Source organism: Macrotis lagotis, chromosome 7, assembly GCF_037893015.1.
Source record: "Macrotis lagotis isolate mMagLag1 chromosome 7, bilby.v1.9.chrom.fasta, whole genome shotgun sequence".
In the NCBI taxonomy this organism is placed as follows: Eukaryota; Metazoa; Chordata; class Mammalia; order Peramelemorphia; family Peramelidae; genus Macrotis; species Macrotis lagotis.
Window position 1 is genome coordinate 173,000,145 of NC_133664.1, and position 72,089 is coordinate 173,072,233.

General features: G+C 37.0%; 1 protein-coding gene across 6 annotated transcripts; it reads left to right on the plus strand.

Annotated features, from left to right (window-relative positions):
- Positions 1–6,840: 6,840 nt before the first annotated feature.
- On the plus strand, positions 6,841–48,436 carry SEPHS1 (selenophosphate synthetase 1). Of its 6 annotated transcripts, none has more exons than XM_074194100.1 (9): positions 6,845–6,964; positions 9,254–9,523; positions 17,560–17,663; positions 22,252–22,359; positions 24,858–25,012; positions 26,948–27,038; positions 29,738–29,837; positions 39,651–39,863; positions 42,587–48,434. In XM_074194100.1, the coding sequence occupies exons 2-9, from the start codon at positions 9,331–9,333 to the stop codon at positions 42,799–42,801; spliced, it is 1,179 nt and encodes a 392-aa protein (XP_074050201.1). In that variant the 5' UTR covers positions 6,845–6,964; positions 9,254–9,330; the 3' UTR covers positions 42,802–48,434. The 6 variants fall into 6 exon arrangements, with proteins under 6 accessions (XP_074050203.1, XP_074050201.1, XP_074050202.1 ...); XM_074194101.1 differs by lacking the exon at positions 6,845–6,964 and adding an exon at positions 7,711–8,065; XM_074194102.1 differs by lacking the exon at positions 22,252–22,359 and having other exon boundaries at positions 6,841–6,964; positions 42,587–48,436.
- Positions 48,437–72,089: the final 23,653 nt, after the last annotated feature.

The following is a 72,089-nucleotide window of genomic DNA, read 5'->3' on the forward strand; positions in this document are numbered from 1 at the left end:
TAGGTGGGATGCTGTTTGCAAAGAGATATAAGTGCCAAGCAGAGTTTATATTTGATACTGAAGGTAATAGAGAGCCACTGGAGTTTACTGAGGAGGGCAGTAACATGGTCAGACCTATCTGAGCTTTAAGAAAATTACTTTGGCATTTATGAGGAAGATTTGAGACACTGAGACCAATTGGAAGGCCAGCATAACAGTACAGTAGGTTACAAGATTAAGTAAAAATCCTTCTTCTAAGTCAACCCATTCCATTTCAGAGTAGATAGGAAGGAAACAAGTTTTTATTTAGTTTCTGCATTGTCCTAAAGCACTATGCCAACTATTTTACAATTCTCATCTTATTTATCCACTGGGAGGCAGGTGCAGATTTTACAGTTGTAGAAACTGAGGCGATCAGCAGATGAGTGACTTGCTCAGAGTCACACAACTACTAAATGTCTAAGACCAAATTTAAACTGAGATCTTCCTGAGGCCCAGTGCTCTAGCCCCTGTACCACCCAGCTGCCTCTCCTCTAATTGTGAGGACATTTTTTCCTTCCATAAAGTGGGAACCTGACTCCCTACTATCTGTCTAGTGATCTTCCTTCTATCCTCAGAATAAACAGACCATTTCTCCTGCACAAGACAACCCTTTCAGGACTTGAGTTCACAGATTTAGAGGTGTAATTTAAAGTCATGTAGCCCAATTGAAGTCCCAGAGATTGAGCTATTTGTTCAAGGACATAAAGGTAAGTGGCCGAGATGGTGTTCAAATTTAAGTCGATATTTTTTCTACTATACTTTTCACCAATTCTCTCCTCCTCCATGGAAGACACTTGGAGTGCCTAGACCTGAATTGATATCATTAGATCCAACTTCTTCCTTTTTCATTTTGGATTGCCACAGAGTCCACTTCCAACCATCCTGACACCTCCCTTTCCCTATCCTGGTCCAACTCTGATTCATCCCCACCCCACCCCAATGCCTATCCATGATTGCCGGAGGGAACCAAGCATTTCCTCTACTGTTTGACCCCCAGGACCACTCTCATTTTCCCAATAACAGTGACCATCCTTTGGGACTGAGTCCCCAGTGCAGGCCTTTGATGACTTCAGGCCTTTATCCTACATGTGTTGTCTTCCTCAATTAGGATGTGAGTTCTGTGGCAGCAACGATTATTATTTTTTTTTGCCTTATATCTTCAGCAATTAGCAAAATGCTTGGCATGCTTAATATAAATGCTTTCTAAATAATTTATTCATTCATACATATATTGCTCCTATGTAGCTATTATGTCACCCCCCCCCCAAAAAAATTCTCTTTTCTTTCCCCATCTAAATCTTCTCTTTCTCAGGCTACACATTCCCTAGAATATTCAACTGTACCTCATAGGGTATGAAATTCAGTCTCCTCACCTTTGTAAATTTTGTTGTTCAGTTGTGTCAGATTCTTCATAAACCCATTTGGGGTTTTCTTGGCAAGATTATAGAGTGGTTTGCCATTTCCTTTTCTAGCTCATTTTACAGATGAGAAAACTGAGGCAAACAGAATTAAGTGACTTGCTCAGGGTCACAAAGTGAACCCTGTGTCTGAAGCTGGATTTGAACTTAGGAAGGTAACTCCAGGCCAGGCACTCTATTCACTTAGCCACCTAGCTGATTTATAGGCTATCAATATATTGCCTAAGAAGTAGGCCTCAGAACTGGACATGGTTCTCTAGATATGATCTGACCAGGGCAGAATATAGTGGGAGATTGATCTCTCTCGTTATAAGCATCAAGCTTCTATTAATTTGACTACAGATTGTGTAAACTGTCTAAGTAAACAATACCTTTGAAGTCTTTACCATCCCCATTTCCTACTTTAATTTTTCTTATTTTCAGTATTCTAAATCATTCTGGGACAAAGCTCCTCAGCAGTAGATGTGAACAATCACTAGGCTTAAATCCTCCCAATAATTAGCCAAATAGACAACAATCTATGCTCTGAAAATCTCATTTCCTTTAGAACCTAAACTCTTTTGAACATGTACATCTTGTGAGCACTCTATATGCTCCAAGTATGTTCCTAATTAATTTCAGATAATTAGCAAATATGAATGATGCTAATGACTTGGAATTTGTGTTTCTGAAATAAAATAGTCAAAGAGGATTTTCTGTTTTAACAATGTAAAACTGTTCTCGGTAAGACTATATGTGATTGGGGCAGCTAGGTAGTACAGTGAATGGAGCACGGGCCCTGGAGTCAGGAAAACCTGAGTTCAAATTCTACCTCAGACACTTAATGTTTACTTAGCTGTGTGACCTTTGGCAAGTCATGTAACCCCATTGTCTTGCAAAATACAAACAAAAAAGACTGTGTATGATCTTCCAGTCTAAGACTGTTTCCCTAAATTCAGTCTGCTTCATAACAACTTTCTTTTCATCTGGCAACCAGGTGAAAAACTTTCACTAGTGTTTCTAACTTCCTAAAAAATATATATGTATATATTTTTGCTTTCTAGGAGCTTACAATATATAGGGAAACCAAACTATATCAGGGCAAATACAAACATTTTGGAAAAAAAATGTTTCAAATTACTGTAGAGAAATGTAAACTAAAACAAATCTGAGGTTCCATCTCATACATCAGATTTGGCAAAGAAGACCCAAAAGGGAAACTAATGATTGTCTTAAGTACTTTGAGAAAACCATGATACACTACTGATGGAACTGTGAATCATTCCAGCCTATCTGGAAAGCAATTTGTAACCATGCCCCAAAGTTACTAAACTATGTATACCTCTTGGCCCAACAATAAATTACTAGTCCTCTACTAGAGAAATCATGCAAAAATTCTTTTATAAGAAAGAATTGGAAAATAAAGGGATGCCTATTCACTCTTCAGGCCTAAATTATGGTATATAAATATAATATTATTGAATAGCAAGAAACAATAGGAATATTTTCAAAGACTTGGTGAGAACTGATGCAGACTGAAGTGAGCAGAACCAGAACAATTTATAAAATAACACTGTAAAGATAAATATTCTTGAAAGACTTTATAATTCTGATGATTTCAATTACCAACAATGATCCCAGAAGGCTAATGAAGTACACTACTCACCTTCTGATAGAGATGATGGACTCAAGGCACAGAATAAGACATACTTGTATGAATAAGTCAACATAGAATTTGTTTTGCTTGATTAACAAAGGATTTATTTTCCTTTTTTTTTTAAATGAGGGAGGTGCAGTGGGAGGAAGAAGGGGGTGGCAAGTAGCTTTGAAAAAGAAAAGATCTTCAAAGGGTTTTTCAAATCTAGAGAAGAGTCCAGAAGGAAATGCAAACAAGCAGGACAACTTAAAAAGGTACATATTGAATTTATTTTATACTGTACTGTAAATATAAAGTTTATATCACTTTAAGATTTGCAAAGCATTTGACATGGTCTTTCTTTTGATACTCATCAACCCTATCTGCTAGGGGGTATTATTATCCTCACTTTACAGATGCTAAAATTGAGGTTAATAAGTGGCTTGTCCAGGGCCACACAAGTCAGTATTTGTGGAGGAGTTTAAATCCAGGTTACTTTGACTTCAACATCTACAATCTTCTGTCCTACTTTGTAGAAAATGTTCATCTTACTTGATGTTAAGTTTGTAAAAAGAAACGAACAAAATAATTCAATTCAATTTTAAAAATTACTTAAGCCCACTCTTGTGATTTTTAGTATGAAGATGATTTGAGCACCAGATCTAGAGTCTAGAAGACCTCAATTCAAATTTGGCCTCAGATGCTAGCTGTATAACCCTGGGCAAGTCCCTTAACCCTGTTTGTCTCAATTTCATCTGTAAAATGAGCTGAGGGAAATGGCAAACCACTTGGACATCTATGCCAAGAAAACCCCAAAATGAGATCAATTGGACATGAGAGAAACAACCACACATCAACAAAAGCATTTATTTAGTATTCAATGCTTGATTAACTATTATGTACAAAATGTTATGCTACATGGCCATGTAATACAAAGTTAATGAATACTGGTTCCTTGTTTTCGCAGAAGGGGAAGAGGAGCATAAGCAATGTATATACAAATATGCAACATTATACATTAAATATACAATTAAGATAATAAGTAGTCCAGGACAATCATGTGTTTGGAGAATAGCTATTAAGTGAAAAGTAATATGGAGGTTTTTTTGTCTGTTTAAATGATAGAAATAAGAAACATAGTCATCAAATGAGAATGTACTAATAAACAACTTATAACCATAAAAAACTACCATTACAATAACAGGGATTAGCATTATTTTTCAGGGGAATTTTGGACACTCTTCAATACAGAGCTCTATGTAGAATTTCTTTCACAGAATTCCTTCTCGGAAGTTTATGCTTCTGTTTTCCTAAAAGAATTTAAATAAGAACTACTCAAAACAGTATTTTAATTATCTGCACAAGATGGATTCCATTTAAGTATCAGTAATATTTCCCCTAAAAAACTCATATATTTAATTATGATTCAAATACACATTATATTGAAACAATTCATGTTTCAAAACTGGCTTGAGAGGCAGTGAAGTATAGTGGGGGGGGGGAACAAAGGTTTTGGAGTTGGTAGAACATAAGAGCATCAAGTTAAAGCTGAAAGTGAGACCAATGGTCCAATCTTCTCTTTTTAGATGTGGAAACTAAGGTCCCAGGGCGTATTTCCCTAGGTTATATGGATTGTAAGTGGCAGAGGGGTTTTTGGAACCCAGTTACTCTGGTCTTCATTGCTAGTTCTACTATAATGCTTATATTTAGTGACTTCACAATTTTTTTAGACCTCATTTTGAAAATGAAGAAGTTGGACAAGGTGTTCTCTAAATGTTTCTGTACCCCCAAGTTGTTTGATCCTCTATTTTTCTTCCATATTTCTATGCCCTGTCCCCTTTATCCTAGGGTATTACATCCCAGAGATTAAGTAAACCCTGTTTTTTTGGATTCTTTCAGTATTCTAATCCCTAGATCATACATCAACAAATTAGTTTAGAAAATATTAACTTAAATTAGTAAAATGAAATATGAAGGTGTTCCTCTTGCCACTTTATTTTTCATTCAAATGTTTCTGTTGGATCAAAATTTGAAAAAAATAACGTCATCTAATCCAACTCCTTCAAAAACCCTAGGTTATATACTTTGGTCAAAGATACACAAAAACTGAAAAGCTGTCAATATTGAACCCATATTCTCTAACTCTAGGACTAACTAGGTGTTGAAATAGTCAAGAGGATCTGGGTTCACATATAGCCTCAGATCCATAATATCTGAGTAGGGAAATCACTTAAGCCTGTTTGCCTCGTTTTCCTCATCTTTAAAATGAGCTGGAGAAGAACATGACAAACCATTCCAGAATCTTTGCCAAAAAAATCTGGTATTGGTCAGGAAATGGCAGCTGGGTGACTCAGTACATAGAGGTGGGGCTGAAGTCAGGAAGACCGAGTTCAAATGTGACTCTGGGCAAATCCCTTAACCTTGGTGCCTTAATCCACTGGGGAAGAAAAGCGTTTTTGCCAAGAAAACCTCATGGGGGTTCCAAAGTTGGAAAGCAATGAAGAAAAACAAAAGCTCTGACCCCAGCACCTGTACCATGTATTTTACAAACCTTAAATCACTAGACATGAATTATTAATAGCAATCATTATAGACTAAGGCTCCATCATTTGTTATAGAGAAATGAGGCAGGTTATCCTTGAGCAAGTAAGTAAAAAGAATGAGAGGAGTATCCATCTAGGTTTTAAAAAAAAATGAAAGAGGGGCGGCTAGGTGGTGCAATGGATAGAACATAGGATCTGAGTTCAAATGTGGCCTCAGACACTTAATAATGACCTAGCTGTGTGGCCTTGGGCAAGCCACTTAACCCCATTTGCCTTGCAAAAAACAAAAAAAAAACCTATAAAAAATGAAAGGGCATCTATGGAACCCAGAAATGTAACATAACACCAACTATGACCAGAGGCCAAAAATCATCCCTAACAAAACATTTTATAAAGTGTTGAATTGCTGGATGCCCAATTTTCCTCCATTTTCTTCCAAGACTGCATAGTTGGCACTTAGATGTTGCTTGTTACTATTCTCCTCCTAAAAAAATGTTCTAGAAAATTAAATAAACCCTAATTTAATCAGGAAAATACTTGGTGTCAAGCATCTCAAATATAAAAACGAAGCATATTCACATGCGACTGAGTTACTGCCACGCAGCTTATAAAAATATTCAAAAAAGTTGTGAGATTTTTCTATTTCAATAGTTTTCTTCTCGGTGCAAAAGTAAAAAAAAAAAAAGGTGGGAGGTGAATGCATTTTCAAATTCTGCCCTTATTTTATGCAATCATAAAGAAGTTTTTCGGGATCGGGGGCCCCCCTCCGCTGTGGGGCGACGGCGGCGCGCAGGGCAGGTAGGGGCCGGCCCCGGGCGCGTCCGAGCCCCGCGAGCCGCCGGCCCGGCCCGGCCCGGCCCGGCCGCCACCAGCCGCCGCGGTGGAAGCCAATCCCCGGGCGTCTGGCCACGGCCGCCCGCGGCGACACGAGTCTGCAGACGCCCCCCGCCCCCCGCCGCCTCCCGCTCCCCCGAGACCAATCATTGCCGGGCTCGGGGTTAGGCATCCCCCTCCCCTCCCCCCAGCCGCACGCACGCCGCCGAGCAGCTCCGCGGCCTGCGGCCCCACCGCCCCTTAAAGGGAGGTAGCAGCCCTTAAAGGACCCTCACCCCCGGCGCTCGGCATGCCCCTGGCGGCCCCGCGCCCGAGCCGGCCACTCCGGCGGTGAAGGGCCGAGATCCGGCCGGGCGCCCAGGCGCGGCCCGGGCTGCGCCCCCGCCCCCGCCGCGCCGCCGCCGCCCCCCAGCAGCCCGGAGCCGCATTTTTATTCAGGCGACGCTCAAGGGAGCCCCGACTGCGCCCGGTGCATTGTGGGAGCGGCCGGGAGTCCCGTTTTCAGGAGGAGGAGGAGGGCGAAGAGCGAACCGGTAAGAGCCCGGCCGGGGGGGGAGGGGGGAGAGACGCGCCGGCTTAAAGGGGAATATTCGTCGGGAGGGCCCGCGCCGCCCTCTGCCGGGGCCCCGCGCCGCCGGGCCCCGCGCCCGCAGGGGCACGCGCGCCGCCGGCCCGCCGGAGCGCGGCTCGGCGCCGGGGCCCGCGGCGCGGGGTGGCCGGGGCCGCTTTAAAAAAGAAGCGCCGCCCGCGCCGCAGCCGCCGCCTGCGCCGCCGCCGCCGCCAGCGGCCGCTCTGAGCCGGGGAGGACGGAGGGAGGGAGGGAGCGAGCGAGCGAGGGAGGGAACAAGGAGGGGAGGGGTGTGCTGGCGAGGGCGGCGGCGGCGCCGCACGGGTTAATTTTTTCACCCGCCGACATTTTTGTTTGGCCGCCGCCGCCGCCGGGGTCCCGCGCGCCCGCGTGCGCGCGCCGCCGGCCCAGGGGGAATCCTGCTGGGGCGCCCCGGGGCTCCCGCGCCCCCGCCCCGGCACACGCGCGCCGCGGCCGGACGGCCGCCCCCCCCCCCCCGCCCCGCGGGCCCCCGCCATGCGGGCCGCCCGGGCGCGTCGGGGCATTCCCGCCGCGGGGCGGGGAAGGGCCTCGGGCCGCACAAAGAGCGCGGCCCGCTCCGCCCGCCCCATTGTCTCCGCCCGGAGCCGGCGGGCGGGTAGCGAGGCGGGGGCGCGCAAGGGGTTAAGCCGGGGCGCCCCCCCCCCGCCGCGTGGGCTGGTAATGTAAACAGCCGGGGCGGGCAGGGGGGCAGCGCCCTGACTCCCCGAAGCCGAACCCCCACACAGGGGGTGCCTGCCCCCCCGGGCTTGCCCTCTCCGAGTTGGCATGGGAGAGCTTCCGAGCCGCCACACGCTCCTGCGCTCCCGGCTCAACTTCTTCCTCCAGATCCGGAGAGTGACGTGCAAATGCTGAGAAACACACACCTCTCCACCGGGGTTACCCAGAAAGCCAAGAACAGAGCGATTTGCTGCGCTTTTTTCTACATATTTTTTATTTTTAACCCCCCTGCTTCAAAATTTCCCTGTAAATCACCAAACTTCAAAAAAAAAATCAAACACGACAGCCTCTGGCATGTGCTAGAATGGTAAAATGCCACCCCGTATCTTTTTTTTTTCTGACAGGTTCTTTTTTTAACTAGCGATATAGGCCTTGTGCTACAGCCACAAGTTTGAAACTGAAATCATTGCTCATCCCAGACACGTTTGTTTTTTTTTTTTTTGGTAACTAAGGCTTGGATTATTGCCCATGCTTAGGCTTCATAAGATGTGTTTTCAATAAATGGCATGCCTACCAGGGAAAGAAAAACACTTTGCTGTAAATGGAAATGACGTTCTTAATCCCAAGTTTTGTAGGGGAAAGTGACTAAAACATCTATCCTCGATATTGGTTAAAAACCAAGAGTTGATTTTGCTTTTTTTGTTCTAACTCAAAAGTCTAGCAAGACCATTGGAGTAACCTTTGGTCCTGGAAAACATTTAAGTACTGGCAAATTGTTGTAAATCTTGCGGTGAAACAATATTAAAGATTATCGACGGTGCTTTGTCAGTGATGCACCAGAGTCTTGTTGGATAGCATATTTGCTATCTAGGAAATGGGATTTCATTTTATAAAAATCAGACAGTCTATAAACCATGTAGCATTATATAAAACAGGCACTTCCGTTTGAAAGTTGTATACTTTCATTAGGACCTATTAGTTCTGGATTATGTTGTGTACCTCTGACTCAGGGTAAAATCTTTTTCTTCTACAATTAGATTTTGGCATTTATAGAGATTTTCATCAAATGAGTTTTCATTAATATCTTTTCCATGGATTTTCTAACAGGCCTGTACCTCTAAATGAGTATTTGCAACCTTATCAAAAATAGTTATTTTTTTGGCTAGAACTTTAAACTTTTAAATTATAGTGTTTGCCAGTTGTCCATAAAGTAAGTCGTTTTATGTTATATGCTTTGAGGATCTTTGGTTACATGAAATAAACCTGATAATAGATTCCATTTCATTTCCTTTTATAGCATCTTTTCTCTGTCTTGACCCTATAATATAATAATGCTCTAGGCATCATGTACTCTCCTTTAGTTGAACTTTCTGGGTTCTGTATAGATAGGTATAATTATCCACTGATTTTAAATCACATGAAATGAGTCCTTTATCAAATGGCCTGGGGGGGTGGTGGAGGGAGACAGTTACTTTTCTTTTTCTGTTTTGTAGTCTCTATTTGGAAGGTATTAGATGATATTCTAATATTACCTTTTTCTGTGACTTACATACAGGTGAACCAAGCAAGAAACCAACAGACTAAAGGAGGGGGGGAAAAAGACTAAACTGTGGGTGTGTGTGCCTAAGAGCCATGTCTGTTCGGGAATCCTTTAACCCAGAAAGTTACGAATTGGACAAGAGTTTCCGGCTAACCAGATTCACCGAACTGAAGGGCACAGGCTGCAAGGTACCACAGGATGTCCTACAGAAGTTGCTGGAATCCTTACAAGAGAATCACTTCCAAGAAGATGAACAGTTTTTGGGAGCAGTTATGCCAAGGCTAGGTAAGTCAACCATGTCTTCACAGTGATACTTAGATAGCATATTTATGAACAAATAGCTAAAGCTAGGATTTTTTTTTCTTCTGTCCAAATTCTAGCATGTTTACTATATTCCCTTGCAAATTGTTTTATCCAACAAAAATGATCCAAGTAGGAACTCACAATTAACTGTATCAAATACTTATGACTTGTTCAGTGCTAGGAAAAAAGTCTTGAATGACACCAAGGTTATAATCTCATAGTTTTGGGAATGTAGATTATATTGAGGCATTCCTACTATTTTAAGGTAAGAACATCATTCTGGAACAGCAAAACCTTTCATGAAACAGAATTTTCACCATGGATCTAAGGTATTTAAATTTTCTGTTTAACTAAATACCGAGCAATACCCCACCTATTTTTCCTCACCTTATTCTTGTTGCTGAGAGCCATTGAATATCAAGTTTAAAAAAAACTCAGAGGTCATTGAATTTAAACCCTACAAAATGTATGTATGAATTCATCTTCCTGCCTCAGTAAGTTTATTGTTTTACAGAAAATAGTTCTTTGAGGCTCCTGTTGTTGGTGGGGGTGGGGAGACATAGGAAGAGTTATTCTGAACATCAGATGGTGTTCTGAACATACTCTGTTCATATGATGTTCTGAACATATTCTTAACACATATGATGTGAGGCATTCTGTGAGACAGTTCAATTCTCTGTATTGATCTTTAGGATGGCACATCAACATACTTTTGTTTCCTTTACTAAACTCATGGTAAAGTTTGTTGTCTTTTGACTTGTCTCTCTTTTCTAAAAACCATAGAAAGAATTTCTTTCTAAGCTTGCCATTCTAGTTAATGAAGGATTTGCTTTACTGGATTACTAAGCACACGGTAACAACCAGATGGTCAATTTGAACTGTGGGAGTAGGATCCTAATTTCTGTATTATGTGGTTCCAGTATGTATTTACATGATCTGTCACATATTTTGTCTAATATTATGGGATTTTTTTACTTTAATACTCTTAGTATAGTCATTAGATTGAGGTATACAAGTTACTTCAAATTAAAATAATATAATTTGTTATATCATGAGTCAGAAAAGAGGTAAGAGTAAGACATGAAATATGAAGACTAGTTCTGTCATGGTATTTATAAACTGGGAGAGGAAATAAACTACTTAGTTAAAATATAAAGGGTAATTACTAGATGGTGTTATTGTTAATATTTAGTTCTCTTTAACTCAGAGGGGGAAAGTTTTAAGTCCTTTGTTTTGAATATCATCACTTGGACTTCACTTCATCTGATCTGAAAGCAAAAAATAACTGTCACAAAAAGTGACTTTTAAGGAGGCAAAATAATTGCATCCAAACCCATGCCCAACCTCATTCATTTTATTCCTAAAAGGAACCGTTATAGTGGAGGGACCTTAGAAATGCTTATTTCCTTTCCCCCTGCCCCTTGGCCCTTTACTCAGAACCTCTTGAATCTTACTTCACATACCATTGTAATATCAGCTGTTCACTTTCCATACTCACTACCAATGAAAAGCATTGAGAATTTAACAGCATGATTCTGATTGAGGTTCAGGAAAATTAGACCTCTTGAGGGTTCCTTGCCCTCTAAATCTATGAACTCTTCACAACATTCACAAGAAAGCTAGCTGCCTGCAGTAATTTAGCATGCCAGCAAATAGCCTTAGTCACCTTAGTAGATCCAATAGTGTTACAAGATAATAGTAATTGTAATTCAGAAATAATAGTTTACATTGGTGTATCATTTTTGCTGTTACAAAGTACTTTATTCACAACTGAAAAGTTAAAGTGTTATTCTCCGGGCTTTACAGAGGAATCTAATGCTTACAGAGTACAGTAACTTGCCGGTGGTCACAGGGCTTTAAAAGGGTCTTTTGAATGACTCCATAACCAACGTTCATAACAGTGACAGTCATCAAGAAAAGATATATAATTATGTATCCTTTACTCTGCTAATTTAAGAAGACTAAGAAGTACTATACATTTTATAAAGATTAGCACTCAAAATCATTAATATAATAACTAAATCCTCAGCTATCTAGAAGATTCTGGAGAATTGAAGTTTTTCTGTGCTACCCTGTGTATTGAAGTTAGGATTCAAAAGAAAGGGCCAGGTATCATGCCATCCAGTTTTGTTCTGTCATGCTAATTCATCAAGTCAGCTTGGCCAGTGACTTGTCACAAACTCTCCATTGTAAAATACAGTGATATCAGTGAAGGTGATAATTCATCATATGCCTCTGTAGAGATGTTTTGAGATTAAGACTCAGAGCTATCAGTGAAAATGTAATGTGACTCCCTCTCAATTGAGGGTCCATGATACACTACATTTCATGATTTTTGGAATATTTTTGAAAATAATTTATAATATGATGGGTTTAAAAACAAATGAATGAAACCTGGAGTATACAACCCTCTCTTCAAGATTATTGTCTTAGGTGTTTTAGAGCAGAGATATTGAACTTAATGGGTAGCTATCTCATGGTTCAAAGAGGTCCAGGTCTAACAGAGTTAATGCAAACAACATAAGCAGCTTGCTTCTTTTTTATCCCTGTCAAAATACCTGGGACTCCTAATACAATTTAAGATACTCCAGTGATAAATTCCATATAATCAAACACTTAAGTGATATTCCTAGATTATTAAAAAAAAAACTTTAAAAATGTGAGACAAAGGAAATTTATGGAACATAAGCAGTCTGTCTAATAATAATAAGGATACATTATTAACAAATCAAAGCTATAAATAGAAGTATACATCAGATAATGTTTATGGATAAATCATCTACAAAGTTCTGTAATCAATACTTGAAAACTAATAAATTCTACCATTACTCTTTAGTAGCTCTTTCTGTATTCTTTCAAGTACAGTTCCAACCAAAGCTCAATTGAAGGAAATGAGGATGTTTAGTCTACCAAAGGAGAGATTAAGGGATAGATATATTATGCTTTCTAGTATTTGAAGACCAGTCATTCAGGAGAGCTATTAAACTTCTATTTGACCCCTGCAGAGAGAACTAGAACTGATGGTTGGAAGTTGCTGAGCGGCAGTTGGGCTTAATCTCAAGGAAAGCTAAACAATTTTATCCTCACTTTTACCTCACAACTCAGTGAGTAGGTACTAGAAATTTTTGTTTTGCTTTCTTTTTACTGAATCTTTTATTTTCACCTGAATTATCAGTGTAGGGGGCTTTGACTGAGGATCTTTTCTACCTATCCATTGACATTTATGTTTTTAGACAGTTGCCTGGGACATAGAACTTAAGAGACTTGCCCAGCTTCACACATCCAGTGTTTGGCTGAGATGGACTTGACCTGTATCTTTCTGACTCTAAAGTCAGCTTTCTAGACACCTGGACATTATGCCTCGCACTGTGGGTATTATCTTCATATGACGCCTGAGAAAATTGAGACTAAATCATTGGAATGGTTTCAAAATTGCTTGGGTTGCCTCAGATAGAGAATTCCTGGCCTTTGAAAACTGTCAAGTAGAGGCTGGAATGATCCCTCATTAGGAATATAATAAGGGGATTTCATGTTTTGAATAGGGATTGAATTTTTAAGATTTTTTTTTCTTTACTCTTAAGATTTACTCTAAAATTCTATGAAATGAAAATTCAAGAAAAGAAAAAAAGTATGTTTTACTTTCTTAAAGCAGATAGAAATTGATCTCCAAATGTCAGTTGGTTCAATTAGGAAGCATCCAAATGAGTTAGGGACTATAGATACTGTTCAGAAGATGTGGCTCCTGTCCTCCTCGAATTTACCTGACATAGATACTGGGAACATTTGTTGAGATCACAGCTCACATTTATATAACTTTTTAAAGTTTGCAAAACTATAGATCATAGACATAATTATATCCATTTATCTTATAATTCTCTAAGATCATAGATTTTGATGGAAATTATCCATTTTATAGAATAAGAAACTCGAGCCTAAAAAGACAAATATTGGAGGCAAGATTCAAACTCAGGACTTTCTAAATTCCTGGCTAGGGCTGTAGCCAATATGCCACTTTTTTTTCTTAAAAAAAAGTTTCTTCTGAAATGTTAGGAACATGCAGTTTAATTAATTCCTTGAATTTTTGCCAAGTATCTTTTATCTGAATATGTCAGAAGCTGATTACTAGTGAAATGATCTAATCAATGGGGCTAATAGCCCTTTTCATTTGCACCACTGAGTCATGTCCTCATTTTTCTGCTTTGCTGAGTAAGAGAGATTGTTTCCTTGGGATGTATGGTTCTTACTAGACTTGTATCTGTTTTGGATTAGCAGTGATGGACAAAGAAGTGAAAAATTATCCACATAAGAAACTAGTGCTAGGATTAGTTTATATTTTAAAATATATGTATACATATATTTTTGCATATGTATGTGTATATGGTGGATATGTATATAAATGTATGTGAGGTTTAGTTACTTATGGCATTAAGTATTGATTTAGATGGTTGAGTTAAATCATCATTTTTATTAAAACTTTGAAATTTAGAGATAGCCTATTTATCTCTTTAGCCTCCTATATTTTAACTATAAGTTGTAGCAAGATAATATTTTAAGTGTTTCAATCAGGACTAATTTATCTTTGTTTAGTTTGGCATCCTAATTCTAGAAGATATCTTAAATTGATGTTTTCTTTTAAATCTCATTGTAATTTTGTGTGCCTTTACTTGTTTGATTGTATTATTTAAATATTACCTAGGAACTAGAATTTGCATGTATTTATGCTAAAATTATCCTGTCATAAATATGAATTGCAACCCTTTTTTCCAAAATTAAGTAGACAAAAGGCCTATCAGAATTTGTAAAAAATCTAAATTAAGGGGCGGCTAGGTCGCACAGTGGATAGAACACCGGCCCTGGAGTCAGCCGTACCTGAGTTCAAATCCGGCCTCAGACACTTAATAATTTCCTGGCTGTGTGGTCTTGGGCAAGTCACTTAACCCTGTTTGCCTGGCAAAAACCTAAAAAAAAAATCTAAATTAAAAAGAAGAGAAATGTAGTTATCCAGAATAGCCATCTGAACCTAATTTCAAAATTAAAAAAAAAACATCCAAGTATAATATTTGACAAAAATGTTCCCATGAATATTTTTTCTGGCAGGTATATATTCCCATTTTATAGATGAGAAAAATAAAGTTCAGAAAAATTGCCCACAGTTATCTTGCTTGTAAGTGGGCTAGAGTCAGCTGTCACATTTTTGGTCTTCAAATCCAATGCTGTTTTCACATAATCACATTATGATATAGGTAAGAATTATTTAGAGGTAATTTCAACTGTCTCTTAATACATACCTCTAAACATTTAGTTGACTTTCAAGCCCCTTGATGGTTAACAGCTTTGTGATCAGCTTCAGTTTCCTCAACTGTAAACTAAAGGTAAAAATATCCATAATATCTGTCTCCTAGAGTTTTTAATGAGGATCAAACGAAATAGTTGTAGATCAATTTTTATACTGTCAAGCTTCATACATTAAGATATAAACTCCTCATTTAGCTTTTAAGTTCTACACTGACTCCAACTTATGTTTCAAGCTCTGAGAATCTTTGAAACTGATATTCTCTCTCTCTCTCTCTCTCTCTCTCTCTCTCTCTCTCTCATTCTCTGTTCCTCACTTGTCTGGGCACTCTCCTTCCATTGTCCATGTTTTTCAATGGGAGTCTCTTGTCTCTCATGCCTGGGTTTCAGTCCTACCCTGCCTCAGCCTCATAGAAGCCCTTTCTTACTTGAAGATGCAGCTCAGGCACCAATTTTTTTCCTGAAGTCTTTCCTGATTTCCCCTCGCCCTCTAACTGCTAGTGCCCTTTCTCATAGTAGCTAATATTTAATTATTTTGTAATCACAATTATCCCTTTCACATCTTGGGGGTGAGGGCCAAGATGCCTCCACAATCTGGAAAGTACAATTTTGTGGCCCTCTCTATACCCAAGAAAGTCTGATTTTTTTATTTTTCTTTTATGGATTGCTTACAGTAGCTTATTATAAAATTTGGGTTAAGTATTTGGACAGAGGCTATATATTGTCTGCTGGCCTTTGTGTGTCATCTGCAGCTTCCATAAAACTTACTCAAAAATTCCCATTTAATTTCTTATGCCAACCCAAGATATATCAAAATTATGATGGGAAAAGTCTCATTGTGTAAAGGATAACAGTAATTACTTTGTAATTTGTGCATCTATCTGTATGTGTATTGGTCAGCTAGGTGGCTTAGTGGATAAAGTATGGGTCAAGAAGACCCAAATTCAGACACTTAGTACCTGTGAGACCCTAGACAGTTCACTTAACCCTGTTTTCCTTAGTTTCCTCATCTGTAAAATGAATTGGAGAAGGAAATAACAAACCATTCCAGTATCTCTGCCAAGAAAACCCCAAATGGGGTCACAAAGAGTAGACATGCTGTATGTGTATTTGTATTCTTTTTGTCTCCTCCATTAAAATATAAGCTCTTTGACAAGAGCAATCAAAGTTTCATTCTTTGTATTTGTTTCTTTAGTGCCTATGACAGTGCCCAGCACATTGATTTAAAGTGCTATGTAGAGAGCAGCTAGGTGTCGCAGTGGATAGAGCACTGACTCTAGTCAGGAGGACCCACTAACTCGGGTCCAAACCTGGCCTCAGACATTTAATAATTGCCCAACTGTGTGACCTGGGGCAAGTTACTCTTAACCCCATTGCCTTAAATAAATAATTTTTTTAAAAAAAGTGTTATATAGGGGCAGCTGGGTGGTGCAGTGGATAAAGCACCGACCCTGGAGTCAGGAGTACCTGAGTTAAATTTGTCCCGAGACACTTACTAATTAATTACCTAGCTGTGTGTGGCCTTGGGCAAGCCACTTAACCCCATTTGTCTTGCAAAAACCTAAAAAAAAAGTGCTATGTAAGTATCACCTATTACTATACATGTACAATCATGTTAAATATTTTTTTTATTAGTCATGTTGTGAAAGAAGAATCAGAATAAAAGAAAAGTCACAAAAAAAGAAAAAAGAAAAAACAATAAAAACAATATGCTTTGATCTGCATTTAGATTCCATAATGCTTTCTCTGATATTCTAACACAAGTCTTTTAGAATTATCTTTGTTCACTGTATTGCTGAGAAGAGTTAAGCTGTTGAGCATCATGTAATGTGTACAGTATTTTCTTGGTTCTGTTCACTTCACTCATTTCACATTTTCTGCTCCCCATTCCTTATAGAATGATAGTACTCTATAACATTCATTTACCATAGCTTGTTCATTCCTTCCCCAATTGATGGACATCATTCAATTTCCATTTCGTCGCCACTACAAAAAAGAGCTGCTTTAAACATTCTTGAACATGTGGGACTTTTCTCATTTTTGTTATCTTTTTGGGATACAGTCCTAGCAGTGGTATTGCTGATCAAAGGATAGAAGCAGTTTGATTGCCCTTTGGGCTTAGTTGAAAATTGCTCTCCAGATTGGTTGAATCAGTTCACAACTTCTCTGGCAGTGCATTAATGTCCCAGTTTTCCTACATTCTCTCCAACATTTATTGTTTTCATAGAAAAAAATTTTTTACGTATAATACTTTGTAAACTTGTTGATCTGAAAAATAGAATGTTGTATAAAAATCTGTAGTTGCAAACTAAGCAACCTCAGGCCCATTGTCTGATATCAGATAGATGTTAAAGAAATTCTTATTGAAAAGATCATATAGACTGTAAGAATCACACAGATTTTTACTATACAAAAATAATGGCGTTATTCACAAATGTTTTATGGAAATAATTTTTATCAAGTTTTCCTTTAGATTGATACAGTAATAATAGTAAAAAAAATGTGATAGTAAAGAGAGATTTGGTTCTTTTATGCTTTTGGGGGGATTCTTATCTTGCTTAAACTGTTTCACATTTACTTCAGTTATGCTTTTTGTTAACTATTGCTTTCTTGGCACTGTTTGATATTAAACAAGTTTCTTCTGATTAAGAACCTAATTATGAGAGATAGTGACTGCTTTTCTTTTTTTATGAAGGGTCTGTTGATGATAATTCTGTTCTTTACAGGCATTGGAATGGACACTTGTGTTATTCCTTTGAGACATGGTGGTCTTTCCTTGGTTCAAACCACAGATTACATTTATCCTATTGTGGATGATCCTTACATGATGGTAAGTCTGGCTCATAAGTTTCTATACTTCAACTGTATTATGGTAATTTATTCTGCCCCACTGTTCACATCTGACAGCACACACAATAACATATAATAACATATAAAGATAAGCAGATTTGTTAAGTGAAAATTGGGGAAGTCTCATAGCCTTTTATGTATATCTTTGTACACATACATAGACTTTTTAGCTATTTCAGCAATGACTATTTGTGTGGTTTTCTTCCTTACCTGAGTACTCTGATATAGTAAATCTTAGCACACTTGTATTTTAGGCCTAAATTCCCAGTTTTTATTTCTGACTTTTGTTTAGATATCATTCTAATTTCCTAATATATCCAAAGCATTGTAATCTGAAAAAAAAAGAGGAGGAAAAAATACAATCTAACTAATGCATCAGTTGTTTCTGTCAACAAGAGTTTATTAAGTGCATTGAGTATTTATTACATTATTCCACTATACTGAGCACTGAGGTTACCAAAAAGTAAAAAGATGATTTCTCCCCTGAGAATATATAGAATAGGTCAAAGGCAATTTTAGAGGGGATGGTACTAGCAGGAAGGAGACTAGAGAGAAGGGAGTTTACTTTAGAGGGAGAATTTGAGCTAGGTCTGGAAGGAAGGCAGGAATCCAGGGTGAAGATGGAGAGCATTCAAGACGGGACAATCTGAGAAATTGTGAAATCAGAAGATTCATTGTCATGTTGGAGGACCAGAAAAAAGGGAATGAAACTATATTGTTGGGATGTGTAGAATGAAGACAGGAAGGTGAAGGAGGTGCCAGGGTGTGAAAAATCTTTAAATGTCAGACAACATTTTATATGTGATTCTGGGAGGATTGAATGCCACTTGAGTTTATTGACTGGGGTGCAAGTGGGGGTGAAGCAGTAATACAATCAGGCTTGTGCTTCAAGAAAATCATTTTGGCAGGTTACTAGAAGATCAAGTTGGAGTGACAAGAGACTTGAAGCTGGAAACCAACAAGAAGGTTATTTCAGTAGTCTAGGCATAGTTGGAAGATGAGAATGTCAGCTGTGTGAAAGGAAAGAAGGTGGGGGGGAGGGAGATAGATATCTACAGGTCTCTATATTTCATTTGAATGATGAGATCAGGAGTTAGATTAGAAAGAGTTTAAAATCAAGTGAGAAGAATGGAAGTTACATCTAGTGTTTTATACCTATTGTCCCAACCTTCACGCACCATTATCCTGGAACTTGGCCTTTTACATTTTTCTTCTTTGAGGATGACCTTTCCATTTACTTTGTAGTAATTACATTGTTTCCTGGTTCTACTTCAGTTTGCATCAGTTCCTATAGGTCTCATACTTCTCTGAAATCCCCATATTCAACATATCTTATTGCACAATAATATTCCATTTCATTCTTGAACCACAATTTGTTTAGCTTTTTCCTTGTTGATTTCATTTGGTAGCACAAGAAATCATGCTAAAGAAGAACCAGTTTTAAATGGTTTCTAACAGAAGTGGAGGTCCTGCATATCTCATCAAAAAAATGGACTCAGACTTTTTTTTTTGTCATTTCTCTATCCTCTTAACTATCACTTGAAATTTAAGAAGTACATATAGTTGTGTGTTCCTGAATATTTATGGAGAGGAGTTTCTCTTGCTGGTTGAGAAGATTATTACTCCTGACCATAGGCCAATTTTCAGTGACTCAGCTAATAAAGAATTGTTTATAGCAGAGTTGATGGGGGAAGGAGAGACACACAGAGAGGGGAGGCGAGGTGCTCTATGTTGTGAATCTCTCCCTCCTTACTGGAGGAGAAGTAAAGATCAGCAAAAGTCTTTGTCTACCAAAATGTCCAATCAATTCCTTTCTTTGACAAAAGAGTTTATAAATGGGGTTTGAAGAGAAGAGTTGTCTGCCTTAAGCTTCTGAGGCTCCATCTCTCCATGTCAAGAAGTGCATTTCAGGAAGCCTTTATGAGGCACCTGTTGTATACCAGGATTTATGGGAGGGATAAAGCGCCCTGGCCTTCAGAGACTTTTACATTTATGAGGAAGAAGCATCAACACTGGAGATGTTTCTGTTCAAAGGTCAGACATGAGTAGCATGGATTGACCATAGCCACTCTCCTCTCTCCATGATTCCAGCCATAATCAGGAGAGCTAGAGGAAGCACATGGTCCTGAACTTGGCTGGTGTTAGACTACAGGCAAACCTGTAGTCTTGTACACTCTTAGTTTGGAAAGTTTTATTATACTTGATGACTGAGCAAATATTTAAGGGAAGGTAGGTGGTGCAGTAGATAATGCACCAGACCCAGAGTCAGGAAGCCTCCAGTTCAAATCCAACCTCAGATACTTACTAGCTTTGTAACCCTGGGCAAGTCACTTAACACTATTTGTCTCAGTTTTCTCATCTGTAAAAAGAGGACACACTGGAGAAGGAAATGACAAACCACTCCAATATCTTTGCCAAGAAAACCCTACAGGACAAAGTCCATGGGGTCACAGATAGTCTCAACACAACTGTAAAACAACAACAACCAAACACTTTAATGTTTTACTATCTTACTGTCAAGAGAAAAACTTCCTTATCTTGTACATTGAAGCCTAGTGAATAATGTGTTAAAAATTAAAAAAGTAAAAGTAAAAAATCATCTGTAACAACTTTTTCTCAAAGTACTTTTATAAGTATTTTATTTTTCTTGTATTTTGTCTCAGTGTTTGCCCCATTCTGTATCCCTGGTCCTCCACTGAGAAACAGGGCACAAATATTCATCCTCAATTCTCAGGAGTCATGATTGGCATCCCATTGATCAGAGTTTTGAAGTCCTTCCCTTTCATTATTGTAGTCTTTGTATAAATTGTTCTATGGCTTTTTTTTGGTTATTGTTTTTTTCAAGGCAGTGGGGTTAAGTGGCTTGCCCAAGGCTGCACAGCTAGGTAATTATTAAGTGTCCGAGACTGAATTTGAACCCAGGTACTCCTGACTCCAGGGCCAGTGCTTTATCCACTGTGCCACCTAGCTGCCCCTGTTCTATGACCTTTAAAAGAATCCTTTTCCTGATAATTTGTTGGTTACTTGATCATTCTTATTTTATCTTATTTTTTGTTTCAATGTTATTTAAAAAGATTTCCCTACTTAATAAGTTTTCTATATAGTTTCTTATCCTTTGATCTCAAAGACAACCTTGCAAAAAACACCCAAATGGATTAAAAGGAGAAAAGAAAAGAACTAGAATCTAAGGGACTGCTCATCATTTGGGGAATAGCTGAACAAATTATGGCATATGAACATAGGAGGCTATTATTGAGCCATAAGTCATAGTAAAATAAGTTGTTTCAGAAAATCTGGGGTACTATAAAATGATTCAGAATGAAGGTAGAATAACCAGGAAGAGAAATTATATCAAAGGCAACAACACTGTAAAGAAAAAAAAAACTTTGAAAGAATTAAGAACTCTAATCAAAGTGTACTAACCTACCCTGTCTCCAGAGAACTTATGAGGAAGCATGTTTGCCCATCATCTGATAGGAAGGTTATGGACCCATAGGCAGAAAGAAATACATTTTTGAACATGACCACTGTGAATTCATTTGACTTGACTGGTATTATTTCTTAGAAGGGTTTTTACCTCTTGACTTTAATTGGAAAGGGAAGATATCAATAATGAAGGGATATTGACATTTTTTTAATGGATAAAAAAAGAAGGAAGCACAGGCAAGCAGAAGAATTTTGAAAGTAATATGTAGAATTTTTTAAACTTCTTTTAAGTAAGCAATATTAAATGAAGATTTGGTGTTTCATATATGCATATATAGATATATAACATATATGTGCAAGTATATATATATGTCTATGGATGAAGTGCTAATTTTTTGGTATTTTAAGTTTTTAAAAAGTAAATTGAAATTTTTTTTTAAGCTTCTAATTTTATCAGGCCAAAGTATGAGCTATTTTGACAGCTCATTTCTCTACCTAGGTAATCTGTGTGTGTGTGTGTGTGTGTGTGTGTGTGTGTGTGTATGAAATGTGTATAAACACAAATGCATACACATATACATATATATACACATAAAAATGTATACATGATAAAAAAATAAATGATGGTAGCATTATTCATTACCTGACTAGGGAAAAAAACTGATAGTTTTGGTAAGGTAAGGAGTTGTTTTTAGGTTTGTTTGGGGAAAGTTATAGTCAAAATTTTTTATTTCATCCTCCTCCTCATGTTATCTTTTTTCTGTTGATCCTTGCCCCCCTGCCTCTCAGTCTCTCTCTCTCCTCCCAAATTGTAGTATTTTCCATCCTGTTTTCAGAATGATAGAGTGACTGACAGATATCATTCCTGTGCTTCAAGCAGGAAAGGAAGAGGAGGAAGAAATAGAAAGGCTAGAGTGGATGGAAATGATCATGGGGAAATGAGAAAATGACTGGAAGAGCTGCCCTGTGATGGAGAGAGGGTATACTGAAAAGCCCAGGGGTCTCCAGGACCTCTTCCCCCCCTCCTCCCAGGAGGCCTGAACCATGCTTCCCAGGGCTGTGCTCCCTGGGCTATGATATGTGCTGGGCTGACACTCTACTCCAGACAAGAGTGCTTACTTTGTCCTCCTTTTGTCTTCCAGGGCCGGATAGCCTGTGCCAATGTTCTAAGTGACCTTTATGCCATGGGTGTCACAGAGTGTGACAACATGCTGATGCTCCTTGGAATTAGTAATAAAATGACCGACAGGGTAAGACTTGTGCTCCCTGCTCCCCAGCTGATGTTGCTCCTGGCAGCCCCAAAACCCTGGGAACCTGCCTATCCTCTGTAGAGGGAAGGGATTATGTCCGATGAGGCCTGTGATGCCCCCCCCCCCCCGGCTCTCCTTGTAGATGACCTGCCACTTGGGTCCCCCTCCCTTAGCCCATGGCCTGCACAGAGCTCTTGATAAATGCTTGTCCATTTCATTTTCTGAGATCACTAGTAAACTCAAATGAGAGATCCTGGCATGCTCACCTCCCCCTTGCTCTGTTCAAGGAAAGTGGGGTCCAGCTATGCCCCCCGTCCAAGTGGGAGGGGCCTGTGAAGCAGGGGCCCCAGAAAACGACCAACCTTCTGTTGATTGACTGGCACAGGCATGTTTTTCCTCCCTTGTGCCAGGTAAGATTGAGAAATACTTTTGAGTTAGTAGACCATTGGCTTGAGCCCCCAGCCCTCCCAGTTACTAACTCTGTCACCCTGGGAACATCTCTGAATCTTCAGGTGTTGTGGTTTTTTTCATTTGTGAACTATCAGGCTGAACTAGATGATCTCAAAGGTTCCTCCTAGCTCAGCACTCTGTTATGTGGATATGAGCTGAGGATTTGAATTAAAATAAAAGTCAAGGAAAATTCAAACCTTTTAGAAACATGGATGAAAGATGAATTATTACAGAGCCTAGGAATTGCTTGGTTCCGAGGTTGTAAAGGCTGAGCATTTAAATCTATTCATTGCCTAAAGAAATTGAAAAATTGTGAAGAATAAAAGTAATATTATATCTTGTCTAAACTCCAAATTTCTTAACATGACTTTCAAAGATTTTCCTAGTATGGATTCAATCTGCTATTTATTTTAAACTTTATCTGTTCTTTCCTCATGCTCAGTGATCTCTACCTATATGATTCTTGCTGAATTCAAATGCTATCTCCTCTATGAAGTTTTCTCTTTTTGCCAGTTAAAAATGATCTCTCTTCCTATGAACTCTCATTTCACTTTGTACTTTTCTTATAGCACCTATCACATTTTTAAAATATGTTTTTTAATGTACATGTCTCTTCTCTCTTAGTAGACAAGGAAGGGGACACATCTTACTCATCTCTGTGTACCCTCTTAGTACTTTTACTTGTTACTGCATTGATAATTTTTGCATGGATTATTATGTGTTACATTTACTTTGCCAAAGCAGTTTTACAGAATCATAGAATATTGGAGCTGGAAGGGACCTTAGAGCTCATCTAGTTCAACCTGATCATTTTACAGATGAGGAAACTGAGGCCCAGGGGAAGTGCAGTGACTAGCCTAAGGTCACAAAGCTAACAATCACATCTCTTACCTCATTTTACCCTTACATCAGCCCTGTGAGGTAAGTAGGGCAACTCTGTTTTACCTCCTTTTGCAGATGAGGAAATTCAGTACAAAGGGACAAAGTGACTTGCCCAAGATGACACCCTTAATTAATGGTTTTTAGATTCTCTTTAGTTCAGTGCTGGTCTCCTTTAGATTTGTGTAGTTTCTTTAGTCCAACCCCCTCCATTTACCTAGCTAACTTTAGAATTAGGCCTCTTATCTCCCAGTTCTGGCTCTCAGGTCAGGCAGCATAAGAGAAAGGTCTTGTATTAAAGGCAGTGGTTTCCCTCTCACCAGGTGCCACTGTTTCTAAGGAATAGCCTTAAAGGCTGCAGCTCACTGGGATATTTAGTGGAACTCAAGTTTGCTTGGGGATTGGCACTTTTTTTCCCCTCATAAGAAAGACATACATGAAGTATAAGGAACTGAGACCAAAATAAAGATGGTCTGAATAGAGCACTTAGTCTTATGTGGGTAGGTGGGTTTTTGGGGGTTTTTTTTGGTTTTTAACTTTTTTGACACCTCCTTCTGCAGCAGCAGCCCAAGTCAGTGACAGATTACTTTTTTGTGGGTGGGCCTTTTTTACAGAATGAAGTAATTAAAGTCTGAGTTACAAGGGACTTTGGGGTTTATCTAGTCCAATCTATTCCTAAACAGTAAGCCTCTTCCACTTTAACTCTTTCTGTTCCACCAGTTCTCTGAAGCTAAGTTACAGACAAACTGCTGTCTGCATTGTGGAAGGCAGCTTTTCTCCTCCCGAAATAAGAAAACAACAAAACTACTGCCCAATCAGCTCAGTTGGTTTCCTTTTTAAAATATTTTTCAGCTATTGTCAGGGATGATGTGAGACTGAATTTTTAAAAAAAATTTAGAGCTTTATCTGTGTAACTATGTTACAAATTATTACCCAGAATATCTTCCAAGTTTTAACAGAGTACTTATAAAGTAATAATTCTTGACTTGGGTTAACTGTTCTATTATATGAACTTGAAGGAAATGCCTTTGGGACTTTGTGATCCTTTTTCTACCCAAAACTCTGAACCAGTAGGTTGTCTTCTTCAGGAAATGAAGTTGTCATTAGATTTCTCTTTGTCCCCCTTTTAATTTGTCCTCACTTTTAATTTGTTCCCTTTTAATCTGTAGGAAAGGGACAAAGTGATGCCCCTAATTATACAGGGTTTTAAAGATGCAGCAGAGGAAGCAGGAACATCTGTAACTGGTGGCCAAACAGTGTTGAATCCCTGGATCGTGTTGGGTGGAGTGGCTACAACAGTCTGTCAGCCCAATGAGTTTATCATGTAAGTTAACTGTTTTGTCCTGAGCTTTGATCAAGAATTTTCTTTTTTTTTTTTGCAAGGCAAAGGGGGTTAAGTGGCTTGCCCAAGGCCACATAGCTAGGTAATTATTAAGTGTCTGAGACTGGATTTGAGCCCAGGTACTCCTGACTCCAGGCCGGTGCTTTATCCACTGTGCCACTTAGCCACCCCCAAGAATTGTCTTCTAATGTCAAATTTTACTTGGCATGTTTGTTGTTGTTCTTAGCACAAGCTGTCTTGCCCCTTTTCCAGAAAGAATAGAAGCTCTTCTTAGGACCATTGTTCGATTCCTCTCCCGATGCAGGACTTATCTTTGTTTTTATGGCAATTTATTTTATACTTTTCACAATCTATTTTGGTGTTTAAAATGAGTGTCTCAGAAGACTTTGCTTTTGTATCTTTAAAGAATATATAACTGAAAAGGCAGATGTTATTAATCAGATTGTTGGTTTGATTTTAAGTATGGGGTAGAGGGGTGTTATGGAAGACTTTGTCTAAAAGATGGGGCTTTAGCCGGGACCTGAAAGAATCCAGAAGGCAGAGATGAAGGATTAGAGAATCTTAGGCTTGGGACATAGTAAAAAAATTCATGGAGTCAGGAGGCAAAATAAGGAGGCTGATGTTATTGAATCCTAGAGACTGGAGTGGGGAGGGAGACTGGAAAGGGCTGAAAAGGACCAGATCATGAAGGACTTCTAAAACCAAACAAAAGCTTTTATATTTGATTCTGAAGGTAATAGGGAGGCCCCTGAAATTTGTTGATTAGAGGTCAGACCTTTGTGTTAGGAAAGCCATTTTTTGTGAAGGATCAGCTAGAGAAGGGAAAGATCTAATGGCTCCTGCAAAGGCCTATACCAGGGTGTTGTACTTTTATTCATTTCATTACATTTTCCAATAACTTTTTAATCTGACTCAGTCAGTGTAGACCATGTGTCTGATACTTCTGTTATGCAGTATTTTTTGAAGCATTAAAATTCACAATGAGCTGTGAATGCTAGGGACAGTCAATTCTTTTTCATTCTCTGTGATTCCTGTCCATAAATTCCTCATAAATCTTTCATAGAGGATTTATTCATTCATTGGCAGTCTTCTTTTTGAGTACCTTGGGGGAATTTAATAGACAACTCAGAAGGATTCTCTATTCTGACATTCTTAATACATGCCTAGTCCACCTTCTCTCTTGGTCATGCTTGTTCTTGACCCAGTCTTTGATGCCACTTCTCAAATTCAGGTTGTCACTGTTAATATATTCCTGCTGCTTATACCCACTATGCATATTTTCATTGATCTTTGAATTAGCTCTAATCTTAGTTCTTAATTTATAATTTTCTTTAATTCATAGGCATCATTATCAATAAAACTTCCTAAAAATACTAGGTTTTTTTTACAGCTGTAGATATAGCAGATTTAAGGAAATGCATCTAAGTAAAAAAATGTAAAAGATAACTGCCTGTTCTCTCCCTACCCTAATCCTAAATCTGAATTAATTTGAGTAACAGCTAGTGAACATATATTTTTCATGTTTATTAATAAAAATGTCTTTTTTGTTGTGCCACCAAGGTTTTGAAATTGAGTGATTTATTTTCTTCTTGTAAAACTAGCCATTTGGGAAGTAACTGTTTTCTCAGTGGATGACTGTCCTTTGTTTAGGTGTTTTGCCTTATGTTTTCCATCAAGTTGCAAATATACATGATTAAAAAAAATTTAAGAGGGGAAAAAAAAATATATATATGTGTGTGTGTGTGTGTGTGTGTGTATACATACATAGATATTTGTAAAAGATTTGTAGGATTTCTCATACTGGTTGTGTGTGTGTGTGTTTGTGTGTATGTGGTTGTGTGTGGGTGTGTACACATACCCACATATACACTAAATGGAAGTGAATTTTTTGATGATTTAATGTTTCTTTTTCTTTAGGCCTGATAATGCAGTGCCTGGAGATGTGCTTGTGTTGACAAAACCCCTGGGAACACAAGTAGCTGTAGCTGTGCATCAATGGCTGGATATTGTAAGTATGCCACTAATATCTGTGTGTGTGTGTGTGTGTGTACAGGTATACTTGTGATCTTGTAAAAAATAAACTGCAAACATGACATTTGAGACGGGCAAGTTAGAGGAAAATACTTGTGAAGTAATTTGAATGACTATATCGATTGTTAAGAATCTTACTATGGTTGTGTATGTAAATACTGCTTTTTTCCCCCCCTATATACTACATTATACTTACACACAGATGTGTCTGTGGTTATTTAAATGAATACTCATTCCTTTCTAGAAAATGACTGATTTTGGAGCTCGAAGAAAAAACACTCTATAGGGCAAGCATTTCCCATAGTATTCATTTCAGCCTTGAGTGAGTCTTCTAAATGACATCTATTAGTGTATTCAGAGAAAGGATAATATAGGGTAAGCCCTTCTAAAACAAACTCTTAGAAATTGTCTATGTTCTTGTCCATTAGAGTTTTGCTGTGTCAGCTATTATTTAAAGACATACCATCACCAAGGATTTGAGGGGAAAAATTTTTTTTATGGTCAAGGGTGTGTGTGTGTGTGTGTGTGTGTGTGTGTGTGTGTGATCTTAGGGACCTCTTGTATCTACCTTTCTTGTATATCACTCAAAAAGCAGTAAGACTTAAAAAGCTCAGTGAGCTTGAGTCTTTGAATATCAGACTGAGATAAAACTAATGGTAATCAGATCATTTTAATCCTTTCTCCCTTTCCCCCTACAAGTGAGCTAAGAACATTTTATGTGTAAGCTGCTAGTAGAGAATAAATCTAGAACACCAAGAGTCACTTCTCTAGTGAGCCACAGTCATACTTTATATTTCAGATTGCTTCTTTCATTGGCATAGCAACTCACAAATTAATAAGATCATTGCAGATTCTCACACATCTTGGAAGTTTTAATTTTCCTCACCTGTCACTTGAAGTCATATCAGTCCTGAAGAACAGTTAAAAGAGAGAAATAAATAATTTTATATTATTCATCAACAAGGTATATTGAGAGACAGATTAGGAATTCTCTTGTGGCTACAACATTCATTTGTCATTTTTCCTGTCATTCATGATGATACATAAGATCTTAGCTCTCATGTGTCATCATCTCTATATCAGACTAGGAGGCCATAAAAGTAATAATTTTTGTTGAGTTCCTTTTACACAAAGCATTTTCTGGGTCTTGAGTATTTTAGCAAGCAAGTTGTAGAAATGATATAAAAAGCTGAGAATATATAGATTCCTCTTCTTCTGGGTCTTGCCTTCCCTGTCTTTTAGCCATTTCCAATTTAGATGTGGTTGAAAAAAGTAAAATTTTTGTCATTTACTCAGATCCCACAAAATTCAGTTCCAATGATATATTCTCCAGTTGTCCTGATTCATATCAGGCCACTGGACCCAGATGGCTCTGGAGGAGAAAGTGAGGCTGGTGACTTAGCACCCCCCCCCCTTACTGAAATCCAATTTGTGTGCTTGTCATGGCATCAGCTCTCTGATGACATGGTCTTCTTTGAAAATGAAGGGCAAACATGAGAATATAGTTCCTCTGTTGAAGTTAGTATGTTTTTCTTTGCCAAGCTCCTGTGAGAGCAGAATGAGGAAGAAAAAGGAAGATTTTTTTTTGTCTTGTCTCTATTCTTTAGATACAGAGCTTGGCCATAGGGAGGGAAGGGGTGTGTGTGTGTGGGTGTGTGTGTGGCAATTGCTCTGTTAGAAACTTTGCTTTCCTTTAACCATTGTTCTCATCCATCAAAATTATTTTCATTGATGATTTCATTGAAACTTTTATAAACAAGAGTAGACCATTAAACTGCCCCAAAATGTCCAGTAAAGGAATTTTAAACACCTTTCTGTAGTCATGACATACAGGATGAGAACCATCGTGTAATGAGGACAATAGGGAGAAAAGTCAACTAAAGTTTGGCTTGATTAAGAATGTGATTTGCGGGGCAGCTAGGTGGCGAAGTGGATAAAGCACCGGCCCTGGAGTCAGGAATACCTGGGTTCAAATCCGGTCTCAGACACTTAATAATTACCTAGCTGTGTAGCCTTGGGCAAGCCACTTAACCCCATCTGCCTTGCAAAAAAAAAAAACCCTAAAAATAAAAAGAAATGTCTACTTTAAGGGGCGGCTAGGTGGCACATTGGATAGAGCACTGGCCTTGGAGTCAGGAGTACCTGGGTTCAAATCCGACCTCAGACACTTAATAATTACCTAGCCGTGTGGCCTTGGGCAAGCCACTTAAACCCCATTGCCTTGAAAAATCTTTAAAAAAAAATGTGATTTGCACCACCACCCCCCACTATGAGAGGGGAGCTACAGCGCTGTATTTCACACCCAACTTTTCTTGCCTACACACTGCAGCCAGTATGTTTCTCTGCCAGGACATGGGAACAGTCAGTCGCTGGTCTTACATATCCTGTGAGCTGCACTATCTGATTACAAAAGGGTGAGTTGAGGGAGGGCAGGATTTCATGTTGCAGTATCTGATGGACGCCTCAAAATAGTGCTCATAGAAAACAATCACCAGGAAGTCAAAATGTCTATTTTATATGCAGAGCTACATAAGCAAAAACCTCTGGAATAAAGAATGTCTGAAGGCTTCTATGCAAAAACAACAACAAAAAACAACCCTCTTTGTCATTGGTTGAAAGAAAAGAAAAGAAATGGCATTTGTCTCTTTTCTTTTTTGTTTTAAAACTTCCCCTTAGCCAGAAAAATGGAATAAAATTAAACTTGTGGTCACCCAGGAAGATGTGGAGTTGGCATATCAGGAAGCAATGATGAACATGGCAAGGCTCAACCGAACAGGTATGAGGAGGTGGGGGGAGCAGGGTCTCTTATGTCCTGAATTCAATGAAGTCCTAACTAGAACCTTTAAATGTAAGTCACCACAATACAGTTGTTAGCCTTCTCCATCCTTGTACCTGAAGATGCCTAAGTAGTAAAGGTCATGAAATACTTTGTAATGATTTTTGTAGCATCTCCTTCATTTCAGGTAAGTGTTAGTAGCAAACCTGAGTAAATCCCTTTATACAAAGTTGTGTGAGCTCTACTAGGTAGCACATATTCACCTATTTACATAGACTGATTTTTCCTTTTGTTTGAATTTGGAAGAATTGAGTATATTGAAAACCTTAGTCATTCATAAGAGTTTTTTTTAACACATATAAGTTCTATAAAAATTGGACTTGAGGTGTTTGGTTTTAAATTTTGAGATGCTGGAACTGCATTGTTATTTCCTGGACTCTATTGCCTGATTTTTATCCTATCATAGACCAACTATTTATCTTTTGGTTCAAAGTTTTATTGAATAAATCACTAATTTCTGTTTAACCAACATTTACTGTGTCTCTTATGATTATAATGATGCTCTTGACACTGAGGGAAGATACCTAGACTCCTTATTTCCTTCCATAGTAGCTGTTCCAGAGCTTTTCTAAACTTCTCAGATATCTGACTTGATTATCAGTCTTACCCTTAGAGCACCTAGATCACTTCCTACTCCCTGAGGAGACTGAGGCCATCCAGGAGAAACTTGTCCACCTTCATTGTTCACCCTCTTAACACTCATTCTATCTTCCTGCTCCCAGAGGAGGCATCCCTCAAGCCCTGCCTATGTGCATGTTCCCCTTTCCTTCTGTCACCTACAGCACTTTTCCTTCCCACCTGCCCACAGATACCCTCAAGTCTCCTCAGTCCTCTCCTTTGGTCATTCTTCATTAAATCTCCATCCTTCTTCTCTCACTGTTAATCACTTCTTTATACTTCTACTTTCCTCTTATCCTTTTACAGTTTGGCTTTGGTCCCTACCAGTTGTCTTTTTCAGTGCTCCCTAGGACCTCATCACTGACTGCAGCAGCCTTTTTTTCCCCAATTTTTATTGCTGCTCCCTTGAGAGAATCTCAAAAAGCCTATATTAATTCTTGTGGTTGGAATGTAAGCTCCTTGAGAGCAAGGAGTAGTTGATTTTGGTCTTTAGCCACAGTGCTTCTACACAGAGTGAGCATTGACTAATGTTTTTGAATTGAGATACGATTGTTCTGGTCATGTCACCCTATTCAAAAATCTTCAGCGACTTTGCTAGCTTCCAGTTGTCTTTGCCTGGCCCAAGTACCCCTTGTTTCCAACATTGTCTCAAACTAAAAGGTCTTCCCTTCCTCTCTTTTCTGGGGAATCCCTTTGTAGTAGTGGTTGTTGATATTGAGTCATTCAGTGGAGTCTAGCTCTTACAGACCCCATGGATCCTAGTGCTCTACTACCATCCAGCAAACAAGGTTCAGTGACTTGTCCAGAGTCCCACAGCTAATGGGTGTCCGTGCCCAGTCCTCCGATTCCAGGCCCATCGATCTATCCTCTTAATTCCCCAGTTGCCTCTTGGTAAATCCCTCTGTTGCCCTCCCTGGGCCCCTCTGAGGTTCTGCCATACCAGCCATAGCCTTCCCTGACTCTTCCCTAATCCAGTTGTTATACAGTTCTGGGTGTTCTGTTAGACTGCTTGTTTGATAGAGGCAGGACTCTTGCTACATTTTCATCTGACCCCAAACCTGTCACAGGGATACACATCTCAGCACTTGTTTTATGGATGCTTTTTCAGTTGAAGAATCCCTGGTCCCTCTACCTAAAGCTGATGTCACAGGTTAGAGTTAATTAAGGCTTCAGGCAGCAAGCCCTTTTTGTGGCTGCTGTGAGGTGGGCATGGTGCTCATTGCTGAATCCAGAGACAAGAATGAAGCCTCCCTTCTTTCCATTAGGGGGAGAAAACACCTATTTGAATAAATAAATTCATCTTATTTTATCTAGTGGTTGGGATTGTGATAGCCTTCATGCTTCAGTTGGGTCCTGATATAGGTCATTTATTCCATGGAGCAAAGTTAAATAGGGAGAACCTGAGCCCTCTGCCAGTATCTGAGGATACCAGTGCCAAGAAGGAAACTGCCTATTCACAGTGAGTACAATCTGTGTCTTTGAAGAGGCAGGTAGTGAAGAGCATTAGGAATCAATCAAAGGAATTTATATTGGATCCCAAAGTCAATAAGGAGCCAGTGCAGGTTCTTGAGTAGTGGAGTGACTTTGATCTAACAGTTAAGAAAAATCACTTTTCCAATTTTTTTGAGGGACATGCTTGAGATAGGAAAGTCAATTAGAACTAATAATGAAGCATACTACCCAACCCCTGATAGAGAGGGAAGGACTTGGTGTACAAAATGAGGTGCTTATATGAGGAAGCCATTATAATAGTCCAGACAAGAGAACAAGATGGCTTGAACTAAAGGCCATGTCTGTCTCAGTAATGTGAGACGTGTATGAATGAATGAGGGGTTTTGAAGCTAAAAAAACAGTAAGATTTGACAAGTGACAGGATATATGAGATAATGTTAGACTTGCAAAGCTAGTAGATTTGAAAGTTGATGATGCCCTTCAATGACATAGGAAAAGCCTGAAAGAGGAGGAGGAGGTAATGAATTCTGTTATGGACATGTTAACTTATTGTGGGATCAATAGGATTTATTGCTTGTGAACATTTACTTCCTTATAGAGTAGTTTACTAAGATCTGGGTATCTAGTGCCTTAGAATTATGGCCAACTAGATATAGGGTATTTATGTGGTAGAAAGAACCATTGCACTTGGACTAGAAGAGGCCTGGCTAAGTTGCACAAGTCTGGACTCAAGTACTTATTCTGTGATCATGTATATATATATGAGGTTTGCCTGGCTAAGTTGCACAAGTCTGGACTCAAGTACTTATTCTGTGATCATGTATATATATATATGAGGTTTGCCCTATCTAATCTTCCATGGTTGTGGTCCCATGTAAAAAGAACTGGAACCCTGGAGTCAGACAACTTGTGTTTGGGTTCTGCCTCTACTACAAGCTAATGAGACAGTCTCTAATCTCTTGGGGCCTCAGTTTCCTCCTCTTTTTTTTTTTTTTTTGGCTAGGCAATGGGGTTAAGTGACTTGCCCAAGGTCACACAGCTAGGTTATAACTAAGTGTCTGAGACCAGATTTGAACTCAGGTCCTCCTGGCTCCAGCACCAGTTCTCTATCCACTGTGTCACCTAGCTGCCCCCTCTCAGTTCCCTCTTCTATAAAATGACAGGTATTACATGTGAAGTGTGGGGACTAGTTCAGTTGAATCAATTAATCAGTCAATAATCATTTTTTAAGTACCTACTGTGTTGTAAGACAATCTCTGCTGTTAAGGAGCTTATAGTCTTATGGAGGAATACAACACATAATTGGAATTCAAAAAGGGAAGGGTACAGCCAGGAGGAATGATATGACCCCAACAGCAGGGAATGCAGAGATCTGAGCTTCAGAGTTGATAATTTGCAGAATAATGAATTTCTAAAGTTTATGAAATCCAGGAGAGCAATTTTGATTAAATGATGAATTGACATCTAAGCTTACATTTCAGATCTAAATTTCTGTAATTCAGATGTTCTTATAGTTTCATATGCAAATGAAATCAAAGAAAAAAATTAATGTAGCTACTAATATTTGCATAATAATTTTCAATTAATTAAAATTTTATTTTACTCTCCCCTATTTGTTTTGATTCTTTGATAGGTGAATCCATTCTTATCATTCCTTACATCATTCCATTTTTCTCCCATTATCTTTATTGGAATATGGAAGGTTTTTTGCTATCTTAGTGATCTTCTTATAATTAAAGTCATTTTGTGTATATAGTTTGTGTATATAGTTACTGTGACCTCTATCAACATAAGAGCTATTAAAAAAAGCCACTATGAATGAAACAGAAAAATTACAGAGTAATAAGACTGTCACCTAGAGAGGGGCAGCAATGCATGACAAAGATAATAACTTGATTTCTGAGTCAGGAATTCATTATTCTCAGTTGGCCAATTCCCCACTAATGTAACCTTCCATCTATTCTGTATCTTATATATACCTTGTCTCCTTTATTAAAATTTAATTCTTTGGGAGCAGGGGCTGCATTTGTTTTTGCCTTTTATTTGTATTCCCCTAATATTTCACCAAGTCTGGTATGTAGGAAATGCTTAATAATGCTTGTTGATTGATTGGTTTGCTTTCATTTATACTTAATTCTAGAATCAAAAGAAAAGCACTATTAATTAGTTTTTGAAAAGTCTTGCAACTTTCTAGGATAGCAGTGATAACTTCCTAATAAAGTTTTTTAAATATTTAGTGAAACAAAAAAAAATATATAAGAACTCTATCCCAAAACAGTTTTTGTTTATTTACATAGAATTGAATTAATCATATATTAAACCTGAAGAATTGGGATCATACAAAGGACTGCTTCTAGATCATCTGAGATATATGGTGTAAATTGATGAAGTTACTGGAATCTTTGTTAAAGCAACTATCACTCAGTTTCTCTCTTTTCTTTCTCACTCTCACTCTCTTCTCCTTATTCTGATCCTACAAATTATTTTCTTTTTTCTTTTAAAAATCATATGTGTTTTTAAATCAGCAAAAATCTACCTACTCTCTTATCCCAACTCCCCACCTCAATTGACAACAATAAAATAAACACAAGAAATTTCTGCATTGGTCGCATCCCCCAAAATTTCTCATTTTACTCTCTGGATCCTTCACTTCTCTCTAAGGAGGTGGGTGGCATATTTCTTCATTAGTCATCTGGAATTATGTTTGCTCATTAACACTAAGTGGTTTATCTTTTTCACATTATTTTCATAATATAAATTGTTCTACTGATTGTGTTATTTCATTCTGCACTAGTTCATTTAGGTCTTTGGGTTTCTCTGACAATGTCCCTCCCCTTCATCATGTTTTATAGCACAATACTGATCTATCATGTTTGTATACCCTAACTTGTTCACCAGTTTGTCCCAATTTGGGGGTACTTCTTCAGATTTCCATTCTTTTACATGTAAAAAAGAGCTATAAATAATTTACATATCTATATAGATATGTATGTATGTATTTAAGTACATTCTTTTTTCCTTTGACCAGTTCAAGTGAAAGTGAGATTCAAGTATTCATTTGCTCCCCTAAATTTCTTCTTCCTTGTTTGTATTGATGTCTGCTTTTGTACTTCAGTTATGTGAATTTCCCTTAACCTTCATTTCCTTCCTCCTTCTTTTAACTCCTCTGTTTGAACTTCAAAGTTTTTAACCAGCTCTGTTCTTTTCAACAAGAATGCATAGAAGACCTCTATTTCATTTTCCCTCCTCCCATAGGATTATGTTTTGTTTTGGGGATAAGTTATTCTTGACTACAAACTTTTATTGTCTTTACCTTCTGGAAGGTTATATTCCAGGCTCTCTTCTCCATTACAGTGGTGGATGTTAAATCATATATGATCCTGACTGGATCCTTTAGTTTTAGAAATTTTTATTTCTTGTCTGCTTAGCTATATTTTTTTTCTTTGACCTAGAAGTGTGGATTTTGGCTATGATGTTGCTGGGAGTTTTCCTTTTTTGGACTTGTGGTTTTTTTTACGAGGTGATCAATAGATTCTTTCTATTTCTATTTTGTTCTTTGGTTCTAAGAGATTTAGGCAGTTTTCTCTTAAAAGTTTTTGAAGGGCAGCTAGGTGTTGCAGTGGATAGATAGCCCTGGAGTCAGGAGGATCTGAGTTCAAATGTGGCCTCAGACAATAATTCCCTAGCTGTGTGACCTCTGGCAAGTCATTTAATTAACCCCATTGCCTTAAATTTAAAAAAATTAAGATTAAAAAGTTAATAAGTTTTTGAAATATTATAGGCTCTTTTATTTATTTAAGGCAATGGGTTAAGAGTGTTATCCATTGATTCTTAAATATTTTTTTCTTCTCAATTTTTTAGGGCAATTTTTGCTATAACTTATATTTTCCTTTTTTCTCCCCCTAGTCTTTTGATGTTGTTTTACTATTTCTTGTTCTCTCAATGAATCATTGCTTTCTCTTTAGTCCATTATAATTTTCAGGGGATTTGATGTTTGGCTAAGGTTTTGTACCTCTTATGCTAAATTGTTAATTTCTGTCCATAGCTTTTATTTATTGTTCAATTTTTTTCTTCTAGCTCTCTCATTCCATTTATTTTAAAAAAGAATGTTTTAACTCTTTAAAAAAATCATTTTATTTCTTATAGGAATTCTAGTTAAAATTGTGCCAAGCTGTATTTTTCTTTTGAGGACTTGTTTGTAGGTGTTTTGGAGTCTTTCTTTTCTTCCTGGTTTGTGTCTTGAATGTTCTTGCCACCCTTCTTATAGCAGTGTTCTTGTTTTATTGGCTTGTTCTTCGAACCACCTATTTTCAGACTCAGACTTGATGTCAGGGCTGAGCTCTGCACACTTCTTGGAGGAAGGTTTGGGCTTATCCTGTTGCTAATGTTGGATTCTATTGAGTGTTGTATTATTCCAGGATCTCAAGGACAGCTAAGCAAAAGAATCTGCAAACTTGTCCCCAAATGATTCAAAGGTAAACTGATGTGCTGTTTGAAAAGGTATACACAAAATAAAAAGAAGCTTTCAGCACTTCCAAAGGGCCTGACCCAGGACTCCCTCTGGACTCTGAACCAGCTGAAAAGCTGTGATAGTTCAGTGACAGAACCACTGCTTCCCCTTTGGTCTGGAATCCCTGCCCTGGTTATTCCTCTGCAGACTTCAGATTGGAAGCTAGAACTGAAACTCTGCTCCTGGATCTGTGTTGCCATGCTGCTGCTTGCTTGGTACATAGCACCTCCCAAAGTGCAGGTATCTCTGTTGGTCCACTTTGGACTTCTGATCTGGAACTGAGAAGTGGGCAGTAAAGCTGCTAATCAGCATTTCTTTCTATCAGAGTGCCTTGTATGGATCTGAGATCTTTTGTTCTTGTACACAGCTACTTTCTGGATGCTACACTGCTTTCCTTGGCTGTTCCTGGCCAGATATAGTCTCTAGTATCCACAGACCTATCTGTCTGCTTCCTGTCCTGCCTTGGGCTGGAAAATTACTCACTGTTCTTTTATTGAATTTCACATCAATATTAGTTCAGTGCATTTTCTAAATGTATTTGAAGGAATTGGGTTGGGGAGGAAGCTCACTGTATTGCTTCTACTTTTCTGCCATCTTGGCTTAGCCTCTCCATGAATTACTTTCTAATTGATAGTAACTTATTTACCTGTAAGTCACAATAGAAATCCTTCCCTGCAAAATGAGAATACATAATATTTTAAAGTTTGTTAAGTGCTTTAAATATATCATCTCATTGGCAATACTGTGAGATAGTTGTCTATAGTGGTATCCCAATTTTTTCAGATGAGGACACCGAGGCTCAGAAATTGCCAGTGTCTCATCCATGTTCACATACCTATTAAGTATTGGAGGAAGGATCTGAGCCTATATCAATTTGATTCTGTGTCTAGGAATATCCTGTTATGGTGCCTCTCAGGGTATTATTTCCAGACTTTTTCCCAGCTCCACTCTTTTACTTCTGAGTTGTTTTGTTTTGTTTTTTTTGCAAGGCAAATAGGGTTAAGTGGCTTGCCCAAGGCCACACAGCTAGGTAATTATTAAGTGTCTGAGACCGGATTTGAACCCAGGTACTCCTGACTCCAGGGCTGGTGCTTTATCTACTACGCCACCTAGCTGCCTCTACTTCTGAGTTTTTTAAAAAAGGTATCTATCAGAACCTATGAAAAATATTTGACAATAGAAATTACTTAATTTTGTCTCCTGCATTTTTCCCCTTTTTCCTATTTTTACTGTGATATATTGTGATTTCTTTTCCTCTTCAGGACTCCAAATGCCTAATTTGATGCCCCTTACTCACATCTTTTTTCCTTACTCAGAGTTTAGTTTTTTTGAACTTGAAATCATTTTCTCTTAAGGCAGATAAATCTTAGTTTCTAGGTAACAGTTTTTAAAAAAAATCTTTTTGAGTGTCAAATAATTGTTTTCTTATTTTTCATGTGGATTATTTGCTGAGATTTAGTCAAGAGTGTAGTGGGAAAAGAATACAGTCAGTACCTCAATATAGACATTCCAGTTACTGACTGGGTCTCTTAAAGAATAGATACTTCTATCCACTGTGTCCTTTTAATACCTCATTGTGGAGAGGAGATGACCCTCAAGTGCTGTTCAGTGAAGCAAAGCTTCTAGCTAATCTGCACAGCTCTTCTGTTACTTCTGTCAAAGCCTATCAAATCCAGAGCCCAAATTGAAATGTATGTCTGATGCCTAAGGACCAGTATAGTTATGTTGAAAGAGTGATGATGATTCAGGGAGTTGACAAAAGATGACCTTTTTTTGGCTATGCATCTCATGACCTACCATTCCACTATTGAGTAGTAACTTGTGGAACAGAACATACTTTTGTGGAATAAGTCCTCATCCATGTGAAACCACAGATTTTTGAGACACAGCTGCTTTTAGAGAGATGGTGAAATACTTTCATCTCCTTGATAGAGAAGTGGGAGGATTATAGCCATTGAAGGGGACTTGTGTTGTCAAGCATGGTCAGTGTACTCCTTTGTGGTGCTTTATGGTACTATTTTATCCCAAGGGTATTTGGGGATAGGGACTGATAGTGAAGTTAAAAGAAGAAACAATAGGTTTTTTTTCAAAATCATTATCTCCCTTTGTGAGCTCTTTTTCAATAAGCATAAGAAATGATTATGAAGAACTTATAAAATTCAATACAAAATCATAGTTATCCCTTATTTGTAAATCTACCTGTTCTATTACTGGCAAAGTAACCTGAATGGATTATGCCTAAACTGTTTAAGCCTAATAATAATTATTGCTACCTCATTCAGATTAAAAGGTCATTTTCAGGGACACCTAGGTGGTGCAGTGAATAGAGTGCCGGCCCTGGAGTCAGGAGGACCTGAGTTCAAATTCAGCCTTAGACACTTAATAATTGCCTAGCTGAGTGACCTTCCACAAGTCACTTAACCCATTGCCTTAAATAAAATTTAAAAAAAAATTTTTAGGGCGGCTAGGTGGCATAGTGGATAAAGCACCAGCCCTGGAGTCAGGAGTACCTGGGTTCAAATCCGGTCTTAGACACTTAATAATTACCTAGCTGTGTAGCCTTGGGCAAGCCGCTTAACCCTATTTGCCTTGCAAAAACCTAAAAAAAAAAAATTTTAAAGTTTATTTTCCAATTTAATGTTGGAATGATCTTAGAAATAATTTAGTCTAGATTTTTCTTTTACAGGTGAGGAAACAGCCCCAGAGAGGGGAAATGATTTGCCCAAAATCACCCAACTCTTAAGTGGCAGTAAAAGCATTGAAACCCTCTTGCTCTGATGCCACGTCCTTTTTCCAGTCTGCTTTTTGGACACATCACCACAAAAATAGCTTACTGTTAGGTTATTTTACATTAAGTATATTCTTTTATTCCATCATCTCCTGAAGTTTAATCTTTCACAAGTCCTTTTACAAATTTTAAATCTATTACTATTGATTAAAGTTGTGGATAAAAGTTTAATGTGCAAGATAGAAAATTAGGTGCAAGATTTTTTGTTTATTTAATTTTTGAAGAGGGACAATGGAGGAAGAAAGCATGAGAGTTTTGGACTGCCAAATGAGAAATCTGAAGTCCAACAGCCTTTGTAGGATTTTGAATTGAGGGAAAACATGGCAAATTTGGGCTTTTTATCAGATAACCAAATACATGGAATCTTTTTTTTTTTCTCTTTTAGCTGCTGGACTCATGCACACTTTTAATGCGCATGCAGCCACGGACATCACGGGGTTTGGGATCTTGGGCCATGCACAGAACCTCGCCAAGCAGCAAAGGAATGAAGTATCCTTTGTCATCCACAACCTCCCAGTGCTGGCCAAGATGGCAGCTGTCAGCAAGGCCTGCGGGAACATGTTCGGCCTGATGCACGGGACCTGCCCTGAGACATCAGGTGAGTCTGGCCCCCACTTTCAGAGATCTGGTGATATTACTTCTGGTGGGAAGGGCTGGTCAAGATGGTGGGCTGATCACTAATGCTTGCAAACCTCCTCAGAACTCAGTACTTCAGGTGGTGGCTAGGTGGTGCAATGGATAGAGCACCAGCCCTGGAATCAGATGGACCTGAGTTCAAATCCAACCTCAGACACTTAATAATTACCTAGCTGTGTGACCTTGGGCAAGTCACTTTAACCCTATTGGCTTGCAAAAACCAAAAAAATTATTTTAAAAAACCCCATATTTCAGCATCACATTTTGTCTTTTTTTTTTTTAAGGAATATTGCTTATACCAGGAAATTCTATGGAAATATCAGGGAAAGAATATGAAATGAAAGACATGATTTTGATACCACTTTTTTGCTGAAAAAAATCAGTGTAGATATCCTTACGTTTCTTCTTACTTTGAGGTTCAGATGTACCTCTCCAGTGGTTTTGTAAGGTAGTTATAAGGTTCTTCAGCTTCTCTCATGAAGAAGAAAGTGATTTGTGATGACTGAGTTATCCTTAGAAACTTGGTCTTTGAGTTGATTAGAATCAGAATCCCACAGATCCGCTTGTAAACATGATCACCTACTATAATACTGAGTCAGAAGGAGATTTCTAAGCATCAGGCTTTAAAATGTGCTTTTTCTAGAGAACTCATCCTTTGTTAGAACCCTCCCCTTCTGTTTCTTGTTTCCTGATTATACATTTTTATCTTTTAAGTTTTCTTATTCCTACCTTTTTGTTTCTGTACTCTTGTTTTATTTTCTTTGACCATGATAATCATTCTTTCTCCAAACCCATATAAAAATGATAAAGGTTCATTTTGAGATGATGTGTTTTTTTAAGAAATTCTGACTGGCCATATAAGATTTCAACTTTTCTAGTAATCTTCCTAGTATTACTAAAACTTTGATCCCTTAAACATCTGTTGTCTTGGGAAATTATTAGCAAATTAAATTTTGTTTCCTATTCATAATTAATAAAATTATTTTCAACAGTTTTTCCTGTGAAAATATAATTTTAAAAGACTGGTTTTGCATTTGGTTTGGAGCTTTTTGGAGCTTGGGATGGCCATGAAATGAATATCTAATAAAAATAGTGGGCTGACAAATTTGGGGAAGATTTAGAATAGTAAAATTGGGCAAGTAAGTTTCTTATACTGGCCCTGATTCCAAAACAGTTTCTTCAGTCAGATCCTAGCAGACAGAGAGAAGATCCACCTAGATTTATCTTAAAGTTGTTTTGGCTTGGGTTGCAGGCACCTTGAATGTTAGAACTGACAGAGTATTTAAGAACTATTGTAGTTCATCTCCTCATTTCACAAGTGAGAAAAATTGAAGTTTAGAGAAACAAGGTGAATTCCCAAGGTCAGCCACACAGGTACTTAGCAATTAGAACAAGGATTGGACCTCAGTCTCTTGACTCTCACACTAGTCTTTAATTTTTAGAAAATATATTTTCAGATATGTTTTAAGGACACTTTTAAAGAAAAACAAATTGAGGTGAAATCAATCAACAAGTTTTTATTGAGCTTTTATTATGTGTTAGGCCACTCTGTGCTAAGTTAAGGGGACACAAAGAAAAAAGCAAAAACAACCCTTGCCCTCAGGAAGCTTCTATTCTGATGGGGGAGAGACAGCATGTATCTACAAGACACATACAGCAGAGCAGGTAGAAAGTAGCCTTAGAGGGGGAAGCTCTGGCATCTGGAAGAATGGAAAAGACTTCTGCAAGTGATAGTCTATGAATCAAAGAAAATGTAGAGTTTAAAAAGAGAATGCCTTCTTGGCTTGAGTTTACAGCCTGTTCAAAGACAAGGAGACAATCAGTGGAACACTGGAGTGGAGGTATCTGTTAGAGAAGATGGAGCATGATGAGGTAGGATCAAGACTACCTACAATAGGCTTGACCTTGGAGAAGGGTCACCTCATCGTAAGAGGCTAAGGTGAAAGAAGAAGTAGTGGAGATTGTCATGTGGGGGAAAAGGGAGCTCTTGAAAGTGGCCTTGGATTTGTCAGTGATGTATGGGGTGGGCTTTTCAATTATCAGAAAAGGGGAAGTGATGCCTTAGGAAGTTTGAAGAGAGAAAAAAGGTATGCATGTGATGGGTGGGATAGGATAGGAAGTCAATTGTGAATATATAGTAGGATTTCTTTTCTCCAGTGAGGATGCAATTGAGACTACTTAGCATAAATTTTCAGTTGACCCTCTCAGCCTGATTTCATTATTTCCTCCAGCAATATGTGAGTAAGAACCCAAAATTTGGATGGTGGTAATGATTCACCATTAGTGTTTAGGAAGGACAGAATAACTAGATATTCAAAAAAAGAAGATCATTTAGAATGAAAGAATTGACTTGAATTTTTTTGTTTCATTTTTGTTTTAATCATAAGTGGAAGAAAGTAGATATTATCCCAAATTCTATAACTCAGTCTCCAAACACACTACACCTAACTGCACATTTTCAAGAAAGGCTTTCAGAATTAAAGAGAAAATAGCTAAATAGAATTTGTTGCAGTAGAACAAGGCAGAGCAGGCTATAGAACTTAGCTTAAGGAAAATAAAAGAAACTTTGTTGATCAGAAACAAGTTGATTTGTATTCAGTTTATTTCTCTGCATAGAAAATAAAATAAAACTTTGTTAATCAGAAATAGTCAAAAACTAATGAATGATCCTTTTTTCTTTGCCAGGAGGTCTTCTGATCTGTTTACCACGTGAGCAAGCAGCTCGTTTCTGCGCAGAGATTAAGTCCCCAAAATATGGGGAAGGTCATCAAGCATGGATTATTGGGATTGTAGAGAAAGGCAACCGTACAGCCAGAATTATAGACAAACCCCGGATCATCGAAGTAGCACCACAAGTGGCCACCCAAAATGTGAATCCCACGCCTGGTGCCACCTCTTAATCTAGTCAAAAATAGCTATTTGGTTTTGTTTTTAAATAGATCTATTCCTTTATCATCATTACAATTAAAGACTGTAAAAAAAAAAATCTCATTGTGTCTACGCATCTGGTGACCTTAGGTCAATTTGTGAGTGGATGCAATTAATAAAATAAAATCCATTGCCTTTTTTTCCTGTTACATTAACTGAAGATGCACCTAATCTTGAGGCAGCTTCTGAGTTGAGAATTATATTGTTATCCAATACTGTTGATTCATTTTGAATCTTTAGACACTTATCTCTTGCCGCATAGGCTCTTTTTAAAGGTGCTTTCATGTAGCACAGACATTACCAATAGTAGTGTCATTTAGCAGTTTGTGTCTTCATTACATGTATATTTATCATTATAAGTCTAATAATTTTTTGATGTCTTGAATGGTATTCTGGAAAGGCAGAATGGGTAGGTGACACAGTGGTTATACCCAGTAGTAGTGAGAGGGTTGCATGATTACTTTCAGTCTTTTATTTGTAAAATCTAGTCTTATGATCCAAGAGCATCTCTCCAACCCTGGATTTAGTAGTGCACTCAGTTAAATAAGGCAAGTGCTTAACTCTGCATGGAAAGCACTTTGAAGTTGAAGGAGAAATTTTCATTTCATATTTGTAGACCTTATGATATTTACTGTAATATCAATAATTGTTTTCTTTATTAAAAGGGGGGGGATTGCTAACTTTTTGCAATAAAATTGGATGCGCTATAGTGCAGCAAGGAATTGCCGACCAAAAGGGGATTAATGTATAATATTCATTTACAACTCAGTATATAATTAACTACACAAATAATTTTTAAGTATAATCAATAATAAAAAGACTGTTCTGTGGATGGTAGTGTTTAATACATTTTATATTTTGTATAGTGGTTACAGACCTTCGTTTTTCTTAAAAATCAGCAGCTGTTTAGCATAATTCCTAGCATTATTTTGTCCTTTTTTTCCAATACCTTTTTGTGCACGCTTTTTGTGATCTGTGTTAAAAATCTACATTGCCAACATTGCAGCTTGAACTTAAAAGTTGTTATTCAAATAAATATTTAATTTTTTTTTATTGCTCTTGTATAAGCAGATACCCTTTTTAGTTTTGTTTTGGAGGGAATTGGGAGTTTTGTTTAAAATCTAGTTCCCTCCAATAAATTGTACTTTAGTTTTATAGAAGTTTTAAACTTTATGTGAGCCATTTGTTCTTTGATTAAATTTTAGAGTTCAAGGATAAGTGCATCAACTTTAAAAAAAAGGTGTTTTATGTGTCCTGAAAATAGATTTCCATGTTTTAGAATTTCCTGATCATTTTGGAGGAATTTCTACAATAGCACAAGAGGATTGAGTCTTGAAATGTATATCTTCCTGAATGAAGCATCAGCAAGTCTGGAAAACGACCTGCCCACAGGCACCACAAGCACCTCTGACCTTTTCAAAGAATAAGCTGTGAAACTGTCTTCCTTCAAAGAAAAGACAATAGCTTAATACAGGCATAGCAGTGGAACTCTAACCAGAATTCTAGTGTACAGTCGCAATTAACTGGAATAGTTTTGTTAAAATGCACAGAATTGTCATGAATTACTACATAGCAAAAACGAGACATAATAAGTGGCCTTCCCAAAAAATGGTGCTGTAACTCAGATAAAAACCTGAATATTTTTCAAACCTTCCCCTCAGAAAAAAAGAACATTATGGATTCCTAAATCTGAGTTGCTCTTAAAATGAAAGCTTTGTGTAATCAATCCTGATCTTTTTCATTGGGGCAGGCTTTCTTTGAAGGCAAGAGCTCATGACCATGAGATGATTCAGGTTATTTTACTAGTAAAACGAAGTTGGACACTTTGAAGTCCAATTAATGGTGGATTAGGAGAAAATTTCTTACAGAAATGTTGTTGGGGGAAGATAGGGAAATTTTAGAAATACAAGGTCTAATAAAATACTTAGAATTAGGTGCTTTTGATTTTTTAAAAATTCTATGACCATCTTGTACAACAACCCTGCTTAAAATCTGGGCAATTTGTCTCAGCAGCCATGTCTGGTATGTTGAAATGAAACTTGAAGAAATCAAGTAGCTCTAATTGTATCAGTCTTTATGCACAACCTGACCTTTCATGGTGTAAATGTGCCTTTAATAAATAAATATATTGCATATACTTCTAAGGATCTGTGGGTTTCATCAGTGTGGATCTGCCCTCCACCAATACAGATCTCTAACTAATTAAACAGGCCTTCCCACCTAACCCTAACCCCTTACTTTCCTCCACTCCCCAGCTTGGAAGACAGTTTTTAAGAGTTGTTATTAATGGTATTTCTCACTGCAGCCAGTGTGATCTTGAACCTCTCTAAACAGCCATGATGTACCTCTGGGGAATAAATACACAAGTTCATTAAGGGGGCTATACTAATAGTTTGTTAGGAATTAGAAAAGCTATTCTGTCGGCATATCCTTGTAAAGATAGGTGTGCCTGTAGTATGTATTGTTGAAATTTGTAAAAAAATGTTACTTGTCATAAAATGAATGATTATATAATAACTGATAAGAGTTTTACTTTACAGACTCATTGTAAAACTCATAGGTTTGTACTTTTTTTCTCCAAAAGTGAATATGGAATATACATTGAAGATATGATACTCTGTTTGCAAAAACAATGAGGCCATTAGTCTGTCCTTGGTAATATTGTCAAGGTAGAAGAGGCTTGATGGTGTCATGAATCTATTATGCGTCTATTCTCTGGTCAATGAGAATTCTATTTACTCTGGAGTATTTGTTCACATAATCTTCCTTTAACCAACTAGCTGAAATTTTTAAATGATGTACATTAAAGTATACCTGAATTAGTTTAGTAGAAGTATGGTAGTTTCTTAGTAAAATTAACTGTAAAATGAACATCAGTAAAATTCCTTAGTATGATAGGGTATTTTAGGTTTGTAAGCCTTAAGACCAAGAAGTTTTTTGGATAGGGGATTTTTCTGTTTTTTTAGAAGCATTAGCCAAGAGCTTTATATTCTGAACTTAAAACGACCACTTTCATTTGTAATACATAAGAAGAAAAACTATAGTATAGGTAATACCTTTCCCCCATCACACTTTCCTTTAAGGATACCTTCATTCTTTAGAAGTGGAATGAGTATAGATATTGGATTTACTCTTTAATTCTGCCATTTACATTTAACTTTTATATGTGACTATCTGACATTTCTCCATCATCCAAGTATACCATTTGCCTTTTTTCAGGATGGATAGCAATTGGAGAGACAGCATGTTTTTTGTGTGCAACATTTCCATACAGCTAGAATATACTTAATGCATTTTCTAGTTAGGAAATTCCATGTATGAACCAACTATTCAGTTTGGAAATGAGAAGTTCTAAAACCCAGACCTTAAATCTTGTACTTGATAATTTTCTTGTGCTTTAATCTTCCCTCTGAAATGTGAAAAGAAAAGCCACTCTACAAAAGAGAAGGGTAAGTGACAAATGTATTGCATATATGCACATATATCACATGATGTTTTGCCCACAGTAATGAAAATTATCTTTTATAGAGGAAGAATAAGATGGTAAACTGGCTCACTACCAACTAATTCATTTCACAAATCAGAGCCTGAGCTATTACAATTGGTGATGACAAAAAGCTGTGTCATTTTTTTCATAAAAGTAAGAGCAACTAAAATTTGAAGCCGGTCATTTTTTGTGTGTTAATTATAGACTTTGTTGATGGAAATTAGCATTTACTTAATTTTATTATGGTGATCTTCCTAAGATCAGAGATTTTTAGGGACTTCGGAGCCAGTCCAACCTCTTCATTTTACAGATGAGATAACAGGCCAGAGGGTCAATGACTTGTTCAAGGTCACATGTTATAACTGTCAGAGCTCATATTCAAATCCAGAATCTCTCCAAATTCATTGTTCTGTGGCACCCTGGTGCTTCTCAGATAACTTAGTTGGCTAGGCATAAGCATTTATTGTAAAAACTATTTCTCTTTTTAAAAAGACCTTGTTTGGAGTAAAGGTTTCTTAATTTTTCAGTCTTCTGACTTGCTTTCCCTCAAAAGTTCATTAATCTATTTATTAAAAGTCACAAACAATAGCATTTACAGCTACTTTCCATCCCAAGCATAACATTTTGATAGAAGTGAAGGTATTACTGTCCTTGCTATTCAAAATGGTTACTAAGTGTTTCCATGGGTGTGGTTGAAGAAATAAGCTCCTAATTATCAGTCTTTTATGTCCTAGATAATGCTAATATATTAGGGTCATAGATCCAGAGTTGAAGGTATCTCAAAGACAACCTAGTTCAACCCTTTGTTTTATAGATAAGGAAACAGAGGCACAAGGAGAATGTGAGTTGTCCAGTCCTACACAGCTAGTGAAGTTGGGTGGATGTTAAAACTAGGTCCTTTAACTCTACTGTACTGTACACTGTACAGGAGGACTCTACCCAGAGCTAGTGCCAGATGGAATTGTCCATACTCAACTCTTAACTGCCAATACTTCCTTCCCCTTTTCCCCAGATCCTTCCTGGCTAGACATTGACCCTTCTTCCTCTCTCCTACCACCCACTACTAGAAAGAGCTCAGGTCCACTCTCCACTCTAACCTTTGGGTCCATTCCACTCCCTGTTGGTGGTAGGGCAAATACTCTGATACTTCCTGAGGACTCCTGGGCCTTCCTATCCTCCTTTAAGTTGTATTCTCTTATTATGTTGTCTTCCACTTAGAGTATGAATTCCTAGATAGGAGGGACTACTTTTTTTTCCTATTTGTATTCTTAGCATGTAGTATACTGAGGACAAGTAAAAGCTTAATAAAGTTTTTTTCATTCAGCCATTTGTACCACATTGCCTATCACTTACGTAGTGCTTCAAGATTTACAGTCAAGACAACGGAAATGATAAATGTTGGAGGGGATGTGGGAAAACAGACACTAATGCACTGTTTGTATAGTTGTAAACTAATCCAACAATTCTGGAGAGTAATTTGGAAGGATGTCTAAAGGGCAATCAAACTGTATATCCTTTGATCCAGAACACTACTACTACTAGGTCCATATATCAGAGTTCATAAAAAAGGAGAAAAATCTACATGTATGAGAATATTTATAGCAGCGCTTTTTGTGGTGGCAAAGAATTGAAAATGGAGGGGATGCCCATCAATTGGGAAACAACTGAACAAGTTGTGATATATGAACATAATGGAATGTTATTGCTCTCTTAAGAAATGATGAGCAGGTAGATTTCAAAAAAACCTGGAAAGATTTACATGACCTAATTCTGAATGAAGTGAGCAGAATCAGAACATTGTACACCTTAACAGCACCGTTGTGCAATGATCAATTATAATAGACTTAGTTCTTCTCAGAAATACAATGATCAAAGATAATTCTGAAAGACCTGCGATGGAAAATGCCATTCAGAAGCAGAGAAAGAATGTAGATCAAAGCATACTATTTAATCTTTTTAAATTTGTTTTTTACTTTTTCCTTCTCATAGTTTTTCACTTTCTGTTCTTATTCTTCTTTCACAGTGTGGCTAATATGCAAATATGTGAAATATGATTATACATGTATAACCTATAGTAAATTTCTTGCTATCCAAGGGTAAGGGTAAGGGGAGAGGAGGATGGGAGGGAGACCATTTTACAAAAATGAATGTTGAAAATTATCTTTACATATAATTGAAAAAATAAAAATAAAAAATAAACCCGAGAGGAAAACAATGTGAGTCTTCTCATTTTCTTTAAAAAAGAAACAAATAAAAAAAAAAAAAGGAAACTGAAGTTCAGAGACAGGCCCAGTGCCTTGGCAGAGCCAGGTTTCAGACCTAGGTCTTCCTACTTCAAATCCACTGTTCTTTCCACTGTGCTACTGAGCCTCCTGCTAGCTTTGAGGTTCTTTCTACAGTCACTGCCATGCTAGTTTTAAAGTCTACTGGTGTTGTGCAAGGAATTAAACATTAAACATATATGAGGTTTGTCTTTCTACTTCATAGGTTGCGAGATGTTATTCAAAGAGCTGTTTCATCTTACTGTGTATGAACTTGGGTCTTCCGCATTTCCAGTTAAAGCTATACATAAGGTGCTTCCTGCTTTAATCCTGCCTAATAGAACTGGGCTGCAGTGTTGGCTCTGTCCATTTTTGTATTCCCCTTTACATTTACTACATTCTAGCCAAACTGAACTTTTCTCCATCCCCAGTTTTGATCCTGCCTATGCAGTCTTTGAGCTGCTTCTCACTCTATTTCCCATATTTAGATTGAACTTCCTCTCCACCCTATCCACCCACCATTTCTATTTAAGTTGTTTTTCAAGGCTCAGCTCGAAAGCTGCATCCTCTAAGAAGACTCCATTTTTCCTTCTTCCAATTTTTCCTAGCATTCTGCCTTGAGCTCTCCTTTGCATACATCTCCCTCTCCCTCTTATCTTGGTCACTTGTGTACTTATCCTTCCTCTTATTAGATTTAAAGTAACTTGAAGGCCAGTAAGAGTATTTGGAACCACACCTTGAATTCTTGGTTGAATTAAATTGCTGGTTGGCTGGCTGCATTCTTTTAATATTGTTTGTGATTCTCACTTTCTATGAAATGTATTTTAAAATAATCATTTAATACATAAATATGGCTAATTAGTAACACTAAAGAAGTCAGATGAGTAGCTGAAAAAGTATTGTGGGTCAGAATCCCTCTCTTTAAAAGTGTAAGGCTTTGGTGGGAAGACTAATGCCATTCATGTTACTCTCTTATTAACATGCTTATTTTCTTGATTGTTTCCTACTTTTGTCTATATGCAGTAAACATCAATTAACTAAATTGCATGGGAAATCAGGTGTGCTGAGGAACTGGTTATGAATTAGACAATTCCTTTTTGTTGACTCTTCAAATATTTCTGAATTGTGCGAGACCTCAAAAAAAGGAGCAGGGATGATCATGAAGCAAAAGTGAGAACTGATAGTCCCTATTGCCCATTGGTACCTAATGTCATTTCAGGAGAACTAGGGGAAGGCATTTAGTATATTTGGTGACCCCTTAATGGAAGAGTTATCAGCGGACGTAGTGTGTCAAGAGTCACAGCAGAATGAGAAGGTATGGGTCATTTTTTACTTCAAATATCAAAATATTGAAGTATAAAATCACTATGGTAGATATAGTAGGTTGTCATTCACTCATTCTTCTGTTGTGTCCATCCCTTCATGATCCCACTTGGTGTTTTCCTGGTAAGGGTATTGGAGTGTTTAACCATTTCCTTCTCTAGTTCATTTTATAGATGAGGAAACTGAGGCAAAAAGGGAAAAATGGCTTGTCCAGAATCACACAACTATTAAGAATCTGAAGTCAGATTTGAACTCAGAAAAATGAGTCTTTCTGACTCCAGGCTCAGCATTTTGTCCACTGCACCACCTAACTACCCATACAAAATTATGGGGTTTTTTAAAAAAAAATGTGGGTGGGGGAGGTAAGATGGAAAGGTGGAGAAAGGTTTCAAGTAGGAGACAATGATGTTTGAGCTAAGCTTATGGGATGTTTATTTTAGTTGATTATCCCACTGAAAAAGTTAAAGTTAATTAAAAACACCAGATTGACCTAGAAATAAGATCTTGACCACAACAGGGATAATTATCACTTTATAACACAGTTTGACATCTGGAATAGCTAAACCACCTTTTTTCAGTTTTTTCATTGACTCTCTTGATATTTTTGACCTTTTGTTCTTCTGGTTGAATTTTATTATTATTTTTCCTTAGCTCTATAACATAATTTTTTGGTAGTTTGATTGATTTGGCTTTTTAAATTATTTAAATTTTTATTTTTAAAATTATATATAGTTTTCAACATTCATTTTTTTTGTAAGATTTTGAGTTCCACATTTTTCTCCCTCTCTCCTCCCTATTACAGTGAGTAATTTGATATGTTATACATGTACAATCATGTTTAACATATTTCCATATTAGTCAAGTTAAGAGATAAGAATCTGAACAAAAGGGGGAAATATGAGAAAGAAAAAGCATAATAAATTTTTTAAAGTTAAAATAATATACTTTAGCCTGAATTCAGACTCCATAGTTCTTTCTCCAGATGTGGATGGCATTTTCAATCACAAATATTTTAGAATTTTCTTTAATCACTGTATTGCTGAAAAGAACTAAGTCTATCGTAGTTGATCATCTCACAGTGTTGCTGTTAATGTGTACAATGGTCTGGTTCTGCTCACTTCACTCAGCACCAGCCCATGTAAGTCTTTCTAAGTTTCTCTGAAATCTGCCTTCTCATGATTTCTCTCAGAACAATAGAATTCCATCACATTTCTATGCCACAATTTATTCAGTCATTTCCCAATTGATGGACATTCCCTCAATTTCCATTTCTTTACCACTATTAAAAAAAAAGCTGCTATAAATATTTTTGTACATGTGAGTTCTTTTTTCCTTTTTAATGATCTTTTTAGGATAAAGACCTAGTGTTCAATGTATAGTCTTTTTTTTTAGGTTTTTGCAAAGCAATGGAGTTAAGTGACTTGCCCAAGGCCACACATCTAAGTAATTATTATTAAGCTAAGTGTCTGAGGTCAGATTTGAACTCAGGTACTCCTGACTCCAAGGCCAGTGCTCCATCCACTGCGCCACCTAGCTGCCCCCTGCAATCTATAGTCTTAAGAGAAGTCTGGGACACTGAGAAGTCAATTTCTTGACCAGTTATACAGAGCAGCATGTGTCAAGAGGAAGGATATAAGGAGGCCAAATCTTTATCCATTATGACAAATTATCTCTCTAGTTTTAATCAACATATTTTAAAGTTTTCTACAAGAACATAAGAGTGCCAAATTTGTTTCAGATTATTCTTTTGTTTCACTAGGAAAATTTTCCCACACATCTAGCTTTAAGAAGAGGTGACAAAAAATCCTCAAGAGATTGTTCAGAATCTTCTCTTCTTATATTTTGTTGTGTATCAGATCTTTTCAGCTGATTAACCTCTTTCTTTTTAAACCTTTCTTCCTGTTAAATTTCATCTTATATATAGGATATTATTATAGCATAGATTCTTGTTACACCAATTAGAAATTATTTCAAGATAGAAATTACTTTTGAGGGAGGGGAGACACAAGGAATTATGACTGTTAGAGATTGAGTCATTACTTTGAACTACATAAATATTGTTATAGATGTCCCACCTATATAACCACACTGTGTCTTAGTGAATAGTCTAATTGAGTTGCTGTGGTTGAAAAATTAATCACTTTAGGTGGTCGAGATTCTCATGATAAATTAATCTAAGTTTAACTGGTCCTTGGTCTTCTGGTCCTCGGAAGGCACACTACAATAAAATGCCCCACTGTATTAAAAAACTTCCTTTTCTAGGTAGATTCTGGTTAAATATCTTAAAAAAGCAAACCTTGAAATATCAAGTGGAAGGATTATAGGGATTATTTTTACTCAAATTGCCTAAACTTAGCTATGAGAAGGGCATTTTTGATTAAGGAGAGAAGGGAGAAGAGGAGATAAATTTTAGACTGAAGAACACTTTAGGGAACACAAATCTCGATTCAGCACAATACGGTGGGGCTGCTGGGAAGTTCATTTTGAACAGTCATCTATCATATCAGAATACTATGTAACTTGAGTTGGAAAAGAATATAGAAGATGGACTCAGAGGTGAAAAAGGATGATGGAAGGCACAAAATCTTACCTGTTTTTAAATTTTACCTATTGCTTTAATGGCTATAATCACCTAAAATTATCTTTATGCCTTCTCATTAGATAGATTGCTAAGGTTGAATATCAAGCCCTGGGCAATGTTGAAGCTGAAATACTGTCCCTTAATATTAATAATAAAATCTGTATTATAATGAATTCATGTAAATGTCCATTCAACTTTATGTATTTAGCATTATTATATAAAAATATTATATAATAATATAATAGGGCAGCTTGGTGGCGTAGTGGATAGAGAACTGGCCTTGGAGTCAGGAGGACAGAAGTTCAAATCCAGCCTTAGACACCTGACATTTACTAGCTGAGTGACTTTGGGCAAGTCACTTAACCCTGATTGTCTTGCATCCAGAGCCATCTCCAGTTGTCCTGATTCATCTCTGGCCCCTGGAGCCAGATGACTCTGGAGGAGAAAGTGAGTCTGGTGACAACACAGCACCCCCCCCCCCCCACTCAAATCCAAATCATGTGCTTATCATGGCATCACCTCTCTGATGTCATGGTCTTCTTTGATAACAAAGGACAAACATCATAATAATAATGAATTATAAATAGTTAATATATTTTTAGAGTTAGTACCTAAGTATTTATCTAGTCACCCATTCAAAACTCTTGCATATTTAACAAGTGGTCATCCAGTCTTTGCTTTAAGACCTCCAATGAAGGGAAGTCCATTACCTCCTGTTATATTTTTGATAATTCTAGTTGTGAAAAAGTTATCCTTACATCAATTCCTCTTCATAACTTCTATCCACTACATATCTTCTCCCTCAAGGCTAAACTGAACAAATCTAATCTCTTTTCCAAGTGACAACCCTTTAAATATTTAGATAACCATTTACCTCTCCACCATGGTCAGGTTCAATTCATTTGGCTTACCCTATTTATAGCATGAACTCAAGATCTTTCACCATTCTCCTCACACTCCTCTGAACATTTTCTAATTTATCAGTATTTTTTCCTAAAATGTGGTACCCAAAACTGAATGTAAAATAGGGTGATACTATTATCCCTGGACCTTAAGTATTCTCTAAAATGAAGACAATTTTATGCAGTTGCCTAGGAAAATTAGTCAAAAATTGATATGATATAAAGTTTGAGTGAAACTCCACACTTATTGTCATTTTTTAAAATTAGATTTGTGTGAATGAAGACAACCTTAAAGAGAGATTCTTGCTTTCCTTCTGCTGTTGTTTGGAGTCTTTGAAATTCCCTTCTTGTTTTTCAAAAGGTCATCTTGTGTATCAGTCAAATTCACAGATATCTATTTTGGGTGTTTATGTGTAAATTTTAAAATTTTTGTTCTCTGTGCAGTTCTCTGTGCAGATACAATGACATAAGTTCTTCCTCTGAACTTTAGTTAAACCCGAAGTATATAATCATGGGGGAAAAGCTGCTTGGCTCAAAGACATTGTATTTTGAATCTTTTAGTAAGAATTAGTAAAGTTTCTAATCCAAATAGTGGTCAGGAATGAGGGAGCAAGTTGTTTATTGCCAAGCCACGTGCACTATTTAAGCCTGACTAATCATGTGGATTGTGACATTGTCCATACTATGGGAACAATACCCTTATATGCAACTCCAAGAATAGTGTTAGTTGATAATGCTACATTCTTTGGTAATTCTCTATCCTGTCTAAAAAAAACAACAAAAAAGTTCTCAAATTGCAAGAAAAATAATTTTTCACCTAGTGTAGCTTCAGAAGTTAGTCTTTATCTTCTTGCTTACTGCCCAAATCCTCAAAATCAAATGAATAGTAATAATAATTAATAACTGACATTTGCTAAGCATTTTAATGCTGTAAAGTACTATTAAGTATCTTCTTTTATTTAATCCTTACAATGACCTTGTGAGGTGGTGCTTTTTGGAATCTCCATTTTATAAATAAGAAACTGAGGTTTGGAGAGAATAAGGGAAAGAAATAAACATTTATTAAATGCTTTCATTGTGCTAAGTTTTTTTCCCCCAAGCATTACTTCATTTGAGAGGTAAAAATCACTTTTTAGGGTCACACAACCAGTAAGTGACTAAGGTGGGACATGAATCCAAGTCTGATATGGAGGAAGTCAGAGCTGTGACTCAAAATTCCAATTAAGAATTGGTTTAAGGGGCGGCTAGGTGACACAGTTCAGGGGTGGCTAGGTGGCGCAGTGGATAAAGCACTGGCCCTAGAGTCAGGAGTATCTGGGTTCAAATCCAGTCTCAGACACTTAATAATTACCTAGCTGTGTGGCCTTGGGCAAGCCACTTAACCCCATTTGCCTTGCAAAAACCTAAGAATTGGTTTAAAGGTCTTATGGTTCTTTTAGGTAGTCATAATACAAAGGTAACATCTCTCTCTCGCTCTCTCCCTCTCTGTTTCTGTCTCTCTTTTTCTCTCTAACTCTCTGTTTCTGTCTGTCTCTCATTAGTTTCCACGGATTCAACTGTCACTTTTTTTGAAGATGACTTCCAGATCTGACCATTTAGCATCTGTCCTTCATCATCAGTCCCACATCAATATCTTGGGGGCATGTTCTTTGAACATCTCAAACTCAACGTGTCTAAAACAATTTGTTATTTTTCCTCCAGATCTGTCCCTCTTTTTAGCTTCTTTCTCTTGGAAGCACACCATCTTTAAGTCATCCATGTTGAAATCATCCTCTCCTTTTCCCTGTGTCTCATCTTTCATATCCATTCAGTTACCAAGACTTGTTCATTCTGTCTCTAGCAGAGAGGCTCTTTAGCACTTCCTACCTAGACTATTTTAATAGCCTCCTGATTGGTCTCTCTGACTCATCTTTCCCTTTACTAGGCCATCTGCAATATAGCTTCCAAAGGGATATTCTTAAAACACAGATATGGGGGCAGCTAGGTGGCTCAGTGGATAGAGCACCGGTCCTGGAGTCAGGAGTATCTGAGTTCAAATCTGGCCTCAGACACTTAATAATGACCTAGCTGTGTGGTCTTGGGCAAGCCACTTAACCCCATTGCCTTGCAAAAACCAAAAGAACAAAAACAAAAATAACCACACTCACAAATATGATCACATCACTCCTCAACTCCAGAACCTCCAGTAGCTCCCTGTACTTCTAAAAGTCCATTGCAAACTTAAACCTCTCTTTGTCTGATAAAAGTCCTTCAAGATCTTTTCTAGAGGGGACAGCTAGGCGGCTCAGTGGATAGATCACCAGCCCAGGAGTCAGGAGAACCTGAGTTTGAATCTGACCTCAGACACTTAATATTTATTTACTTAGCTGTGTGATATTGGACAAGTCACTTAATCCCACTTAATCCCTGCAAAAAACAAACAAACAAAATCTTTCCTAGATGTATTGCCATAGATCCAGAAGGTAATTTCTTCCTTGCTTCTCTAATTTGTTTCTGATATATTCAAATATATCTATTTAGAACTTATCTTGGTAAATATAGTAGATAATCATTGCTTTTGGGATTAAATTGAAGGGTGAAGGGGAGTTTGGAACTCGAATGTTTGTATTGTTTTAGTAGTACTATGTTTTTTTTTTCAATCCAAATTCAAAATACTTAAAATAAAAACTCTATAGAGTTAGCTTAAACTCACATATTCTGTTCCATTTTTAATCACGCTAGAGGCTTTTGGACTAATGCAGCATCTCAAAGGAGCAGAGGATTTTGTGATGAGGAAAGACCAAATCAATTCTTATAACAAGTAAAACTATTTAAGGAGAAATCAAGATGTTAGTCAATCAGTCAGTCAATAAATGCTTATTAAATACTTCCTATATTCCAGGCAAGAAGTCAAACAAGACTTATGGATCCAAAACATCTAGAATTTTAACTGAATTGGGGTAAATTTGTTACTCAGGACTGACATAAAACCAGAAAACAGGATAATCTTTTGCAATAGAAATTTCTTTTCATATTATTACTGATAGCTTGGAATTCTTTCTTTGAAAATTGCCCACTTATATTCTTTGACTACTTATCTATTAGGAAATGGCTCTTAGTTTCATATAGTTAATAATCTCTGCGGTAATCCTTTCAATACTTCATTTTTGCCAGTGGATGAAAATAGCTGGGCAGAAGTCACCAAGTTCTACAGTTTATTTCAATTCAGCCCACATTTATTAAGTCTCTACTACATACTAGGTACTATAAATATAAAGATTTTTGGGGGGGACTTGTTTATTTTATTTTTTATGACAACTCTGATTTCAATGGCTTTATCATATATAAGAAGACTGAGACTTATGAAAATAACTACATTAGAAGCACACTAAGTTTACAGGAGAAATCAAAAAGCGGCACAAGAGATTCTGGAAGATTGGTATCTCCCCTAGCTGAGAAAGGTACCTTCTGGGAATGTAAAGTGGTACTTGGCAATTATTTGTAGATTAAAGAAGGTAAGTCTGGTTTGGGGAATTAGAGTGATATCATTTGATAAAATATAGAATGTACAAACAGTAGGAATTTGTCCTTTTCTCTTTACTCCTATGATAGGGGTAGCCTGGTCTTTAGTGGATGGGTGGGGGAATCCTTAAATTAAGCACTGATATTCCTTGTCTGGTTTCATTCCCAGTGATGATGTAAAAACGTGGGGGTGGAGTCCATTTCTGGTCAGGTTTAACTAAAAAGTTTGTACTATGTAATGATGAAAAAGTCTCCTAGTTGCCTCTGGAGCCCAAAGAACTAATGATTCAGTTATCACTGAATTGGAACTGAGTGGGCAAGCAAAATCTATCTCCTTGTCATACTTCTTTGCAGCTTCAAGGAGACAGGATTACTTAGAGCTGGTCCCAGGAATTAAGTAGGGGAAGAATAGTAGTTTCTCTGGCTTTAATGGTTGTGAGCAGATTACCTTTGGCATTTGGTGCTTTTTTCCTGGTCTTAGGTGAGTGAATTTTCCAGGATGGAAGTGTTAAGGAAGTGAACTTGTGAATTCAGTAAATCCAAAGGATGCATCGCAAGTCCTACCTTCAACCTGACCCACAAGTGGATGATTGAAGTATTTTATTAGATCCTCACACTTGCAAAACTTTCTAAAATAAGATTAATGCACAAGAGGTAAAGTTCTCAGCTGTCTCCACAAGCTAACACATGAAAAACTCTAAGGAAATAATAATCTGATGAATGAATAGAAAATGAGGCTAATCCCTAACATAGTCTACCTAACCCCATCAACCTCCATGATCTGGCAAGGGACCAGTATGGGAACCTTGGACATGAGCTCTTGGATTCATTCCTGCTTGGATTCACTGCCTCTTGCTGCTACTGCTGTAGATTGGGTCAACATACCCATCTTCCTCTCCCTTATCCATGATATTCTCTGACAAGTGGCAGAACTCATCTCTACTTCCTTTTATGAAGAAGAGGTGAAGTATAGGAACATAGCCAGAGAACTAAAAACACAGGGAACTGGGACAGGGTACCTCTGTGACTCTGTTTGTGAGTGTGTGTGTGTGTGTGTGTGTGTGTGTGTGTGTGTGTCTCTGTCTGTCTGTCTGTCTGTCTGTGTCTGTGTTAGAGTTGGGGGTAGGATCAACAAGACTTGAAAGAAGGGAACTGATATCTAGCCAGGATCAGTTCTGTCTTGGAACTGAAGGTGAAGAGTGAATCCTAAGTGTGGGAAGAGGCTAAGAAAGTTTTGAGGTCCAGTCTTCAGGGAATTTGACAGTAGATCACAAGAAAAAGGGGCAAGTCTTCAAAGAGATGAGAGTACTAGATCATTTACTTGTCTCTTGAGGAGCCAAGAAGGAATAATTGGAACTGAACATAGAACAACTGATTGGTCTAAGATGGGAAAAGGAGTACAACAAAACTGTATATTATCATATTATTTATTTAAATTATATGCATAGTACATTATTTGAAAGTACCAGGCTGTATAAATCAAAAGCTAAAATTAAGGCTGAGGGAGAAATATCAATAATCTCAGATATGCAGATGATATCACTCCGCTAGCAGAGTAAAGAGTAAAGATTTAAGAAGCCCTTTGATGAGGATGAAAAAGGAGGGTATAAAAGCTGGCTTGAAGTTTAATATTAAAAAAAGAAAAACTAAGATCTTGGCAACTGGTCTCATCATTTCCCAGTAAATTGAGGGAGAAGAAATTGAGACAGTGTCAGAATTTATATTCTTGGGCTCAAAGATTACTGCAGATGGTGAATATAACCATGATATTAAAAGACTTTTACTCCTTGGAAAGAAAGCTATGACAAATATGGGAAACATATTAAAAAGCATAGACATTCCTTTGCCAAAATAAAAAAAGGTCCAGTAGCAAAATATGGCTGTAAGAGTTGAACTATAAGGAAAACTGAGCTCTACAGAATCAATGCTTTTGAATTGAGTTCCTGGAGAAAACTTTTGAGAATCCCTTGGGTAACAAGATCAAATCAGTCAATATTTAAAGAAATTCATTTAAGCTATTCACTGGAAGGTCAGATACTGAAGCTGAAGTTTAAAATACTTTAGCAGCATAATGAGAAGATGGAACTTATAAGGGAAAAGACTTTGATATTGGGCAAGACTGAAGGCAAAAGGAAAAAGAGATGGTAGAGATTGAGATGGATATATAGTGCCATGGAAACAATGAACATGAATTTGGATAGTCTGAGAGCTAATGGAGGATAAAAGGGCCTGGCCTGTGTTCATGGGATCATGAAAAGTCAGATGGAGTTGAATGACTGAAGAATTTCAGGCAATTTGCCTCCAAAGAGGAAGGAGTCAGAAGATAAGCATTAAGAGGGATATGTGTGTGTGTGTGGGGGGGGGGGTGCCTAAAGTTACAAAAGATCTTGGGAAGATGAAAATTCAATTAAAATCTTTGAACACAAATAGATAAATCAACAGGGATTATATTAACAGAAGAGAAGATGGCCTTCAGAAGATCTAATGAAATCCAGATACCTCTGAATAAACATTACAAAGCAAAAGAACATGAGTTAACAACTGAGGCAGAAAACTCTATGATGAGAGAATGGAATTGCAGTAAGATGATTCCAAATGGTTCAAGAGAAATTAAGAATTGTGAAGGCAGAATTTATGACCTGCATGGCAAAAATAATTTGTTCTGTAGAAAAACTTGAATCCCCAATGGCAAATCTTTCCAAAGAAATAAAAGAGAGAACAACTGATTAAAAATAAAAATACACATTGGGCGGCTAGGTGGCGCAGTGGATAGAACACCGACCCTGGAGTCAGGAGTACCTGGGTTCAAATCCGGCCTCAGACACTTAATAATTACCTAGCTGTGTGGTCTTGGGCAAGCCACTTAACCCCCCCCCCAAAAAAAAAACCTTCCAAAAATCTAAAAACATAAAAAATAAAAATACACAAAAGCAAAGGAAAATCTAGAAGAAAAAAAACAAAAGCAATGTTAATGGAAAACATGATCTCCATGCAAGCAACATATAGAAATGCTCAAACTAGAGCTCAAAAGAGATCTTGTATAATCTAATCTCAAATAAAGAAGTTGAATTAACTTTAAAGGAATTAACAAAGAGGAAAAAAACTCTATAGATTCATAGGAGAATTCTATCCACGAACCCAGGCCAGGTCCTTAAAGAACAAATTGTACCACAATGTTATAAAGTATAGGTATAAAGGGAACTTTTATTAAAAATAAAAACTTTTATTATAAAAATATATCTAAAACCAAAAGCAAGCATCATATGCAATAGGGATGCACTAGAAGCTTTCACAATAAATACAGAAGTAAAGCAAAGATACTTTCCCTGCTTTTATTTTTAGTTCTGGAAATATTAGCAATAGCAATAAGACTAGAGGAAAAAATAAAAGGCAGAAAGATAGACCAAAGAGATAAAACTGATATGATGGTTCACCTAGAAAATCTCAAGCAAAGCTACTGGTTGAGACAATAGTTTCACTAAAATCACAGTCTACAAAATATATCATTCTATATAATGAAATCAAAGAAGCAAAAATAAGAAGAGGAATCCCACTAGAAATAACTACAAAAAGCACGAATTTTTTGAATCAACCTACCAAAGCACACTCACACTATATATTTTTTTAGGTTTTTGCAAGGCAAACGGGGTTAAGTGGCTTGCCCAAGGCCACACAGCTAGATAATTATTAAGTGTCTGAGGTCGGATTTGAACCCAGGTACCCCTGACTCCAGGGCCGGTGCTTTATCTACTACACCACCTAGCCGCCCCAACACTCACACTATTTTAATAGATTTAATTACAAAGTGTTCTAAAAAAATAAATAAAGAAGAATATAAATAGCTGAAGGAACATTCCATACTTGTGGCTAGGTTGTGCCGATATGATAAAAATGAAAATGCCACCAAAGTTAATTTATAGTTTTAATGTTATCACAATCAAATTATCAAAAAGATGTTTTACAAAATTCAATAAAATTCATTTGGAAAAATAAAAATCTAGACTTCAGGAAAATAATGAAAAAAAGGTTAGGAATAGTGGATGAGTAACACATCCATCATAAAACAGCAAGTCATTTGGTATAGGCTAAAAAATAGAGAATTGCATCAGTGAAACGGGTTTGACAAGGGAGAATCAGAAATAAGGAAATTCCACCCAACATTTGATTTTTTTTAAAAAAAGAAAGAATATATAAGTTATTTGTGAAAGAAATCCCTATTTGGAAAAATATGAAAAATTAGAAAACCAGTCTAATAGAAACTAGGTTTAGAGCAGCGTATTCCATAAAATTCAAAATAGGTATATAACTTTAATATTAAAGATAACCATGCCATAGTAACTAGAATAGAAACAAATCACTTCCTGATATCTTTCAAGAGCAGGCTAAATTGTTCCTTGTTTTGACCTTTGCATTGGCACCAGTTCTTCAACCTATTGTTGGGTTACAGAATAGTATAAAATTCATGTACTTGAGGGGGGAAAAGTACTACATTCACCTGATTGGTTTAGATAAACTTGTTTCTTTCTTTACTTTTCTGATTTTGGTGAAGGAATAAAGAAGAGAAATTCTGCAACTTGACATATATGCTCTAGAATGAGTTGTGGCAGAATGCTCAAAATGTCCTTGAGTAGGAGAGTTAAAAATCAACCAGTGTTGGTTTTGGGATCTGACAGAGACAAATGCTGAGGTACCCTGGCCTCACTTGACAATTCATAATTTTCTTGCTCAGATATATTACTGAGCAGTAGAAATACTTGGTTATTTCACATAGCTGCCTTTCTTCTTTTTCATTATATAATCTTATAAATTACCCCCTTCTTCATAGAATTTTTAAATTGTTGCCTCCTGTTTCTCACCTCCTATTCCTCACAGGGACTTGAACTCTATATTATAGATGTCAGTGGAAGTTGATCCCCTACTAATCTTGTTTAGAATGATGAGAATCTACTCAACAGTTCAAGTATCATCTCCAGCCTCTTCCATCCTCAACTTTGATCTAATCCCTGCTCATCTTTTTTTCCTAGGTGTTCTGATGAGTTCAAATTTTGATCTATGTCCTGCCTCAAAAAATGAGAGAATGGGGAGGACAATCTTTAATATCCCTCTCCCCAACATCTGAAACACATTCTGTTTGTATTTTTTACTATTTCTAAGAATTTAAAATGATGATACAATTGATAACTTCTTGCATCTTCTTAACTTTTTAGTTGAGTATTTATTACATGTTTATTGTCTACTATGCAACATGGTAAGTTCTTATCCAAAAATAATCAAAAAAGATAGTACCTACCTTCAGAGAACTTACATTCTAGCAGGGAAAGATATCACATAAAAGGTACTAGGAAGGTGAAGAAATAAAGAAATCTAGAGAGAGTAGAACCAGCCCCTCATGAAATGGTGGTCTAGATTTGAAACTCATCTAGTCCCAGCATTATCAAAGCACTTTTCCATTTTTCCCAGCTTCCAATCTAGGAAGATGTTTTGAAATATTAATCACCAATTATTACTCAACAAGTATTTATTGAGAATTGAATATATACTTTGTAGGCACTGTTTTCAGTGTTGGAGTACAAGGAAAAACAAAAATATGGTACTGAGGGACATGCTATATTTTGTTGACAACATACATGAATGTTAATTATTTCAGTGAACTTAATTCAAATTCTGTGACTTTTCCTTTTTCTTTGTTCAAATAAATTTATTTATTTTCCAACTACATGTAAAGATAGTTTTCAACATTCATTTTTGGAAGCTTTTGAGTTCTACATTTTTCTCATTTTCTCTCTTCCCTCCCCTCTTCCCTTGACAGCAAGCAATCTGATATAGTTTATATATGTATAAATATGATAAAGCTGTTGCCATATTAATCATATTGTGAAAGAAGAATCAGAACAAAAAGGGAAAATTATGAGGAAAAAATCATAAACAAAACAAATTTTAAAAATTGAAAATAGTATGCTTTGGTCTGTATTCAGACTTCATAATCCCTTCTCCATCACAAGTACTTTAGAATAATAAATTGGATTATTGTTTTGTTGAGAGGTGCTAAATCCATCATAATTGATCCTCATACAGTATTGTTAATGTATACAATGTTCTGGTTCTGCTCACTTCACTCAGTATCGGTTCATGTAAATCTTTCCAGTTTTTTTGGAAGTCTGTCTATTCATGATTTCTTTCATCACATTCATATACCACAGTTTATTCAGCCATTTCCCAATTGATGGTCATTCCCTCAATTTCCAGTTCTATACCACTACAAAAAGAACTGTTTTATCCTTTCTTATGATCTCTTTTACCCTTTCTTATCAATAGTGGTATTTCTGGATCAAAGGATATGCCCCGTGACTTTTCTAAATTTCTTATTCAATTGATTTTTAGATAGCATTAGAGTTTTCTAGGTAGGCCATCATATCATCTGAGGGGAAAAAAGTGATGGTGTTGCTTTCTTTTCCCCCTATGTATATGTTTCATTAAAAAATCTTTTTATTATATTTACTGCAAATAAGTAATATTTACTTATACTTACACCATATCATCACTATGGTAAATAATAGTGGTGATAGATGATCTTATTTTAATCCCTTTCTTATTGTTCAGTTTAACTTTCTGATGTTGGATTGTTGAAATAATCTATTTCTTTATTTAATTAGATATATAATATTTTTGTAAATATTCACCTATTTCCTTTTAGGTTATCAGTTTTGTTGCTATATATTTGGATAAAATAATTTTTGTTAGTTTCCTTTCTTGCCTCTTTGACTGTGATTTCTTTTAAATTTTGAATAGGGATAATTTGACTTTCTTCTCTTGTTAAAAGTCAGATTAGTACCAATTTTTTTTGAAAAATTCCTAATTTTGTCTATTAATTCAATGAGTGTTTTTGTGTTCAATTTTTTAAATCTCTTTGATTTTCAGAATTCCTATTTTTGGCATTTAGTTGGGGGAGTCTGACTTCTTGCTTTCTAATTTTTTTTTTTTTGATGCATCCTCAAGTTAGTGATTTGTTGTTTCATTTGGAGATTTGAATTTTCCCCTAAGGACTACTTTTGCTGAGTGTCATAAATACTCATTGTCATCATTTTTGTTGATGAGATTTTAAAATATTTTCTATTATTTGTTTTTTGCCTCATCGGTTCTTTGGAATTGTTATTTTCATTTAGTTCTTAATTCTTTCTTCAATAGCCCTTTACTGAAAATAATTTGTGATTATTGCATTATGGCCACATGTAAGGACTGTATTGAATGTTTCTTCTTTTCTGCATCCCTATAATTTTTCATGTTTTTAACAGGGGGTGGGAGTGGGATGTGTGGATTTTGTCAAAAATATTTTCAACCTCTATTGATATAATTTTGGCTTTTTATCATTTTTATTTATTAATGTTGTCTGTTATATTTGTAATTAACATATTAAACAAAGTCAACATTCATGGTTAAATTCAACCATGTCATAGAATTACAGGCTATTTTATTTAAAATGTATGTACCAATTTTCCTTAGAGATATTTGTCTATAGTTTTCTTTTTCTAATTTGTTTTTCCCTAATTTAGGTACAAAACCATTTTTGTATCATAGAAAGGGTTTGAAAGGGATGTTCTTTTCCTACTTTTGCAAACAATTTATAAAGTATTGTAATGAATAGTTTTTTAATGTCCAATAATATATACTTGTAAATCCATTTGGTACTGATCACTGTTTATTTTTTGTCCTCTGATCACAATGCTGTCTGTATTGGTTTAATGAAAATGATATCACTTCTGCTTTGCTTCCCTTTAATCCTTATTCAAATACTCTACACCATTTTACTTACCCTAATATGTATGAATTTCCAATCAAAATTTGGATTATTTAAAATCTACAATGCAATAGTGCTATTTCATAAGGAAATTGGGTGACATAGTGGATTGGTTTCGGCCCTGGAGTCAGAAAGACCTAAGTTCTGACCCTTATCCCCTGTGTAACATTGGACAGATTAATAACCTCTGTCTGTCTCAGGTCCTTCAAATATAAAATGAGGGTAATAATAGCAACTACCTTCCAGGTTTATGGTGGGATTCAAATGAGATAAAATGTAAAATACTTTGCAAACCTTAAAACAATATGTAAATATTAGTTATTATTCATCTTTCGTACAATCTGTTCTACTGTCATAAGCCAGTCATAATTTATATTCTGTCAAGTCTCCATGGTACTTGTAAAATCAAATTTACTTTTTTTGTTGTTGTTTGTTTGTTGTAAGGCAGTGGGGTTAAGTGATTTGCCCAAGGTTACACAGCTAGGTAATTATTAAGTGTCTGAGGCCAGATTTGAATTCAGTTCCTCATGATTCCAGGGCTGATGCTCTATTTACATTTTTATGAAGATTTCTGATTCACTTGGCTTATCACCCATTGATACATTCCAATTCAGAAAGGGGCAGACAAGCTCCTGGAAATAACCATAATGTCCACTAGATCTATAAGTATAGGGATCAGTCCCTATCCCCTTGAATTCAAAGGAACTCTACCTAGCACCTCTGTGCTTTCTTATTTATGAGTAATCTATTTGGAAGTTGCTTAGAGTATACTGGGAGCATTTGAAAAAATTCCTGGCTGTCCCTGTTCTCCAGGAATATGAAATAGTAATGTACAATTTTTGAGATGCATTATTTTACCTCTCAGGGATCAATCTAAATTATATATAATACACACACACACACACACACACACACACACACACACATATGATATGGGTACCCCTCAAACTTTATTGACACAGGTCTTATATCCTTTTTGTGTGCACCATTGATGGTTTGTGCTCCATTTACTACATAGCTTTGAAACGTCTTTGATTATATCTCTATTCCTTGAGATCTAGAATTGAATTTATTTACTCATATCCTGTACATTGTTGTATAAACATCCAGGGCTATGCGTCTAGGTTCTGCTTCTTTTCCTGGTCATTGTCTCCTATGAATTGAACCCTCTTTTGTTATTATTATTATTATCATCATCATCATCATCATCATCATTATTCATTATTATTATTATTATCCTGCTGCTCTGCAGATTATCTCATCAATCAGCTCTATCTAGGGGCTTTTTCTCCCTTTCCTTTCTTATTCATTTAAAAATTTTTTTTTAGTTAGATCAGCCAGTCTCCAGGCAAATATATCCTTTACAAATCATATTATATGTTCTCCATCCCTGGCCTGGAGCCCATCTCTTAATTTTTTATTTTAAGATATCATCTAAAAAGCCAAATCTTCTTTTCCATCTTTCACTTCCTGAATCCTACTTTCTCTTCTAACTTCCCTACCATCATTTGGCAACAGTGATGAAAACACCACCTGCTTCCCAAGTCCTTCTGTTTTCTGTCCAGGTCTTCATAATCCCTAAAGATTTTTTCCAAATTCCTTTTGGCAGCAATATGTGTTCCCACATGAACCACCAAAAGTGCTTCTCTGATTCTAGTTCTTGGAGGAGATCCCTTTATGACCAATATGTCTCTAAGGAGGAAGATTCTGGTGGAAGCTATCAGTTGGTAGTCTTTTCTAGGAGAATTGAACCTGGCTAGAATTCAGGCATATGGCTTTAAAAGAGGAGCTGGCTAAGCAGCCAGCTGTAGACTACTGCTAGTGAACACATGCTTGAATTGATTGCTCTGAGCCTTCCCTGCTGGGGTTGCAGAGAATGTACACTAGGGAAGGGATTAACTTCTTTCCTATTACACATAACATGATCATTCCTGTCACTCTACTTTTGTGGTTGCTGTTCACACAGATGGACCTGACCTCAGTTATCTCTGCTTATTTTCATTTTTCAAGGCACTCTATCTTTTTGTTTTCAAATAAATATTTTTAATTATCAAAAATTTGTCTTCTCTTCCTCCCATTTCCCCTCCCATCCCTAAATGAGGGAGAAAAAAATAAAAACTTCTGTTTCAGGTATGTACAGTCAAGCAAACAAATTCCTGCAATAGCCATATTAAATACATGTGTGTATGTACATATGTATGTGCATACATATGTGTGTATGTATGTACACACATACACACATATGTGTGTTTCTATCTGTTCTTTAAGTGATTCAGCTCTTTATCAGGAGGTGGATAACATGTTTCATCATGAGTCCTCTAGAATTCTGGTTAATCAATGATCAGAGGTTTTAATGAACGAAAGTGATTCATCTTTGCAATACTACTGTCATTGGATAAATTATTCTCCTAGTTCTACTTACTTCGTTTCTCATTGGTTCAGACAAGCCTTCCCTTTCATTTCTTATAGCATAGGAAAACTCCTTCACATTTATAAACTATAACTTGTTCTACCATTTCCCAAATGATGGGAATGCCACCTGATCAGTTTCAAATTCTTTGCCACCACAAAAAGAGAGCTATAAATATTTTTTTCATATCTAGAGTTTATTTTGCTTAGGACTAATCACGTCCTTAATCAATCCTCCCTCTTATTTCCCTTTCCCCACCCTCTTCTTTCCATCATTACTGTTTCCCTGTGTATTTTTGAACCCCTGTGTGTATTCATTTTTCCTTCCTTGACCAGTTCAGGTGATAGTAAAGTTCAAGCATCACCCAGTTCCCTCATTCCTTCTGCCTTTATACTTGCATTCCCTGAGATAATTTCCCCTCTCCTCCTCTTATCCATCCAGTCCTTTTCCTCTTTCTGTCCATTTTCTTTTAAGATTATCAAGACATAATAGAACCGCCCCCAGAACCTTTATTTAATGATCTATAGTAGAAACTTAGTAAATATTTAATGAATTTGGCTAATATGGAAATATTTTACATGACTGCATGCCAACATCAATCTCTTGCTTTTTCAAAGAAGGGAAAGAGGAGGGAGAACATTTGGAATGCAGAATTTTAAAAAATGAATATTAAAACTTGTTTTCACATGTAATTAAGGAAAAAAAGAATGCCTTCCCTTTGTCTTCATATCAAGATCTGATAAACACAAGGAAAAACTCAAACATAGGAGCTTAGAAGGAGTAAAACTAGTTTTGACAATATGGTTTATAACAAAAAAAATGGAACATGCTTAGAAATAGATGCCTGGCACACCCAATCAAAAGTGAAATCAGACTGAAATGATTCAGTTTGTGAAAAGCTGTCTGATGCTGCTCAATGGCTTGGAGCACTTTGCAATTTTAGCCATCACTCCCAACTTGCTTTCCTTTCTCTAGGACCATACCTGGCTGCTCTGCCTGGTTTCATAAGCAAGATGACTCTCCCAGGATAAGCTCATAACTTCTGATCTCATCTCCCTGCTGCTAAATCAAATTTTGACAGATTCCGCCTCCCTCAGCTTCCTGATTGGAGGGTTAGAGGGTGGAGTATATCTATGCCTCTCTTTATGGAGGACAGAAAATGAACTTTGATTCAGTCCTACTCAGCTCAATCTGGTGTTCTGCCTGGTTTCACCTCTCAAACCAGTCCTTTCTGGTCTCTTCCCACCCCCAGACTGTTTTGCTTCCTTTTGTGTATTGTCTCCTTCCAACAAATTGCAAGCTCCTTGTATCTTGAGAATGCTCTTATACTGCTATTTCTGACCACCATGTGAGGGCTTGCCTTCTGTGAGTTCTTCATAAAATAATATTTTGGGTAAGCATGCATTTGGGTAGCTCTCTGCATTAGAGTTTAAGTGCTTACCAGTTTAATTCTAGAGAGTATCTCCATGTCCAGTATCTTATCTTACCAGGTACTCTGCAGGATCCTACTGAGAAAATTCAAGTGAAAGCAGTTCAGTTTTTGGCAAGTTGCTGGTAGACTGTCCAGGTTTCATAAGCATACAGCAGTGTCATCAGCATGATGGCAGTGTAGACCTTCAGCTTGCTATGCAGACTGATACCTCTTTTCTCCCATACTTTCTTCCAAAGTCTCCAAAACACTGAGCCACCACTGGCAATATGTGCATCAACCTCATCATCTACGTAGACAGTCTTCAAGAGTATACTGCCAAGGAAAGTGACCTTATCTCAGCATTCAAAATTTTTCCATTTACTGTGACCAGCAGTTCCAGTACATGAATGGTATGGTGCTGGATGATGGAAGACCTCTGTCTTCTTGAGGTTGACTGTCAAGTCAAAATTAGCACAAGTGAGTGCACAATCATCTGCAAACATAAAGTCTCACCAACTTCCTCACTTTGGTTTTGATTTGGTCAGAAGAAGACATAAAAGACACTCAAAGTATTTCCAAACAACCATAATATTAACTGTGAGACAGAGAAATGCTGGCAAAGGAATATCCTGCACAGTGTGCTGAAACCACATTCCATGAGCAAAGCAGAGTAATAGAAGCACAAAGAAAGCACAAGCTGTGCAAATCCAAAGCCACTTAAATGTTCAAAGGGATCATTTATACCAATTTGTGGTAATGCTCTTTCAATCTCAATGATAATGGATTAATCTCAATGGACTAATCAGAAACTACCCAATATGCCGTATCCAGACTCCAATATGGTGATGTCATTGATCTTTGAACATGAAGGACCAACAACTCCTCCTTGAAGAGGAGTTCGATTTTCTTTTTTAAAAATTTTATCCCCAACCTTAGCACCTTGCCTAGTACAATGTAGGAAATTAATAAATGTTTATTGGATTAGATTGGATTGAATTAGATCATACATTTGTCTTTCCCCACCTATGGAAATACAAGTTGTTGTCTAGTTGTTTCAGTGCGCCAACTCTTTGTGACCCCTTGTGGCAAAAATACTGGAGTGGTTTGCAATTTTCTTCTCCAGATCATGTACAAATGAGGAAACTGAGGTAAACAGGGTTAAATGACTTGCCCTTAGTCATAAAGTGAATGTGTCTGAAGCCAGATTTTTAGACAAGTCTTCCTGACTCCAGGTCCACCATACTATCTATTGAGTCACTAGCTGATGACACAAACATACATATACATATATCAGACATACATACATATACATTTCTGTAAGCACTATGATTTACACATAGGAGGTATTCATATATCACTACCATCACCATCTTTGATTGATAAATAACTCATTTTTATGTTAAACAATTTGCTCTCCTTTTATTCTTCTTAGACATGGATAGTATTGAACTTGGAGTCTCAAAAACTTGAGTTCAAATCCTGCCTTGGACACAATCATTGTATGATCAAAGGCAAGTTGCTTAGCTTCTTAGTTGCAGGTTCTTCATCTATAAAATTAGAATAACAATGATATCTATTTCAGAGGATAATTAAGAGGATCAAATGAGATTAGTGCTTATAACAAATATTCATAATCAAGCAAAATTGATTCCCACATTGACCATGTCCACAAAATATGTTTCAATCTACAGCCTGAGTCCACCACCCCTCACTAAGAAAATGGGTAGCATGCTTTATCGTGGGTCCTCTAGAACTATACAAGTCCTTCAATCTTAAACAATTTTCTACATTAAAGCAATATGTTAGACATAGCTTTGTCTATGTAATTTGGTTAAGGGGATAGGAGAAACTGTCTTTGTTTCCACACCTGAATTGATGTTAATTTTATTTATAAATTTTGCCCTAGAGTATTTTCCATCTCACAATTCAAATATGGTCCAGTTATACTGAACAATTTATGTAGGTTGCAGTCACACTTGCTATGAAAAATAATCCTTTATCTTTGTAGCCTAGAATCCAGACCAATTTCTGATGCTAATTATGCCCCTAGCTACTTTCTCTATCTAGCAGAAAAATCCTTTTACTAGTGGTTTTGACTAATATAATGTTTTGTCATTAATATTAATGTTATGTAAGATGCTTTTCTAGGTCTTCATTGGACCAGGTCAATAATTTTTGTATTATTATTATCATCATTATTATAACTACTGCTATAGCTGCTATATAGAACAATAAAATGTTAGAGATGGTAAGAACCTTAGATATCATCTGTCTTAGGTTTTTTTATTTTACAATTAAAGAAGCTGAGGCTCAGAGGGATAAAGTGACCACTGAAGATTGTACAGGTACAAATAAGTGACAGAGTTGAAACTGTGACTCAGGTCTTATGACTCCTAGTCCAATTCTCATTTGACTACATCTCCTTCTTAGTCCTATTATTACTGCTTAGTATATTTAATCATTTACTATTTTGTTTGGTTTTTTTTTCTTTTTGTTTTTTTTAGGTTTTTGCAAGGCAAATGGGGTTAAGTGGCTTGCCCAAGGCCACACAGCTAGGTAATTATCAAGTGTCTGAGACTGGATTTGAACCCAGGTACTCCTGACTCCAGGGCTGGTGCTTTATCCACTGCGCCACCTAGCCGCACCCTTATTTACTATTTTGGCAGGATTTTCTTCCTTACCTCATAGATTTGTTGTGAAAATCAAACATGGGGGGCAGCTAGATGGTGCAGTAGATAAAGCACTGACCCTGGAGTCAGGAGTACCTGGGTTCAAATCCAGTCTCAGACACTTGATAATTCCCTAGCTGTGTGGCCTTGGGCAAGCCACAACCCCATTTGCTTTGCAAAAACCTAAAAAAAATCAAACATGATTAGGAGTATGAAAAAAATTGAAAATGTCAAATATAAAAATGTAGGGAGGGAGCAGCTGGGTGGTACAGTAGAGAGAGCAACAACTCTGGAGTCTGAAGGACCTGAGTTCAAATCCAATTTGAGAGAGTTATTAGCTTGTGATCCTGGGCAAGTCACTTGACCCTGATCACTCCTCAAAAAAATAAATAAATAAAAATGTAAAGAAACAATGGAATTTTGTGGGTAAAAGGTTGACCTCTGAGTCAGTAAGTTTTGGGCTCAAGTTTTACTTCCACCACATGTCACATGACAAAAATCACTCTCTTACTACTTGGAGAAATTTTTATATGATTGAAAATTTCCCTCCACAATGAGGAAATTATAATTCCATATTCTTTAAAGTAAGCTTTATTATGGCTACAACTATACAAAGTTAACTCTGATGATAATTATCAATTAAACTAAGTGGATGAAGAATATCTTGTTTCCAAGGTATGATCAAGTTCATATATCAGGACACATACACATATGCATCTTTGAGCAGAAAGAGAAATGTAGATGAATTTCCTTTCAGAAATTGGAAAGTTCTTTTATTGTCTCTGAAATAAAAATCTTTTTTTAACACCAACATTCTTCTAATGATGTTGTATGATTGTATGACAGTGAGATATAGAACATGACAGTGACCAAAGATGAGTATGACACAAAGAGCAATAGAGAAATTTATAGTAGGTATA

Bases quoted from the DNA above. Each gene is read 5' to 3' on its own strand.
- SEPHS1 (XM_074194100.1), top strand. From the start codon at position 9,331: ATGTCTGTTCGGGAATCCTTTAACCCAGAAAGTTACGAATTGGACAAG. The intron at 25,013-26,947 runs GTAAGTTAACTG...CTTTTTCTTTAG, and splicing joins CAGCCCAATGAGTTTATCAT to GCCTGATAATGCAGTGCCTG. The intron at 27,039-29,737 runs GTAAGTATGCCA...ACTTCCCCTTAG, and splicing joins TGCATCAATGGCTGGATATT to CCAGAAAAATGGAATAAAAT.